At 40.7% G+C, this 72,089-nt stretch overlaps 1 protein-coding gene across 1 annotated transcript; it reads right to left on the bottom strand.

The window, feature by feature from the left end:
- Window positions 1-19,328: 19,328 nt before the first annotated feature.
- On the bottom strand, window positions 19,329-64,457 carry LOC124506349 (fatty acid desaturase 2-like protein FADS2B). The gene is made up of 12 exons (XM_047072398.1): window positions 64,131-64,457; window positions 54,821-54,931; window positions 51,697-51,894; window positions 50,106-50,207; window positions 45,494-45,619; window positions 42,831-42,891; window positions 31,948-32,024; window positions 31,656-31,753; window positions 30,565-30,661; window positions 22,593-22,672; window positions 21,048-21,168; window positions 19,329-19,373 (listed from the first exon to the last, which is right to left on the bottom strand). Exons 1-12 carry the CDS (start codon window positions 64,455-64,457, stop codon window positions 19,329-19,331), a joined length of 1,443 nt encoding a protein of 480 aa, XP_046928354.1.
- Between the last annotated feature and the right edge of the window lie 7,632 nt (window positions 64,458-72,089).

The following is a 72,089-nucleotide window of genomic DNA, read 5'->3' as shown; positions in this document are numbered from 1 at the left end:
GTCCGACTTCAGCCAGGTCACGATCTCGCGGTCCGCGAGTTCGAGCCCCGCGTCGGGCTCTGGGCTGATGGCTCGGAGCCTGGAGCCTGTTTCCGATTCTGTGTCTCCCTCTCTCTCTGCCCCTCCCCCGCTCATGCTCTGTCTCTGTCTGTCCCAAAAATAAATAAAAACGTTGGAAAAAAATTAAAAAAAATAAAGGAAAATGCAGTTGAAGCAGATAAGACATTGCCAAAACCCCACAAAAACAACGCTCAGTATAACTGACACATGAAATGGATTTCAAAAGGCTTTGTGAGGGATTTGTCCCATCTGAAAATGGTGAAAGGCTAACACGGATCCAGAGGCAGATTCCTTCAGCCCCTTCTTAGAACCTGTCCGTAGCTGAGTCACAGAGTAAATGATCCCCTTGAACAATCCTCAGCAGGTGCACGGTATGGTTCAGCAGGTTGGTGCAAAAGAAAACAGAGACCAAATAAGCAGAGCTCTCCTATAGGCTGACCCCTGAGCTGCTTTAACTACCCGAGGGGAGGCCAGCTGGAGCACATGCAGGTGAGGCCAGCTGAGTCCTTCCTGGCCTCCTGCAGACAGGAGCAGGTACTCCACCCTGAGCCCAAGAGCTTTGAGAGAGGAGTAGCTGGCTTCCAAATCTCTTCCTTTCTGACAGTCTAGTCTGTTATTAAGGCAGCATAAGTAAGACACACTGATCCTTTCCACTTGAAACACCTGCTTGTCTATTACCACTCCATCCTGCTATATGAAGGGTGCGAGACTTACCTGGAGGGACACCTGGCTTTGACTCATTTTAGTCACCTTTGTGTCAGCTGATACTATGCTTTGATTCTCAATTCCTAAAACACCTTTTGTTTTTTTTAATTCTTTTAATGTTTATGTATTTGTGGGAGAGACAGAGCACAAGTGGGGGAGTGGCAGAGAGAGAGGGAGACATGGAATCTGAAGCAGGCTCCAGGTTCTGAGCTATCAGCACAGAGCCTGACACAGGGCTCGAACCCATGCACTGCGAGATCGTGACCTGAGTGGATGCCAGAGGCTTAACCAACTGAGCCACCCAGGCATCCCCTAAAACACCTTTTGATAAGGACACTTCCTAGGTGAATAATACCATCATGGCCATCTAAGTAGTTCTACAAACAGGGAAAGGTGAGTTTATAGTGATACCAACTTTATTGAATTGAAACATTTCCAAAATGATTGATGCCTCACGATTTCTATATGACTAAGGGGTTTTATTACAAAAGGTGGAAGAGCTCAATTTTCAATCATTGAACAGATATTTATTGAGTCTCTGACTTGATTCTCACATAGTTCTCGGCACTGAGGATGTCACAATGAATAAAAGAGAAGTTTGAAACCCTTGGTAACTTCTTACCTGTCAGGAAGTTTACATTCTGGTAGGGGAGAGAGAGGTAGGAAATACTGTTGAAAATTATTAATAAAAATGTTGAGGGCATGTGGGGACCTAGCGGTACATGATGATCCCTCTGGTTATGAAAACTACTGGAATATCAGAGCCAGATGAAATCTAGCTACCTTTCCATCTCCCTCCCTAGTTTAATTCAGCACAGGAGAAATCCAAGGCACAGAGGCCAAAGCTCAGTAGGCATTGTTGCCAGTAATTTTTTATTCCAGAAGACCACACTGACTTCTCAGAGGATTAATTCTTCTTAGAGTATTAATTATTGTTACTATTAAATTTTTTTTTTTACAAATTGAATGCTGATGGATTTGTCGATTTCAGATATGAAATTGACAGTTATGTTTTTAGAAAGAAACTTTATGTTTTACATATATATTGAAATATTTATGGATGAAATGATATAGTACCTCGGAAGTGATTGAAAATAATCAGGTGAGGGAGGGAAATGGAAGAGGTCACAGAAAAGAAGATTGGTTATGAGTTAAGAAGTATGGAGGCAGGGGGTGCTTGGGTGGCTCAGTCTGTTGGGCATCCCACTTTGGCTCAGGTCATGATCTCATGGGTCGAGCTCTGTGCTGACAGCTCAGCCCTCACACCTGCTTCAGATTCTCTGTCTCTCCCTGCCCCACCCATGCTGCTCGCTTTCTCTCTCTTTCTCAAATATAAATAAACATTAAAAACTTTTAAAAATAGAAATAAGGGGCGCCTGGGTGGCGCAGTCGGTTAAGCGTCCGACTTCAGCTCAGGTCACAATCTCGCGGTCCGTGGGTTTGAGCCCCGCGTCGGGCTCTGGGCTGATGGCTCAGAGCCTGGAGCCTGTTTCCGATTCTGTGTCTCCCTCTCTCTGACCCTTCCCCGTTCATGCTCTGTCTCTCTCTGTCCCAAAAATAAATAAACGTTGAAAAAAAAATTAAAAAAAAAATAGAAATAAAAAAAATGAATTACGGAGGCTGAATGTAATCACGGTAGTCCCTTCTGCATTTGAAAAATTTTCAAATAAAAAGTAAATGAATAAAAAGTAGAGCATGAGAATCCCTTGGGTGCAGGTTCCCTGGTTTCTATACCAGCTCCCGGGATTCTTCTCAGGAGCCATCCGCCTGTAGGCCGAGCCTGCAGAAAGGTTGGTGCAGAACACCCTAAAACAGGGGCCACGCCTCCTTTGGTGGGTTCTTAGCCAAGGACCATGAAAACGAACAAACACCACCTCCCAGAGGTAAAGCAGAAAAAGAACATGAGGATGAAGGAGGAATCCCAAAGACATTTGTCCTGGCAGAGCAGTGGGGATGCCTTCTTTGGGCCAGGGCCTAAGCCGCACTTGGCTACGAAGATAGACTCCTGGGTTCAAGTTCTGCCTCCACTACCCACCAACCATGTGACTTTGGGCAAGTTACTTAACTTCTCTGTGATTCTGTTTCCCCTCCTATCAAACGAAGATAATAGTATCAATTTATCGGTGAGGGTATGTGTAAATGACTGACACAGAGTAAGTGCTAAATAAATGTTAGCTGGTATTGTAATAATTATTATTGCCTGAGCCTCCCAATAATGTGGGGCAAAGTGCATGTGCGGAGGATGGTGGGGACTCCTTTCCTTCCAGCTCATCCACAGACACAGAAGGTTCTGGGCCTGGTAGCAGGGTTGGTGGGGATGCCATTGTCCAGCAAGAACTCAGCCACGTCCACATAAGCACTCCGAGGGGGAAAAATGTGAACTCAAATGGAAGGTCGTGCATCCTAGATGAGCATCAGGAGGGAAGCCGATTCTGCTGCCCCTGTATCATTTGCCTCCAGCTTTTCCAACTCCTTTTCTCTATTGAGGCACCTCCCACAGGGCTTTCTGGAGCCCCACTGCCCTCCCCCCATACCCATGTATGCCTCCTCATAGATACTCCATCTCCCCTCCCCCCACTGCCAGCCTCCCCACTCTTCTCCCACATCTCTCACCCCAGGCCCATTCTGCAACTTCCCCCACTCAAAGACCCCACCAGCCACTTTCCTCACTGCTCTTGTCCCCTGTCCCCCTTCCCCACATCTCCCCGCTTCCCCATTATCCCCCTTGACTCTTCCCCTTGCATCCTGATAGGGGCAGCTCCTGCATAGGTTCCCAGTGGCACCCCACTACCCACCTCGCCCCGACTATTTCTAACAGCTCTGGACTGTCTTAATTTTATCTTTCCTTTAAATTGATATTAGTCTTGTCTTCTTTATGAAATTGTCAACTCCTTGGGGGCAGAACAATGGCATGCCCATATTCCATGTGACCACAGCACCTGGTAACTACAGTACTGGCTCTCCACAGTTATGTGTTGGATTGGATTCAGTTATCTCTGAAGTGGGCATCAGACATCCTTCTCCAAATATTACTCCACTGGATACTGCTGAAGGCTTTGACCTCGGAAATTCCAGCCAGACCCCGACCACGCACCCTCTGCAGGACCACTGTGTGATGTGGTGGGTGGCTTCAAGAGGAAAAAAAACAGTCCTTCAAGAAAAGTATTTATCCAGCACCAGCTCTGGACGCGAGATAGAACAGTGGACAAGCCTGTCAAAAATCTGCTCTCAAGGACCCGGTGTCATTTTCCCGTTCTCCTTCCACTTTGTAAATGACAAAGGCATAAATTCACTCATTGCTTTGGGAAGCACTCTTCCAGCCTTCTGTATTAAAACTTATTTTCCAGTGAGATGAGATGACCAGTAAATAAGATAATTTCAGATGGTGTAAAGATTATGAAGGAAAGAAAACAGGTTACTGGTTAGGGAATCTAGGCAATGGTGGTGGTGGTGGGGGGGGGGGTGGAAAGGCACATGGATTCTGTGCCTAAATTGGAGTGGATAGAAGGTGACCAGAATGATGAATAGGTACCTTTAATGCAAACATCTGGGAGATTCCCTGTAGGTAGGACATCAAGTTCAAAGGTGCCAATGGGAGAAAAAGAAGAGGAAGCAAGGAGAACAGTCAGGAAGCTAATACAGTGACTCCTGAGAGCTGACCGGTGCCAGTCCTTGTTCTGATCATTTTAACATACATTGTACTTTTAAAATTACAAATACATTAGTCATTTATGAATAAATCATATAATCTCTAGGAAGGGGCAATCTCATAATCACATGGTTAGTTAGTAGCTGTGTAACTTAAAAAAAATTTTTTTTTTTAGCGTTTATTTATTTTTGAGACAGAGAGAGACAGAGCATGAACGGGGGAGGGGCAGAGAGAGAGGGAGACACAGAATCAGAAGCAGGCTCCAGGCTCTGAGCCATCAGCCCAGAGCCCGATGCGGGGCTCGAACTCGCGGAACACGAGATCGTGACCTGAGCTGAAGTCGGACACTTAACCTACTGAGCCACCCAGGCGCCCCAGTAGCTGTGTAACTTTTAAGAGAACCCTAGTTTGGGACTCTGGTGACTGTACCCCTCTGGCCAGAAGTCCCCCACTATGGCTTAGGGAAGCCTCACTCCTTCCTCAGATCTACCTGGTCATGCCCCCAATAAATCATGTGTCAGAACCCTAATTTTTAAATGTAAGTCAATGTTTGTATTTGTCCCCATGAGAAAGGGACCCAAATTGCTCTTGTGCAACTTTTTCCAGTTGCTTGAGCAGAGTTCCAAATTATAGGCTTTAATAATTCCAGGTACTTAGGTATTTTTTGTCCTCATACTGAACAGGAAACACCGGTATGACAGTTGGATTCTGGGCAGTAATTACTAAGAATGTTTGCAATGCTGGCCTTGAGCAGAAAGATCATTTACTGTTTTTGTCACTAGGCAGCAACATTTTGTGGCTTTGGTTGTTCTTGATTGGGAGATTTTGTTGATCACATTGAAATGGTCAAGCTCATCACCTGAAGCCTAGAGTTTACATTTTATTTTGGATAACATATTTCTCTTTTGCAAATAAATTTTTCAGGACATTGGAGAGGGCTTAAAAGGTCTGGAAAATTACTACCCATCCACCCACTCACCCACCTCCATTTTGGGTCAAATGGGGGTGTGTGTGTCCTGGGAGAAGGGGTGGGGCATCAAGGAGAGGGGGTTGGTAGGATTTAGGTAGAGAGTAGTGGCTGTTTACCAACTGACATGGCAGTGTCCTCAATGTTTTAATAAATGATAAAGGGGCTGCTTCCTATTTCTGTCTGTAGGACTAGCAATGAAATCCAGAAATGCCGCTTGAGGTAGTGAAGACCATAACTTTCCAGCTCATGTGATGGGCATCCTGATTTGTTGAAATGTTGATCCCCTCATCTCTCAGTTCAGATGCATGGAGCCCAGGGTACAGCATTCCCAGGTGGGTTCTCTTGGGCAATGTGCATCCTATCCACTTACCTTTGTGTTTTAGATGAACATTTTAATTTTGTGTCTGTGCCATTACAGAAAAATCTTTGGGTTTCATGCAAATATAAAATCCTTATGTCTAATTTTTATAAATGTTGACAAACTTGAAACAGCAAAATCTTCCCTTTAGAATACCGTTGAACGTGTTCAGGGCACATTATTCAGCTTGGATATTTGGTTTCTTGAGATGAGCCGAACTCAACTTTGCAAACAAAACAAAGTTCCATGAAATGAAATGGGCTTCCCCTCTGATGCCTTCTCTGGGTATTGGACTTGTTTTCTAGCTGCTCCCCTAACCTTTCTTCTTTCCCACCCTCTGCCTCTGACATTCCCTTGTATTTCCTGCAAGGACTCAGTGTACATCTTTTATTTATTTATTTATTTATTTATTTATTTATTTATTTATTTGAGGGCCCATTTTTCTTCCTCCAACTTAACTGAAAACATCAATAAGATTCTCTGTCAAATCAAGTCTACCCCTCTGCTCTTTTTCTTGATGATCTCTCTGAGACTATGTCCAAGCTGGTATCTTTTGCCCTTATGCCTCTTCCAAGGTCTAAAAGGTCATTTTCTACAATTACCTGCTAGCCATTCACACTTAGATTTTCCTCCAATATCATTACCTCAAGATATTTAAAATCAACACTTCACTTTTGCTCCATCTTCTACTTTTCGCCCCTTGGCTAATGTCACCTACAATGCAAACTTTGGGTCATCTTTACATGACCTTAATGCTTAATTATAGGCTATGTTTCATGGACCCAGACTTTACGTGTCTCATTTATTCCTTTCCATTTCATTTTTTACACCACCAGCTGAATTCAGGTTCTCAATATCTCTCACTGAGGCTGTTGAATTAGTCACCTTGCTGGTCTCCCCTCCTCTGTGCCACTCATCTTCCAATCTTCCCTTTGTGTGGTTCCAGAAGGGTCCTTCCAGAGCTCATTTCCAATTATACTATTCTCCAGCTCAAAGATTCCCTGTGGACCCACATAGTCTACTAAACCAAGCATATATTTTCCAGCCTGACATTTTAGACTTTTTTTCAGTGAGAACTCAATTTAACTTCCCAGGCTTATCTACCATAGCTCTAACTAACTAATTACTCATTAAAATATTTACTGAGCACCCACTCAATGCCAAACAATGTGTGGGTTGGTAATAAAATGATGAGTGACAGCTCCCATGGAGTTTTCAGTGTAGTGGGTGAACAGGAAGGAATAAGTTGTATCAGTGAGGTGCACAGGCATAGGAGCTTATCAAGGGAGACTTAACCTGGTGAGTGAAGTCTGGGAAAATGTCCCAGAGAATACCATACTTACACAAACAACAGGAAATTATTTTTGGATGTTGTAGAAAAGACAAGGCAAACTAGACTCATGAAGAAATGAAGTGTAAGTGAGGGAAAAAGCTGGGACACTAGTTTGCAGTTCACACACCTCTAACTCTATTCTTTGAATAGAATATTGACTTTGAGTTAATAATTTTGCAGAAAGCTAACTGTGTTATATTCCCTTATAGCAAATTCCTCTAAAATACCTTTAAAGATGAAACTTCTCCACAATTTACACCAATTCTTTATTGAAGAAGAGAAATATGCTTTTATGGTTGCATAATCTGAGGCTTATTTTTAAATGCAGGCTTCTGCAGGGGCACCTGGGTAGCTCGGTTGACTGAACATCTCTGACTCTTGATTTCAGCCCAGGTCATGATGTCAGCGTCCTGGGATCGAGCCTCATGTTAGGCTTTGTGCTGGGTGTGGAGCCTGCTTAAGATTCTATCTCTGTCCTTCTGCCTCTCTCCGTGTTCTCTCTCACTCATTCAAGAAATTAAATAAAAAAAGTAAAAGTAAGCCCTTGGAAATTTACTTTGAAGCAATACAAAAATCAGGCAGATTAATGGACAGATAGGTAGATGGATAAGCATGAAATGAGACATGTTTTCTAAAATACTAATGTTGAATTTAGGTGAAACTTACTCAGATGTTCACTGTAAGATTCTCTCAACATGCTATCTGCAATTTCCATAAATGCTGCTGGGAAAGAAAAAGTACCTAAATATAGTCTTGCCATCAAGAGGGTTTAAGTTCAGGATGGGGCCAAGATGGCGCAGCAGCAAGGAAGTTCTCAGCTTCTCTACTCCCTGAAATGCAGTTAGATCAGCACCAAACCATTTTGCACACCTAGGAAATTGATCTGAGGATTAACACGACAATCTGCATAACTTGAACCACAGAACTCATCAGGTATACAGTGCAGAGAGGTGAAGTGGGGAGAAAGAAGCTGCAGAGGGTAGGAAGCTGTTTTGGGGGAGAGAGGATGGGGCGGGGGATAGTATGTCACATAGGAAGAGTGCAGGAGAAGCACTCCCCTTGAAAGTAGCTGAAGAGAAAGAGTGGAAACACAAGGAACTGAACAAGAAATCTGCTCCCCAAAACCATTGACAGGGATCAAGGAGAAGCTTTCAATACCATTTGGACTCTATAAACAGGAGAGCACAGAGTAGGAAATTCTGGAGATCAATACCTTGCAGTGCTCTGGTGGGGAGGAAGGGGGAATCCCTAGGAGCAGGCAGAGAGGTCTGAGGGGTCCTGGGCCACACGGGAGAAGCAGTTCCCCCACCTGGAAAGCATTCGGTATAGGCCAGATAGCCTCCCCATAGGTACAAGTCCCAGTGGACCGCAGAGAACAGCCATGTTCGCTGGTATTGGAACAGAGCCGCCAAAGTGTGGTGAAACCTGGCCCCAGATCTGTGTTGTGATTTGCCATAATCTCTGAACCTTTGCTGCAGTGTGATTGCAAACTTTTTCTGGGGTAAGCCAGCACCTGGCCATGATCTCTGAACCTCTACCACAGTGCAATCACATGAATGTTTGTTGGGGCAAGTGGGCACCCGGTTATTGCTCAGTGATACCCTCCCCCAGAGAGTTGGAGTGGGTCCAAGCCACAGGGTTCTCAGAAGTGAGGGGTGTGGAAACATAGCCCCATCTGAGATAAAATTTGGGAGGAAGGTACTGCCTGGCAGGCTGATGGCTTGGACACAGACAATGTAGAAGCAGTGAATGGACAGAGCCTGAGACAAAGGAGGGGTGCTTGATTGGGAGTTGGTGAGAGTGCAGAGTTCCTATGCCAGAAACCAGGATGCTGTGTGAGCCATTTTCACCTCTCCTGTGCATGTGCAACACACTGATCCACCCCAGTAGGCTAGTCAGTACCACCTAGTGGAGAATGGAGCCATTACACCAAGCCCCACCCAACTGGGCCCTCCAAGCACATGCCTTAGAGAAGGACCACAAATCTCTCCACCTGCTTAGTGTACGGACTATAGAACGCTTCATAGTTTGACTTCTAGGGGAAACTGGATGTAACTTCATTCCATTTTCATTCTGTTTGCTGGTTCATCTATTCATTTTTCTCTATTTCTTTTTCTTTCTTTTTTTTTACTTATTGTTTAAGTTTTTTTTCTCTTTTTTTTTTCTTGGATACAGAAAGAAAAAGAATTATTTTTATTTTCCTTTTTTAAAAAATAGTTTATAAAAATTCTTTTTACTATGTTTTTTATTCTTTTGTAATTTTTTAAAAATTCTATTTCAGTTTCTTCATTTCATTTTATTCTATTTTATTGTATACATTTTTTTTAATTTTTAAAACTTTTTCTTACTTTTTTCTTTTTTGTTTTGTTTCCCTTTTTCCTCTATTCTATCAAGCTTCTTTCAACAACCAAACCAAAATGCACTTAGGATATAGCTTCCTTTATTTGATTTTTTTGTGTAGTTTTTAATTTTTAAGTTTAGTTTTTAATTTTCTTTTGTTAATTCTTTTTCTTCCTCCAAAATGACAAAATGAAGGAATTCACCCCAAAAGAACAGGAAGAAATGACTGCCAGAGGCTTAATCAACACAGATATAAGCAAGATGTTTGGACTAGACTTTAGAACCACAATTATAAGAATACTAGTTGGGGTTGAAAAAAGATATAGAGTCCCTTTCTGTGGAGATAAAATAAGTAAAATCTAGTCAGGACAAAATTAAAAATGCTATACCTGAGATGCAATCTTGAATGGATGCCATGGTGGCAAGGATGGACAAAGCAGAGTGGGGGATCAGTGCTATAGAAGACAAAATAGTGGAGAATAATGAAGCAGAAAAAAAGAGGAAAACTAAGGCAAAAGAGCATGATACAAGAATTAGAGAACGCAGTGACTTATTAAAAAGGTAACATCTGAATCATAAGAGTCCCAGGAGATGAAAAGAGAGAAAAAAGGGAAGAAGGTTTATACGAGCAAATCATAGTGGAAAACTTTCCTCATCTGGAGAAAGACACAGACATCAGAATCCAAGAAGTACAAAGAACCCCCATTAGATTCAACCAAAACTAACCATCACCAAGGCATATGATAGTCAAATTCACAAAAAACACAGACAAGGAAAGAATTATGAAAGCATCAAGGGAAAAAAAAATGTCCTTAACCTACAAGGGAAGACAGAACAGGTTTACAGCAGACTTATCCACAGAAACTTGACAGGCCAGAAAGGAGTGGCAGGATATATTCGACATGCTGAATCAGAAAAATATGCAGCCAAGAATTCTTTATCCAGCAAGGCTGTCATTCAAAATAGGAGAGATGAAGAATTTCCCAGACAAACAAAAACTAAAGGAGTTCATGACCACTAAACCAGCCCTCAAGAAATTTTAAGGGCAGGGGGGACTCTCTGAAGGAAGAAAAGATGAAACAAAACAAAAAAGACCAAAAACAAGAAAGACTAGAGAGGAAAAGAGAACACCACCAGAAACTGCAACTCTACAGGCAACACAATGGCAATAAATTCATAGTCTTCAGTACTCACTATAAATGTCAATGGACTAAATACTCCAATAAAAATACATAGGGTATGAAAATGGATAAGAAAATAAGATACACAAGAGACCCATTTTAGACCTAAAGACACCTTCAGGTTGAAAGTAAGGGGATGGAGAACCATTTATCATGCTAATGGTCGCCAAAAGAAAGTCAGAGTAGCCATACTTATAGTCAGACAAACTAGATTTTAAAATAAGGACTGTAACAAGAGATGAAGAAGGGCATTATATCATAATTAAGGGGTCTAGCCACCAACACCTAACAATTGTAAACATTTATGCCCCCAATTTGAGTGGAAACACCCAAATATATAAATAAGTTAATCACAAACATACAGAAACTCATTGATAATAATACCATAATAGTAGGGGACTTCAACACTCCACTTACAATAGTGGACAGATAATCTAAGCAGAAAATTAATAAGGAAAAAATGGTTTTGAATGACACCTGGACCAGACGGACTTAACAGATATATTCAGAACATTTCATCTTAAAGCAGAAGAATTCATATTCTTCTCAAGTGCCCATGGAACATTCTCCAGAATAGATCACATACTGGACATAAATCAGCCTTTGACAGTACAAAAGTTTGAGATGCATATTTTCAGACCACAATGCTATGAAATTCGAAATCAACCACAAGAAAAAATTTGGAAAGACCACAAATTTTTGGAGATTAAAGAACATCCTACTAAATAATTAACGGGTTAACCAAGAAATTAAAGGGGAAATTAAAAAGTACATGGAAGCCAATGAAAATGATAACAGTCTCAAATCTCTGTGATGCAGCAAAGGCAGTCACAAGAGGGAAATATGTAGCAATTCAGGCCTAAAGAAAGAAGAAAGGTCTCAGATACACAACATAAACTTACATCTAAAGAGCTGGAAAAAGAACAGCAAATAAAACCCCAAACCAGCAGAAGACAGGAAAAAATAAATATTGGAGTAGAAATCAATGATATTGAAAACAAACAAACAAATAAACGATAGAGCAGATCAGTGAAACCAGGAGCTGGTTCTTTGAAAGAATAAACAAAATTGATAAACCACTAGCCAGTTTGATCAAAAAGAAAAAGGAAAGGACCCAAATAAATAAAATCACAAATAGATCACAACCAACACTGCAGAAATACAAACAATAAAAGAATATTATGAGCAATTGTATGCCAATAAATTGGGCAGTCTGGAAGAAATGGACAAATTTCTAGAAACACACAAACTACCAAAACTGAAATAGGAAGAAATAGAAAATTTAAACAGACCCATAACCAGTAAAGAAATCGAATTAGTAATCAAAAATCTCCCAAAACACAAGAGTCCAGGGCCAGATGGCTTTCCAGGGCAATTCTACCAAACATTTATAGAAGATTTAACACCTATTCTCTTGAAGCTGTTCCAAAAAATCGAGATGGAAAGAAAACTTCCAAACTCATTCTATGAGGCCGGCATTACTTTGATTCCAAAACCAGACAAAGACCCCACTAAAAAGGAGAACTACAGACCAATTTCCATGATGAAAATGTATGCAAAAATCCTCAACAAGATACTTGCCAACCAGACCCAACAATATATTAAAAAAACTACTCACCATGATCAAGTGGAATTTAAATCTGGATGCAAGGCTGGTTCAATATCTGCAAATCAATGTGATACAGCACATTAATACATGAAAGAATAAGAACATGATCCTCTCAATGGATGCAGAGAAAGCATTTGACAAAATACAGCATCCTTTTTTTAATAAAAACCTTAAAGAAAGAAAGACCATACCTCAAGATCATAAAAGCCATATATGAAGACCCTCTGGTAATATCATCCTCAATGGGGAAAATCTGAGATCTTTCCCCCTGAGGTCAGGAACACAACAAGGATGTCTACTCTCACCACTGTTATTCAAAATAGTGTTTGGAAGTCCAAGCCTCAGCAATCAGACAACACAAAGAAATAACAGGCATCCAAATCAGCAAGGAGGAAGGCAATCTTTAACTCCTTGCAGACAACATGATACTCTATGTGGAAAACCCAAAGATTCCACCAAAAAAACCAGCTAGAACTGATCCATGGATTCAGTAAAGTCACAGGATACAAAATCAATGCACAGAAATTGGTTGCTGTTCTATACACCAATAACGAAGCAACAGAAAGAGAAATCAAGGAATCAATCCCACTTGCAGTTGCACCAAAACCCATAAAATACCTAGGAATAAATCTAACTAAAGAGGTGAAAAATCTATACACTGAAAACTATAGAAAGCTTATGAAAAAAATGAAATAAGATACAAAAAATGGAAAAATATTCCATGCTCACGGGTTGGAAGAAGAAATATTGTTAAAATATCGATACTAACCAAACCAATCTACTATCACCAGCGTTCCTCACAGAGCTTGAAGAAACAGTCCTAAAATTTTTATGGAACCAGAAAAGACCCTGCATAGCCAAAGCAATCCTAAAAAAGAAAACCAGAGCTGGAGGCATCACAATTCCAGACTTCAGGATGTATTACAAAGCTGTAATAATCAAGACAGTATGGTACTGGCACAAAAACAGACAAGTAGGTCAATGGAAGAGAATAGAGAACCCCAAAATAGACCACAAATGTATGGCCCACTCATCTTTGACAAAGCAAGAAAGAATATCCAATGGAATAAAGACAGTCTCTTCAGCAAATGGTGTTTGAAAAACTGGACAGCAACATGCAGAAAAATTAACCTAGATGACTTTTTTATACCATACACACACAAAAAACCCCTCAAAATGGATGAAAGACCTAAATGTAAGACAGGAATCCATCAAAATCATTGAGGAGAAAGCAGAAAAAAAACTCTTTGACCTTGGCTGCAGCAACTTCTTAACACATCTCCAGAGGCAAGGGAATAAAAGCAAAAATGAACTACTGGGACCTCATTAAAATAAAGAGCTTTTGCACAGTGAAGGAAATAATCAACAAAACCAAAAGGCGACTGACGGAATGGGAGAAGATATTTTCAAATGACATATCAGATAAAGGGTTAGTATCCAAAAACTATAAAGAACTTATCAAACTCAACACCCCCCCAGAACAAATAATCTAGTGAAGACATGGGCAAAAGACATGAATATACACTTGTCCAAAGAAGACATCTAGAAAACTAACAGACACATGAAAAAAATGTTCAACATCACTCATCATCAGAACCAGATCAAAACCACAATGAGATACCACCTCACACCTGTCGGAATGGCTAACGTTAACAACTCAGGGAACAACAGATGTTGGCAAGGATGCTGAGAAAGTGGAACACTTTTGCGCTGCTCGTGGGAATGCAAACTGGTGCAGCCACTCTGGAAAACAGTATGGAGCTTCCTCAAAAAATTAAAAATAGAGGGGCACCTGCGTGGCTCAGTCGGTTAAGTGTCCGACTTCAGCTCAGGTCATCTCACGGTTCTTGAGTTTGAGCCCTGCGTCAGCTGTGTGCTGACAGATCAGAGAGCCTGGAGCCTACTTTGTGTTTCCCTCTCTTGCTGCCTCTCCCCTGCTTGCACTCTCTCTCTCTCTCAAAAATAAATAAACATTAAACAAAAGAAGACTTTTCCTACTTCAAGGTTATAAATTAATTCTCCTGTAACTACCTTACAACCCAGCAATTGCACTACGAAGTATTTATCCCAAGGATATAGGTGTGCTGTTTCTAAGGGGCACATGTACCCCAATGCTTATAGCAGCACTATCAACAATAGCCAAAGTATGGAAAGAGCCCAAATGTCTACTGACTGTTGAATGGATAAAGAAGAGGTGATATACATATACAATGGAATATTACTTGGCAATCAAAAAGAATGAAATCTTGCCATTTGCAACAACATGAATGGAACTAGAGTGTATTATGCTAAGTGAAATTAGAAAAAGACAAATATCATATGAATTCACTCGTGTGGAATTTAAGATTCAAAGCAGGTCAACATAAGGGAAGGGAAGCAAGAATAACATAAAAACAGGGTGACAAAACATAAGAGACTCTTAAATACAGAGAACAAACTGAGGCTTACTGGAGGGGTTTAAGGTGGGGGGATGGGCTATATGGCAAGGGGGACTAAGGAGGACACTTGTTGGGATGAGCCCTAGGTGTTGTAAGTAGGGGAAGCATCACTGGATTCTTCTCTTGAAATCATTATTGCACTATATGCTAACTAAATTGGATGTAAATTAAAAAAAAAAGTTTAAGTTCAATCTTTTATGCTTTCTGTATCTTTGAAGTTGATGATTAGCATGGAAATAGTCAAGAGATTCCTAAATAACATATTGATTAAGCAACAAACAGTATACTTATATTTGGTATGATTTTCAACAGTGAGGATTGTGCTCTCACACGATTAACCATAAATTGGTATAAGTAGAACCTCTGGCTCTCTACTTGCCCTTCAGCCTGAGATCTGGAGATTTCTGCTGGTTCCAGGGGATTTAATACAGCCAGATGTGGAAGGTGCCTCAAGGGTGTTACTTGCTGCAACGGGAGAAATCATTTTCTCGCTTGTGACTCATAAGCTTCTCACTTGGTGAAAGGTGCCACTGTCATTATAAAAATGATTAAGTGTCTGTCCATCTTGTGTTTCTGTGTGACTGACTCTATGGCCCTCTTGCTTCTGGTGGGTCTGGGATTGGAGGAACCTCATTATAACATAATAGCAATAATAAGCATCAGAATGGGTGTTCTCAGCTTATGAAACTCTTCCGTTTGCCTTACTCCTTTGTCCCCGTCACGCTATGATATGGACGGGCCAGCTAATACTAGGCACACCTGTTACAGAGATTGAGGTAGGAGGGTATAAATGACCTGGCCAATTTCACTGTAGGGTGTTAAGGAGCTGAAATTAGGGTCTGGGTTCTGACTTCTATTCCAGTCACCCTTACCTAATGCCCAACTGACAGTGCGTGCAAGTTCTCACTGCCTCATTTTACCAAGAAGAATGGTGCTTTTGAGGAAATAGGGTTTCAGGGAAGACCATATGAAGACAGCCACAGGGAAGACGAATTTTCCTTTGGCTGAATTCATGTTAAATCACCACAAAATCTCAAATCCGTTTCTTCATCCTGTTCCTCTACAGTTAATGCAGTATCTATCATTTCTGAAGGCTTACATCTCAGCTTGACCACTCCTGAGTGAAATTTTTTATGAGCAGATACTCTTTTAGGACTGGTGAGTAGAAGTGAGTCAACAGGAATCCTTTCTGAGTTAGTGCTGTTCCTGTCATATGCTTCTCCAGCCTTCCCTTCCCCTAGGCACCTGTCCCAGCTGGCGAAAAGATAACTACATTGGGGAGCCTGGGTGGCTCCATTGGTTGAGTGTCTGACTTCGGCTCAGGTCATGATCTTGCATTTCCTGAGTTTGAGCCCCGCATCAGGCTGTGCTGACAGCTCAGAGCCTGGAGCCTGCTTTGGATTCTGTGTCTCCCTCCCTCCCTCTCTCTCTCTGCCCCTCCCCACTTGCACCCGCTCTCTCTCTTTCAAAAATAAATAAACTTAAAAAAATAAATACTGGGTGTATTTATAAAAAAGATAACTACCTTAATGCCTAGTCCATCAGCTCCTGGCAAGTGATTGAAGTTATTACAGAAATGCCAACTGCCCGTGTCTATTAATATCACTTAATTCCCTCTTACTTTGAATTCCTTGGCATGGAAATTAATGAGCGTTGACTATGGAGTCAGACATTGCTGGGTCTGAAACTACTCCAGAATTTCCTATCTGTGACATCAGGCAAGTTGTTTGGCCTGCCTAAGCCCCAAGTTTTTCATCTGTAAAGTGATATTAATTATAGGTCTTGCCCCAAGGGGTTATTATGAGGATTAAATAGACTAATGCCTATGAAGGGGGTAGCTCAGTACTTACTGCTTGGTAGATGTTCTTATGTTTTGAAAATAATTTTGATAATTCAGAGTTAGAATATAGAAATTATTTTCATATATATGACAAATTTTTCCTTTCTATCAAATTAGAAAGAATTACATTCATATACTTGTTTCCCTCCCCTCCCTCCCTCTCTTCTTCCCTCCCTCCCTTCCACACATCTTTGTTGTCTGCCTCCAACAGATCAGGCAGTTCCTACTCTCATGGATATTGCAGGCTGAGGTAGAAGACAAACAAATTAATGAATCACACAAACGAATGTACAATTTTACTTGTAGTAATTGTTACAGAGTGTATAACAATAGGCCTTGACTTACAATAGGCCTTTAGTGTGGAGGCTGCCCTGAGATCAGCAGGTGAGTGGCAGGTAACCAGGAGAGAAGAAGTGAGGGCAGGGAGGGTGATAGAGGGGTTCAGACACTGGGCTTAGGGGCAAAGACCCTGTAGCAGAGCAAGTGTCATGACTGGAAGAAGCCACTGGGGCCGAAGCAGAGGGAACAAGGGCCAGTCTGGTACAAGGTAGGGGAGGGCAATGGGGAGGGGCCAATGCAGGCAAAGTCTGTTGGCCATCTGAGGGTTGGCTCTTTATTCCAAGAGCCATGAAAACCCATTGAACAGTTTCAGGTAAGGCTGTAACTCAATTCTCAGGAGTCATTTAGTTTAAAGACACAGAAGTCTGGCCCGGCTTCATTCAAGCAGCCATAGAGCAGAGAGGACAGAAATGAAATACCCTGAGGACTGACCATCTAGATTCTCCCTCAGTGCTCAGTGTTGTGGGAAGCTGTGAACGTGACAGGCCTTGGTTCTCCTCCAAGAGGCTTGTTGAACAGGTAATAAAATGTAGTCACATTCCTCACCAAGTGCAAATACCTGTCAGCACAGGGTGAGGGAGAGAAATCAGTTGAGATAGTTCATGAAAATGACTACTATACTGACTTGGGACCCCCTAAGCAGGTTAAAGTTTACCCACCATAAATTTTTCTTACCTAGCAACTTGCTTGAACTAATTTCACATGTTTTCCCTACAAAATGTGTCAAAATCTCCCAGATGTGTTCAGTCCCACAGTAACCAACTCCATTCAGGCAACTGCCAAGTGGTCTGGTCTCAACACAGAGAGGGATGCCTTTGAGTTACTGAGTCTGTCCAGGGAGAAGTCGACTTGCTATTTCTAGTGACCAGGAGGAGAAACAGGACTTGAGCACCTCTGGGGGTTGAACCAGACGAGGCAGAGAAAACAACCACTGTCCCCCACACCCACTTGCAGCCCTGATTTCTGTCAGGAGAAATCACTTATAGATCCACCAGTAGGTGGAATATGGGTTATGGCCATATCCATTAGGGCTTATATTACAAAGAATCATAAAACCAATAAAGCCTTTCTTCCTTTCTATCCTCTGCTTAACTTCCCTGTTCAATATTATTACCATTTCAATGCTCCTCCCCCCCCCCCCCCAACCAGTTCTTGCTTTCCTGGCTTTGACATACATGGTTAACTCCCCTGGACCTGTGAGTCACTTCACATACTGTCCTTCATTGCCCCATCTTGTACCTCTCTGGCCCCTGCTCCCTCTGCTTCAGCACCAGTGGCTTCTTTCAAGTCATAACACTCACTTCTACCACAGGATCTGTGCTCCTGAACCTGGGGATTTAATTAAGAACAAAGAAAAAGAGTATTTTGCAGGGTTTGGAGTAAGGGAATGAAATGCTTCCTGGTAGCATTTCAGACAACAGATAAATCCCTAATGCTGACTTGCCTGGAGCTGCAGATGGGAGTTTATACTGTTTGCTTTCCCTCCTCACAGCGAGGGTGAGCTCCAACATGACCCCATGAACAGATGAGCAAAAGCACCAAAGCCAGACATCAGTATGGTCTTGAGAGTGTCCACTCATCCTTCTAGCATTGAAACTCTCTTATCTTAAGAAATGCATAACTCGGTGCTAAGCTTGGAAAATGCCTTGACACAGCCTGGGGCCTACATTACAGAAAACAAATCTCTTTCCTTCATCAGAGTTACTCAATAGCAAGGCACAGTATTTCCGCTCTTGTGGGTAGGAATTAGGCAAATCAGTCTTATGCTCAGGACCAGTTTATGCTTTAGCAGAAGGCCAGTAATGCTAAAATACGGAAGCTTAACCTCCTGTGTCAGTGGATATTGGGCCTGGATGTAGGGAGCTCCTTAAGAGATTTTATAAGTTGGAAGAAAAATACATACACACCATAATTACACATATGCCATTACAATAAGAAAACTCCAAAGTGAAGATTGAAACATTTAAGGAGACTTTAATGTTAATTATGTTTAATTTTTAGAGAAAAAAGAGGCTCACACTTTAAGTAAGGAATAAGCAAAAATTAGTATGGTCAGCAGAAATTTCTTAAATACACCATTCTCTTCTAAGGGCAACCGTACTGTTTTCCCAAGTGTCCATCAGAGGTCTCTCTTTTGTCCCACTTCTTCTTATACCCAGTTTCTCAGTAAGACTTTTGCCTGGTTCCCTTGCATACGCCCCAGTGATGGAGATGATCTGATTAGGTCTATTAGTAGGACTAAGTTCAAGATTCTATAGAAGAAATAAAGAAAATTGGCTCCCATTTCCCTTTTGGCACCCTAACCATCTTGTGTTTCCATTGCTTTGCAATTGCAGAGACAACCTTCAGGGAAGGGGTTATCATGTGCCCTTGGGGTTCACACTCCTGGCACCGCAGGTATGCCTATGGCACCAGCAGGTAAGCAGGAAAGAGCTCTTGCACATTCATTAACCCCCTTCAGAGACACAGCTACATGTGTGTCAAGGTTGATGCTCTGCTTCATGTTTCATAGTAAGCATCCATCCAGAGGGCTGCAGATTTCTTCAAGGCCCTGTGGGAGAGGTAAACAAAATCATCAGTAGGTGAGACTTTAATGTAAGAGGAGCTGCTCCATGGAACATGTGCACTTTTGCTTGGTTCAAGGCAATGTTTTCATTTTCAGCTATATCTGAAAGACGTCTTTTCTGTTGTCCAGTGGAGGTAGTCAAATATACTGCATTGATTTTTAGCAGATGAATTCACCTTTTCTTTAGGGGGGAGGTTGAGTTTTTCTTTCATTTTATTACCTTTTGTGTCCCAAACCATTAACTATCCTCTTCTCTAGCATTAAAAAAAAACTTCTCTGAGTCTCTCTATAAGATAATGCATATACCTCTCTGCCAACTCATCCTGTTTTCTACCCACCATCATGCTTTATAATGTGAAAGATGTTTTTCTAGGCTCTGGGGATACAGCAGTGAGTAGGAGAGACATGAGACCGACCTACATGGAGTTTCTGGTTTGGTTTGGGAGACATATATATCTAGATATACATATACACATGTACACATGTGTATATGTATATCTAGATATATATGTCTATGTCTATGTATATATATATATTTATTTATTTTAATTTATTGTCAAATTTGTTATCATAAATCTGTAAAATGTGCTCTTGGTTTTTGGGGTAGTTTCCTGTGGTTCATCGCTTACATTTAACACCCAGGGTTCATCCCAACAAGTGCCCTCCTCAATGCCCATCACCCATTTTCCCTTTGGGGAGACATTTATTAAATAATTTATTACCCACAATGTTATTTAATCATGATTGTGATAAAGGTAAAGTGAAGAGAAGCAGGTGCTGCAAGAGCAGGTGACAGATTGCGTCCTGGGGTCAAGGGAAGACCAAGATGAGGAAAAGGCATTTATGAATCTTGGGGAGGGGATGGAAATTGACAAGGTGATGTGACGGGAGGGGACAGACTGGAAGAACATTCTAGGCAAAAGCCAAGGGGCAAAGGACAGAAAATGGCAAGGGGCAGGAAGTTCTGTAGCAACTGAAGACCGGTTAGGTCTCTGGAGGACAGAAAAGGAAGATGGGAGTGGTGGAGAGTCTGAAGCTGGAGAACCATCCACGGGCAGATCAGGCCAGATCTGATCTTGTTGGCATCATTCAAGACACTGGTATTTTTTTTCCTAATTCTAAAAGAAAGAGAAACTTATTAAACCCAGATCATGGGCTGTTAATGTTCTCTAGGGGGCTGTGAATGTACCACGATGAGCACAGATTTTCAGTTCCTGCAGGCTTCTCTCCTCTTGATTGGTTCCCCTACCCCCCAACCCACACACTTATGTCCCTGGACCCTGTAGGCATCTAAGTTTGCAACTCTGGGCCAGATCATTTGAAAGTCCCTCCCCGCACATAAATTCTAAACCATGTCAAGGTTCTTTGGGGGATTCAGAGACAACACACAGTCCTGGTTTTAAGAAGCTTGAGATTTAGTAGGGTAGTGAGACATTTTCACTAAGAAGTATCTTGAAGGCAGTAGGTAAATGGTAAGAATTATTTATTATCATTGCATTGTTGATGTTTCCTGAAGGGTCTCATGTCCATGCTGGACATACAGATGCCCCTTAACAAAGAGTTGTTGGGTAAATGATTCACAAGCCAGTGAATAGTCTGGGGACTAGCAGTGAGAGGGAAATGAGAGCTGTGAGCTGAGAGACTCTGTAATTACCTGACAATATCTCCAAATGCTTCCAACATGGGCTTATTCACATACTGTAATCCATGCTTCGCACACAGTGACCTCACCAGGGGTGCCACCTTGTGATAATTATGGCGTGGCATTGTGGGAAACAGACTAGGGAAAGAGAAACAGGAGATATAAAACTTAGATCAAAAGAAGAAGTTTTTGTTCCCCTATTACTAGATAAAACTCTATTAGCAATGTAGACATTGTACAGTACTTCTCTAGGAAGCTCAAAGACTCTTGCCAAAGCATTCTAATCTTATCTCTTAACCCTCTGCATGCCCTGTGGGTGGCTAATGTTTGGGAAGACCAAAGAGACTTACCTCTATAAAATATATTTATTCTGAGACAGGTGAAATGAAAGTATGGGGTTTTCTACCATTTTGAATTACCTGGAGAGCTGGAGATAACTTCCCCAACCCCAATTCTGTCTCTGTCTCTTTCTGTATATACATATATCTCCTGCACAATGAATAGGTGAATATTAGTAAGTTTTAATCAAGGCATATGGGGAAAAGTTCTAGGAGAAAAGTAAGAAGAGAGATGGGTTTTATCCAAGGCTTTCGCTAATTAGCCAGATGAACTTCTTGGGTTTTAACCTTCTCTTTGATGAAATATGAATAATAATCTTTCTTGTTTTGCTGAGATTTTAAAGGACTAATGAGAGAAAGGATAAGAAAATCCCATGAGTAGGTATAAGATCTTTTTCCTTCTCTGCCTATCATAGATTTGGCTTAGATGAAATGAATGTGGAAAGTCTCTTCCTTGAATATTCTGGAGAGATTGACTTTCTTTTTTTTTTTTTTTTAATTTTTTTTTCAACGTTTATTTATTTTTGGGACAGACAGAGACAGAGCATGAACGGGGGAGGGGCAGAGAGAGAGGGAGACACAGAATCGGAAACAGGCTCCAGGCTCTGAGCCATCAGCCCAGAGCCTGACGCGGGGCTCGAACTCCCGGACCGCGAGATCGTGACCTGGCTGAAGTCGGACGCTTAACCGACTGCGCCACCCAGGCGCCCCAACTTTCAAAGTATTATCATTTCCTCTTTCTTTGGTGCCTATCTAACTGCCTATTGGTAAAGTATTTCCAGATATCATTTGGAAATTGCAGAAGGAACTGGATTTCATTGTTGATTATTTTAAACCTCAGCTCCAAAGATGTAGATACAGATTAATATTCAAATTAAATCTTAAGTTTCAACACAACTCGGATACACAAATGTCATGATTTTTCTTGGGCTTTGCCAACAAACCACATGTAATAAACAATCACGAATTCCTAAGTCCTTAGGAATCCAGAAACTGAGTCTTTGGTATTTTTTCAAGATCTTCCTCCATTTACTCACAATTGTTACACCTCCTTTCTTTCTTCCTTTCCTTACCATTGATGTTAATAGAATTGAGAGAATTCTGATTCATTTTTTCCATCAGAAATCCCGAGTCTAAGGCTTGCTCTGGACTGTATGGGGTGGGGTGGGGACTGTTATAAGTTACAGCCTTTGCCTTTTGTCATGAACTGTTTCCATCACTTACTGGTGCTCGATCTGAAAGTTCAGGTGCCCAGTGAACCAGTCATTGAAAATGGACTGTTCAACATTACAGGTGGTCAAGACCTGCAAAGAAAAAGGTTACATTAGATGTAAGTAAGCCCAAGTGTCAAAGGAGATGTTTATTTATTCCCCAGGTGCCCGGGTGGTTCAGTCGTTAAGCATCTGGCTTTGGCTCAGGTCATGCTCTCACAGTTCATGAGTTGGAATCCCACATTGTGTGAGCTTGAGCCCCACTTCTGGTGAGCATGAGTTCCGCTTGAGTGGCCCCCGTTTCTCTCTCTCTTTCTCTCCCCCTCTCTCTCCTTCTCTTTCTCTCCCTCTGTCTCTCTCCCTCTGCCCCTCCTGGGATTCTGTCTCTTTCTGCCCCTCCCTCACTTGTGACCTTTCTCTCTTTCAAAAAAAAAAAGATATATATTCCCTTAATAAGATAATTGTTCAACAAGTTCCTATTCTGTGTAAGAAACTAAGAGGGATATAAAAGATACATAGTGCCAGGTCTCAAGGAAATTACAATTTAAAAAGTTGCTAAGATATTTTGCTAAGAAGTTTATACAAAGCAACAGATATAAAGAAGTATGTAGGATTTGAAGGGGCTAAGTCACCATCAGCCCTTGGATACAGAAGGCTAAAGTGTCATAAATGAGGACTCTGGCAGATGGGAAGTGGGATTATAGGATTTTGGTAGAGATTGTTGGGGTTAGAATACCATTTCCATAGAGTACATATGAAGGACTTCTAAATGGGAAGTGAGGCATTCAATTGTTCCAGCCACAGATTCTGAGCATAGAAGTGCATTTCAGTTTAAGCACTTTCCTTTACAATCTAATGTATTTTATTTTATGAACTTAAAACCATTATCCTGATAAGGAGTTCATGGGCTTCTCAAGACTTTCAAAATTAAGAACCCTTATGAATATCATTTTGTTCAGTGCCTTTTTTTTATTATGAAATTTATTGTCAAATTGGTTTCCATACAACATCCAGTGCTCATCCCAACAGGTGCCCTCCTCAATACCCATCACCCCCCCACCCCCCATCAACCCTTAGTTTGTTCTCAGTTTTTAGGGGTCTCTTATGTTTTGGCTGCCTCCCTCTCTAACCATTTTTTTTTCTTCCTCTCCCCCATGGTCTTCTGTTAAGTTTCTCAGGATCCACATAGGAGTGAAAATATATGGAATCTGTCCTTCTCTGTGTGACTTTTTTCACTTAGCATAACACTCTCCAGTTCCATCCAAGTTGCTGCAAAAGGCCGTATTTCATTCTTTCTCATTGCCACGTAGTATTCCATTGTGTATATAAACCACAATTTCTTTATCCATTTGTCAGTTGATGGACATTTAGGCTCTTTCCACAATTTGGCTCTTGTTGAGAGTGCTGCTATAAACATTGGGGTACAAGTGCCCCTATGCATCAGTACTCCTGTATCCCTTGGATAAATTCCTAGCAGTGCTACTGCTGGGTCACAGGGTAGGTCTATTTTTAATTTTTTGAGGAACCTCCACACTGTTTTCCAGAGCGGCTGCACCAGTTTGCCTTCCCACCAACAGTGCTGGAGGGTTCCCGTTTCTCCACATCCTCTCCAGCATCTATAGTCTCCTGTTTTGTTCATTTTAGCCACTCTGACTGGCGTGAGGTGATATCTGAGTGTGGTTTTGATTTGTATTTTCCTGATGAGGCATGACATTGAGCGTCTTTTCATATGCCTGTTGGCCATCCAGATGTCTCTTTTTCCACTGGGTCTCTGTCTGGTTTAGGAATCAAAGTAATGCTGACTTCATAGAATGAGTCTGGAAGTTTTCCTTACCTTTCTATTTTTTGGAATAGCTTGAGAAGGATAGGTATTATCTCTGCTTTAAACGTCTGGTAGAATTCCCCAGGGAAGCCATCTGGTCCTGGACTCTTATTTGTTGGGAGATTTTTGATAACTGATTCAATTTCTTCGCTGGTTATGGGTCTGCTCAAGCTTTCTATTTCTTCCTGTTTGAGTTTGGAAGTGTGTGGGTGTTCAGGAATTTGTCCATTTCTTCCAGGTTGTCCAATTTGTTGGCATATAATTTTTCATAGTATTCCCTGATAATTGTTTGTATCTCTGAGGGATTGGTTGTAATAATTCCATTTTAATTCATGATTTTATATATTTGGGTCATCTCCCTTTTCTTTTTGAGAAGCCTGGCTAGAGGTTTGTCAATTTTGTTTATTTTTTCAAAAAACCAACTCTTGGTTTCATTGATCTGCTCTACAGTTTTTTTTAGATTCTATATTGTTTATTTCTGCTCTGATCTTTATTATTTCTCTTCTTCTTCTGGATTTGGGGTGTCTTTGCTGTTCTGCTTCTATTTCCTTTAGGTGTGCTGTTAGATTTTGTATTTGGGATTTTTCTCATTCCTTGAGATAGGCTTGGATTACAATGTATTTTCCTCTCAGGACTGCCTTCGCTGCATCCCAAAGCGTTTGGATTGTTGTATTTTCATTTTCGTTTGTTTCCATATATTTTTAAATTTCTTCTCTAATTGCCTGGTTGACCCATTCATTCTTTAGTAAGGTGTTCTTTAACCTCCATGCTTTTGGAGGTTTTCCAGACTTCTTCTTGTGGTTGATTTCAAGCTTCATCGGATTGTGGTCTGAAAGTATGCATGGTATGATCTCAATTCTTGTATACTTATGAAGGGCTGTTTTGTGACCCAGTATGTGATCTATCTTGGAGAGGGTTCCATGTGCACTCGAGAAGAAAGTATATTCTGTTGCTTTGGGATGCAGAGTTCTAAATATATCTATCAAGTCCGTCTGATCCAGTGTATCATTCAAGGTCCTTGTTTCTTTATTGATCCTGTGTCTAGATGATCTATCCAATGTTGTAAGTGGAGTATTAAAGTCCCCTGCAATTACCACATTCTTATCAATAAGCTTGCATATGTTTGTGAATAATTGTTTTATGTATTTGGGGGCTCCCATATTTGGCGCATAGACATTTATAATTGTTAACTCTTCCTGATGGATAGACCCTGTAATTATTATATAATGCCCTTCTTCATCTCTTGTTACAGCCTTTAACTTAAAGTCTAGTTTGTCTGATATAAGTATGGCTACTCCAGCTTTCTTTTGACTTCCAGTAGCATGATAAATAGTTTTCCATCCCTTCACTTTCAATCTGAAGGTGTCCTCAGGTCTAAATTGAGTCTCTTGTAGACAGCAAATAGATGGGTCTTGTTTTTTTATCCACTCTGATACCCTATGTCTTTTGGTTGGAGCATTTAGTCCATTTACATTCAGTGTTATTATTGAAAGATATGGGTTTAGAGTCATTGTGATGTCTGTATGTTTTATGCTTGTAGCAATGTCTCTGGTACTTTGTCTCACAGGATCCCCCTTAGGATCTCTTGTAGGGCTGGTTCAGTGGTGATGAATTCCTTCAGTTTTTGTTTGTTTGGGAAGACCTTTATCTCTCCTTCTGTTCTAAATGACAGACTTGCTGGATAAAGGATTCTCGGCTGCATATTTTTTCTGTTCATCACATTGAAGATTTCCTGCCATTCCTTTCTGGCCTGCCAAGTCTCAGTGGACAGATCCATCATGAGTCTTATTGGTCTCCCTTTATATGTTAGAGCCTGTTTATCCCTAGCTGCTTTCAGAATTCTCTCTTTATCCTTGTATTTTGCCAGTTTCACTATGATATGTTGTGCAGAAGATTGATTCAAGTTACATCTGCAGGAAGTTCTCTGTGCCTCTTGGATTTCAGTGCCTTTTTCCTTCTTCAGATCAGGGAAGTTTTCAGCTATGATTTCTTCCAGTACACCTTCAGCACCTTTCCCTCTCTCTTCCTCCTCTGGAATCCCAATTATGTGTACATTATTTCGTTTAATTACGTCACTTAGTTCTCTAAGTCTCCCCTCATACTCCTGGATTTTTTTATTTCTCTTTTTCTCAGCTTCTTCTTTTTCCATAATTTTATCTTCTAATTCACCTAGTCTCTCCTCTGCCTCTTCAATCTGATCTGTGGTAGCCTCCATTTTACTTTGCAGCTCATTTATTGCATTTTTTAGCTCCTCCTGACTGTTTCTTAGTCCCTTGATCTCTGTAGTAATAGATTCTCTGCTGTCCTCTATACTTTTTTCAGGCCCAGCGATTAATTTTATGACTTTTATTTTATTTTTTAAAATTTTTTTTAAAGGCAATTATTTTTATTTTATTTTATTTTATTTATATATATGAAATTTATTGACAAATTGGTTTGCATACAACACCCAGTGCTCATCCCAAAAGGTGCCCTCCTCAATACCCATCACCCACCCTCCCCTCCCTCCCACCCCCCATCAACCCTCAGTTTGTTCTCAGTTTTTAATAGTCTCTTATGCTTTGGCTCTCTCCCACTCTAACCTCTTTTTTTTTTTTTCCTTCCCCTCCCCCATGGGTTCCTGTTAAGTTTCTCAGGATCCACATAAGAGTGAAACCATATGGTATCTGTCTTTCTCTGTATGGCTTATTTCACTTAGCATCACACTCTCCAGTTCCATCCACGTTGCTACAAAAGGCCATATTTCATTTTTTCTCATTGCCACGTAGTATTCCATTGTGTATATAAACCACAATTTCTTTATCCATTCATCAGTTGATGGACATTTAGGCTCTTTCCATAATTTGGCTATTGTTGAGAGTGCTGCTATGAACATTGGGGTACAAGTGCCCCTATGCATCAGTACTCCTGTATCCCTTGGATAAATTCCTAGCAGTGCTATTGCTGGGTCATAGGGTAGGTCTATTTTTAATTTTCTGAGGAACCTCCACACTGCTTTCCAGAGCGGCTGCACCAATTTGCATTCCCACCAACAGTGCTGGAGGGTTCCCGTTTCTCCACATCCTCGCCAGCATCTATAGTCTCCTGATTTGTTCATTTTGGCCACTCTGACTGGCATGAGGTGATACCTGAGTGTGGTTTTGATTTGTATTTCCCTGATGAGGAGCAACACTGAACATCTTTTCATGTGCCTGTTGGCCATCTGGATGTCTTCTTTAGAGAAGTGTCTATTCATGTTTTCTGCCCATTTCTTCACTGGGTTATTTGTTTTTTGGGTGTGGAGTTTGGTGAGCTCTTTATAGATTTTAGATACTAGCCCTTTGTCCAATATGTCATTTGCAAATATCTTTTCCCATTCCGTTGGTTGCCTTTTAGTTTTGTTGGTTGTTTCCTTTGCTGTGCAGCTTTTTATCTTCATAAGGTCCCAGTGATTCACTTTTGCTTTTAATTCCCTTGCCTTTGGGGATGTGTCGAGTAAGAGATTGCTACGGCTGAGGTCAGAGAGGTCTTTTCCTGCTTTCTCCTCTAAGGTTTTGATGGTTTCCTGTCTCACATTTAGGTCCTTTATCCATTTTGAGTTTATTTTTGTAAATGGTGTGAGAAAGTGGTCTAGTTTCAACCTTCTGCATGTTGCTGTCCAGTTCTCCCAGCACCATTTGTTAAAGAGGCTGTCTTTTTTCCATTGGATGTTCTTTCCTGCTTTGTATGACTATTATTTTAAATTCATTTTCTGCTATATTGCTGAAATTGTTTTTGATCAGTTTGTTAGCTGTCGCTACTTCCTGGAGTTTCTTTTGAGGAGAATTCTTCCGTTTCATAATTTTGGATAGTCCCTGGAGTGGCAGGGAACTGCAGAGCTCTTCCTCTGTTCTGTCTGGAGTAACTTGCGTTGGTGGGCAGGGCTACAATCAGACCTGATGTTTGCCCCCAGACCACCGTTGGGGCCACAGTCAGACTGGTGTGTACCTTATCTTCCCCTCTCCCAGGGGCAGGACTCGCTATGGAGTGGTGTGGCCTCTGTCTGGGCTACTTGCACACTGTCAGGCTTGTGGTACTGCTTCGATGGGATCTGGTGTATTAGCTGGGGTGAATCTGCAAGGTGCACAGGGGTGGGAGGGTCAGACTCAGCTCGCTTTGCCTTTGGTGGTCCACTGTGGGAGGGGCCCTGTGGCACCAGGAGGGAGGCAGACCTGTTGGAGGCATGGATCTGTAGAAGCACAGCATTGGGTGTTTGCACGGTGTGAGCAAGTTCCGTGAGGGGAACTGGTTCCCTTTGGGACTTTGGCTGGGGGATGGGTTAGGGAGACGGCACGTCCCAGGACCTTTGTTCCCCACCAAGCTGAGCTGTGTCCTCCAGGGCTCAACAACTCTCCCTCCCGCTTTCCACTCTCCGAGCAGAGCTGTTAGCTTATAACATTCCAGATGTTAAGTCCCACTGGCTGTCCAAACACACTCTGTCCAGCCCCTCTGCTTTTGCAAGCCATACTCAGGGGCTCTGCTTAGCTGGTGGGCTGCCCCTCCACCCTGGCTCCCTCCCGCCAGTCCGCATAGCGCTCACCATCTCTCCGCCCTTCTTACCCTCTTCCGTGGGCCTCTCGTTTATGCTTGGCTCTGGAGAGTCTGTTCTGCTAGTCTTCTGGTGGTTATCGGGGTAAATTAAGCAGATGTGGGTGGAATCTAAGTGATTAGCAGGACGCGGTGAGCCCAGCGTCCTCCTATACCGCCATCTTCCTCAGCAATCTATTCAATGCCTTTTTAATGTTTAATTCCAGTTGGGGTTGTTGCCATTTTGAATGTTATTTTCGTGGTTGTTTTATGTCAATGTTTCTCAAAGTGTATTTTGGAGCACCTTAGGGTTCTCTAAGATCCTTTCAGGGGATCTCCAAGCCAAAACTATTTCTAAGACAGCATTTGCCTTTTTAATTTCCAATCTCTCATGCTTGTACACTGGATTTTTTTCCAGAGGCTTCTAAACATGGGATGGCATCATCAGTCTGATGTTTAACATGTATTGGTTTTATTCTTGTTATTTTAGAGTTAATTAATAAATAGGTGTTTTAAAATTCTCAGTTTTAATTTCAAATATAGTAAATATAAATGGATATAACTTACATAGACAAAAGTTCTTTGAGGTTCTCAATAACTCTTAAGAGCATAAGGTGGTCTGTGACCAAAAAGTGAGAACCAATACTCTATGCCCTAAGGGAAGGTCCACTGAATTTGGGAATGAGTTTGGAAAAAGAAGTGGTATAATGACTGGATTTTCCAGTTAATCATGGCATGGCCACTGGAAGGCTTAGGAAGCAGGGGTATTCTGTACTGATCATAACTCTGCTAATCCTTAATAGCATATTCAGAGAGCATACCATATCTTCTCTCTGGGGCTTTCTAGCTATAGAATGAAATGGGGTGAATTTCAGGGTCCTTCTAGGTGTAAACTTAAATGTAATTCTAGGAGCTCAGATTCACTTGAAAGGTTGTGTTCTGTAGGGGACAGGTCAGCAAACATTTCTTATAATGTGATTCTCTCTGATAGTTACTCAGTTTTACTTTTATAGCATGAAATCAATCATAGATAATATGTAAATGTAAAAGCATGACTGTTTCCAATAAAATTTAATTTACAAGAACAAGCAGTGAGCTGGATTTGGCTCTTGGGCTATAGTTTACTGATTCTTAAATATAAAAAATATTTATTTATTAATTTTGGGAGGGGGGAAGAGAGAGAGTGAGCAGGGGAGGGGCATAGAGAGAGGGAGAGAGAGAGCCTTAAGTCCAATGGGGGCTTGATTCATGAACCATGAGATCATGAACTGAGTCGAAACCAAGAATCATGTGTTCAACTGACTGAGCCACCCAGGAGCCCCTTTACTGTCACTTTAGAGCAAAGGCTCTAAAATCAGACTGCCTAGGTTTAAAACCTGATTTATACCACTTATTAACTGTGATGTCATACAAGTTACTCAACTTCTTCATGCCTTAATTTTATTATCTGTAAAGTGGTAATAATCATAGCACCTGTGTTATGTAGTTATATGCAAAGCAGGGGACAGTGCCTGTCTGCTAGCAAGCATTATGTAAGTATAAATTATTATTATCTGAGGTAGCCAGACTCTAAATCAGTATAGTCTGCAGGATCTTCCCCCAGAAACTCCACCATTACCTGAGCGCTGAGCCAGTCCCGGTTCTCCTCTTTGCTCATTCTCATTGGTATGTGGCTCATCTGGGTAACATATGTTATCCAGGGACTTTCAAGAAACCTTTCAGAGAATAAAAGGAGAAAGTGATGACTTCTTGGGTGTTTCAGTTCCCAACACTGGGCTGGCACAACTGCTGGAAGATCTGGCTGAGCAACTGAGGAAACGGAAGGGAATCAAAGATTCGGATAAAATGGTGGTCATTTGTTTTCCTCTTTGGAGGCCATTTATATGTAGAGATGACACAGTAGACTTTTGGTCACATAACCAATCTTGCAGCCTTTTGGAAGCAGTGACCCCCAAGTTTGTTGCAGCATTTGTGCAAGGATCAAAATATACCTAGAGCATATGCAAAGTGATAGACAGCCTCAGCTTTGCCATCAGATAGAACTTGGCTCAAGTTCTGGTGTGGCACTGCCATTGGCCCTTACTTGCTCTATAACTTTGATAAATGATTTAATCTCTCTGAGATTAATGAAGATGATGCTACCTACATTACAGGGAGGTGCAAGGATTAAGTAATAAATAATATAAGGTAAATAAAGTAAGATAATGCAGGTAAATCCTTTATAAAAGTGCATGATGCATAGTAGCTGTCAATATCCTTGCTATTATGTAGGGTTTAGAATCATAACGTGAAAGAATGGGAGAGGAATAAATTGGAAGTTGAAGACAGCTATTTAGTTGAGGGCATTTTGGTTTGGGGAATATCTGTAGCCGTAAAATAACATTAAAACTTTTTGTCTTTCCATTATATTTGGCAAGGATTATGGTATCCAGTCAGATTATAATCTAAAGAACTTGGGGATCAGATGGAATTCTGCAACTTGGAATTAAGCATATGGGAATAAAAGGACAAGACTGGGCAAGTTCTTTTTTCCAAAGAACTCTTCTTATTGAACTATTTCAACTTTAAAAAAAAAGTATTTTTGTGAAATGTCTCAGTTACAGAAAGGGCATGGTATCCCAATCTTCTGCTAATCAAAAATATCTCAGATAAGGGAGGTAAGAGGATCATCTAGGTTACAGGAATAAAAAAAATATTCTGGTTTCTTACTTGACCAAATATATGAGTAATATGGTTCCAAAGATTCCATAGAAAGGGCCAAATGTGATGAAATGGCGGATGTAAAAGCTGCTGACCCAGGCAATGTCCTGCAGAGAAAAGTGATTGACAGTTAAATGCCCTGGACACAATTTCATTTCCCCTTCACTGGTCTAGGGCCCTTTCATGAATTGGCTAAATCTTATGCCTTATTATCCAAGGAAGCTACATCTGGAAGGGGCCAAGCATTTTCATGCCCCTTTTCTACCAGATCTAGCTTCAGATGATAAATCAAATTACTCACCTCCCAATATCTTTGGAGGCACATCACTTTCATGGATTCCAGATTGAAATATACAGGCATGAGGAGGGGGAGCCCAACTGAAAAAGAACACAAAAAGACAGACAGCAAATGAGTAGAATGTGATCCCAATGCAAATAAGCAGGAGTCTATCTCCTTAACATGCTACTCCTGGAATGTTGCCCCTGAGAAGGGATGCAAAGTGGAGATCCACAACCACATCCTGGATTCCACGGGGCTCTTTGGGTCTCTGAGGTTGAACCAGGTTTTGGTTCAAGCTCTCAGGACACTAAGGAAGTGGAAACTGAAGATTTGTGTCATTCTTATGGAGACAACCCAGAAGAGCTTCTGCTGTGAATTTTCAAGCTTTCTCAAGGTCCATGGAATCTGTCAGTCCATCACAATCCTTAGGATTGGGCTCTGTCACAATATGTCAGGGTGGCAGAAACACAGGAGCTGTACTCACTTACTGACCAGATGGTTATTTACCTGCTTCTTCTCCAGGACCAGGGAGGTTGCCTAGAGCACAAAGGAGTGTGTTGGAGTCCTTCTGAGTTTTGACAACTCTGTCCTTGACCAGACTTTAGTTGCATCCTCTTTCTCTGCTATGTCCAACGTTGGCCTCCAGACTCTCAAACTCTACATATTCTTAACACAAATGATTTTGTTTATCCCTCACACTAAGATGCTTGAACAAACGGGAGCATAGTTTCTAACAGCTTAAGGCCATGCGTCTGGAATAACCCCGGCCTCCTTGCAGTTTTGCCTGAGAAAGTTCAACATTGCCAAATGAATTTACTGTTTGTTCAAGCCAAAACTGACTAGAGACCTCAGATCTCCCTTTTCTTAGACTATTTCTGTTAGAAAACTTACAATTGTAAAATTCTTTCTCTGTCTTTGAGACGGATCTTCGACAACCCAGAAATGTCTTTCTCAAGGAACTGGGAGTCATTCCTTTCATTTTTTTTCATGCTTATTTATTTTTGAGAGAAAGAGGGACAGAGTGGGAGCGAGGGAGGGGCAGAGAGAGAGGGAGACACAGAATCCAAAGCAGGCTCCAGGCTTCAAGCTGTCAGCACAGAGCCCGATGTGATCACAGACTCACAAACTGCGAGATCATGACCTGATCAAAGTTGGCCGTTTAACCGACTGAGCCACCTGGGCACCCCTGGGAGTCATTCCTTTGAATGAAATCATCCAGGATGGGGCCTGTCTCAGTCTCTCCTTATGGGGGGTGGGAACCTAACTTTCATAAGCACCAGGCAGCAGACACAGATGGCTTAATCACACTGACCAACTCTCCCTCCCACCAAGGTCTCTTGGAAATTTCTTTAACACACCCAGTGTTTAAAAGGTCTCCCACCTTTTGGTTCAGCAGAATTGAGCTGAGTTTATACTGAAACCTTTTCCCTTACTATGGAAACCTGAATATAATCTGTCTTGTCACTTTTAAAAAATTTCCAGTTCTGTTTCTCTTTGACAGTTTGAGCATGATTTACTTGTACCTGAGATGCTAAGTTGGCATTTGAAGGAAAAAGACATAATGAAACAGCTCCAAAAGGCAGAGAGTTTTGTGAAGTGGGCTTCGTGTAGTGAATCCACAGCATTCATTCATTCCTCATTAGCTAAGGGCATATTGCAGCACTACAGACAGGGTAGAAAGTTCAGAAAAGCAATTCCAACAGCTTTTATTATGTGAATACACTGCTGGTTAGCCTGGAGAGCAGCTACCTTTCAAAATGGGGCACTGATGTCTTCATTCCTCTTTTTGGTCATGCAGAAAAAGAGAGGGTGACTTTCATAGAATGAGGTTGCAGAATTCCAGCAGTGGAAAGGACAGCAGTGGGAATTCACCCCCTTACCTCAAAAATAAGCCCACAGGCCATCCTGGTCAAGCATGTTACAAATGACTACTGGTGCCCAACATTGAGCAAATCAGATAAACTGCAACCCCATAACCATTGGCATTTGGGGCTAATTTCTTTTTTTTAAAATATATTTATTTATTTAATTAAGTTAATTATTTAATTAAGTTAATTAATTAATTAATTAATTAATTAGCTAACTTTGTGTAATGGAATGTAATTTTTACTTTGTGAATGGAGTGTAATTTTTAAAATATAATTTATTGTCAAGATGGTTTCCATACAACACCCAGTGCTCTTCCCAACAAGTGCCCTCCTCAGTGCCCATCACCTATTTCCCCTCTCCCCCACCCCCCATCAACCCTCAGTTTGTTCCCTGTCTCTTATGGTTTGCCTCCTTCACTCTCTGTTTGTAACTAATTTTTCCCCTTCCCCTCCCCCATGGTCTTCTGTTAAGTTTCTCAGGATCTACATAAGAGTGAAAACATACGGTATCTCTGTCTTTCTCTGTATGGCTTATTTCACTTAGCATAACACTCTCCAGTTCCATCCACGTTGCTACAAAAGGCCAGATTTCATTCTTTCTCATTGCCAAGTAGTACTCCATTGTGTATATAAACCACAATTTCTTTATCCATTCATCAGTTGATGGACATTTGGGCTCTTTCCGTAATTTGGCTATTGTTGAAAGTGCAGGGCCAGATAATTTCTTGTTGTTAGGGGCTGTCTTGTGCATTGTAGGGCATTTAACAGAACCACTGGCTCCCTGGGTGCCAGTATCATCTTTCCCTTCCACTGTGTTGTCCCAACAGGGCAGTATTGTTTCTGGTTGAGAGCTACTGATCTATAGGAAATGTTTGGGAACTTCTGATTTTGTCTTATGTCTCAAACTGTAAGCATATGTTTTAGGTGGGCATATTTTGGAGTTCCATGAAAACATTTTTTTTTGAGCTGTCATGAATTTGATTTTGGTTAAGAGGAAAGCATTTTTGCTTATGATATTTTTTAAATCTTTTTTTAAAATTATTTATTCACTTTTGAGAGAGAGAGAGTGAGAGAGAGAGAGAGACAGAGAGAGAGCACAATCAGGGGAGGGGCAGAGAGAGAGGGAGACACAGAAGCAGGCTCCAGGCTCAGAGCTGTCAGCATAGAGCCGGATGTGGGGCTCAAACTCACAAACTGTGAGATCATGACCTGAGCTGAAGTCGGATGCTTAACTGACTAAGCCACCCATTGATAGATTGCTATTTATCAATATCAGAATTATGTAGCTACCCTATTTTCTTTCAGCTTGAACCCACACTCAGATCTATTTATATATATTCATACATACATATGATTTTCACTACATTGGGTGCAACTATCATAAAAGATTTCCAGTGACTTGTGTTTATAAAGTGGGAGTTTAAACATTTGCAGGTTTGAGATTCTGGGAAGATGGCGGCGTAGGAGGAAGCTGGGCTCACCGCGCGTCCTGCTGATCACTTAGATTCCACCTACACCTGCCTAAATAACCCAGAAAACCGCCAGAGGATTAGCAGAACAGAGTCACCGGACCCAAGTGCAGACGAGAGGCCCACGGAAGAGGGTAGGAAGGGCGGCGAGGCGGTGCGCGCTCCACGGACTGGCGGGAGGGAGCCGGGGCGGAGGGGCGGCTCGCCGGCCAAGCAGAGCCCCCGAGTCCGGCTTGCAAAAGCGGAGGGGCCTGACGGACTGTGTTCCGACAGCAAGCGCGACTTAGCGTCTGGGAGGTAATAAGTTAACAGCTCTGCTCGGAAAGCGGGAAGGCTGGAGGACAAAGGGAGGGTGAGCTGCGGAGCCCCCGGACGGACGACAGAGCTCAGTTTGGCGGGGAACAAAGGCGCTCGCCAGTGCCATCTCCCCCGCCCATCCCCCAGCCAAAATCCCAAAGGGAACCGGTTCCTGCCAGGGAACTTGCTCGCTCCGCGCGAACACCCAACTCTGTGCTTCTGCGGAGCCAAACCTCCGGCAGCGATCTGACTCCCTCCGGCTGCCACAGGGCCCCTCCTGAAGTGGATCACCTAAGGAGAAGCGAGCTAAGCCTGCCCCCCCTGCCGCCGTGCACCGTGCCTTCCCACCCCAGCTAATACGCCAGATCCCCAGCATCACAAGCCTGGCAGTGTGCAAGTAGCCCAGACGGGCCACGCCACCCCACAGTGAATCCCGCCCCTAGGAGAGGGGAAGAGAAGGCACACACCAGTCTGACTGTGGCCCCAGCGGTGGGCTGGGGGCAGACATCAGGTCGGACTGCGGCCCCGCCCACCAACTCCAGTTATACACCACAGCACAGGGGAAGTGCCCTGCAGGCCCTCACCACACCAGGGACTATCCAAAATGACCAAGCGGAAGAATTCCCCTCAGAAGAATCTCCAGGAAATAACAACAGCTAATGAGCTGATCAAAAAGGATTTAAATAATATAACAGAAAGTGAATTTAGAATAATAGTCATAAAATTAATCGCTGGGCTGGAAAACAGCATACAGGACAGCAGAGAATCTCTTGCTACAGACATCAGGGAACTAAGGAACAGTCACGAGGAACTGAAAAACGCTTTAAAGGAAATGGAAAACAAAATGCAAACCACCACGGCTCGGATGGAAGAGGCAGAGGAGAGAATAGGTGAACTAGAAGATAAAGTTATGGAAAAAGAGGAAGCTGAGAAAAAGAGAGATAAAAAAATCCAGGAGTATGAGGGGAAAATTAGAGAACTAAGTGATACACTAAAAAGAAATAATATACGCATAATTGGTATCCCAGAGGAGGAAGAGAGAGGGAAAGGTGCTGAAGGGGTACTTGAAGAAATCATAGCTGAGAACTTCCCTGAACTGGGGAAGGAAAAAGGCATTGAAATCCAAGAGGCACAGAGAACTCCCTTCAGACGTAACTTGAATCGATCTTCTGCACGACATATCATAGTGAAACTGGCAAAATACAAGGATAAAGAGAAAATTCTGAAAGCAGCAAGGGGTAAACGTGCCCTCACATATAAAGGGAGACCTATAAGACTCGTGACTGATCTCTCTTTTGAAACTTGGCAGGCCAGAAAGAATTGGCACGAGATTTTCAGGGTGCTAGACAGCAAAAATATGCAGCCTAGAATCCTTTATCCAGCAAGTCTGTCATTTAGAATAGAAGGAGAGATAAAGGTCTTCCCAAACAAACAAAAACTGAAGGAATTTGTCACCACTAAACCAGCCCTACAAGAGATCCTAAGGGGGACCCTGTGAGACAAAGTACCAGAGACATCACTACAAGCATAAAACATACAGACATCACAATGACTCTAAACCCGTATCTTTCTATAATAACACTGAATGTAAATGGATTAAATGCGCCAACCAAAAGACATAGGGTATCAGAATGGATAAAAAAACAAGACCCATCTATTTGCTGTCTACAAGAGACTCATTTTAGACCTGAGGACACCTTTAGATTCAGAGTGAGGGGATGGAGAACTATTTATCATGCTACTGGAAACCAGAAGAAAGCTGGAGTAGCCATACTTATATCAGACAAACTAGACTTTAAATTAAAGGCTGTAACAAGAGATGAAGAAGGACATTATATAATAGTTACAGGGTCTATCCATCAGGAAGAGCTAACAATTATAAATGTCTATGCGCCGAATACCGGAGCCCCCAAATATATAAAACAATTACTCATAAACAGAAGCAACCTTATTGATAAGAATGTGGTAATTGCTGGGGACTTTAACACCCCACTTACAGAAATGGATAGATCATCTAGACACACGGTCAGTAAAGAAACAAGGGCCCTGAATGAGACACTGGATCAGATGGACTTGACAGATATATTTAGAACTCTGCATCCCAAAGCAACAGAATATACTTTCTTCTCGAGTGCACATGGAACATTCTCCAAGATAGATCATATACTGGGTCACAAAACAGCCCTTCATAAGTTTACAAGAATTGAAATTATACCATGCATACTTTCAGACCACAATGCTATGAAGCTTGAAATCAACCACAGGAAAAAGTCTGGAAAACCTCCAAAAGCATGGAGGTTAAAGAACACCCTACTAACGAATGAGTGGGTCAACCAGGCAATTAGAGAAGAAATCAAAAAATATATGGAAACAAACGAAAATGAAAATACAACAATCCAAACGCTTTGGGACGCAGCGAAGGCAGTCCTGAGAGGAAAATACATTGCAATCCAGGCCTATCTCAAGAAACAAGAAAAATCCCAAATACAAAATCTAACAGCACACCTAAAGGAAATAGAAGCAGAACAGCAAAGGCAGCCTAAACCCAGCAGAAGAAGAGAAATAATAAAGATCAGAGCAGAAATAAACAATATAGAATCTAAAAAAACTGTAGAGCAGATCAACGAAACCAAGAGTTGGTTTTTTGAAAAAATAAACAAAATTGACAAACCTCTAGCCAGGCTTCTCAAAAAGAAAAGGGAGATGACCCAAATAGATAAAATCATGAATGAAAATGGAATGATTACAACCAATCCCTCAGAGATACAAACAATTATCAGGGAATACTATGAAAAATTATATGCCAACAAATTGGACAACCTGGAAGAAATGGACAAATTCCTGAACACCCACACTCTTCCAAAACTCAATCAGGAGGAAATAGAAAGCTTGAACAGACCCATAACCAGCGAAGAAATTGAATCAGTTATCAAAAATCTCCCAACAAATAAGAGTCCAGGACCAGATGGCTTCCCAGGGGAGTTCTACCAGACGTTTAAAGCAGAGATCATACCTATCCTTCTCAAGCTATTCCAAGAAATAGAAAGGGAAGGAAAACTTCCAGACTCATTCTATGAAGCCAGTATTACTTTGATTCCTAAACCAGACAGAGACCCAGTAAAAAAAGAGAACTACAGGCCAATATCCCTGATGAATATGGATGCCAAAATTCTCAATAAGATACTAGCAAATCGAATTCAACAGCATATAAAAAGCATTATTCACCATGATCAAGTGGGATTCATTCCTGGGATGCAGGGCTGGTTCAACATTCGCAAATCAATCAACGTGATACATCACATTAACAAAAAAAAAGAGAAGAACCATATGATCCTGTCAATCGATGCAGAAAAGGCCTTTGACAAAATCCAGCACCCTTTCTTAATAAAAACCCTTGAGAAAGTCGGGATAGAAGGAACATACTTAAAGATCATAAAAGCCATTTATGAAAAGCCCACAGCTAACATCATCCTCAACGGGGAAAAACTGAGAGCTTTTTCCCTGAGATCAGGAACACGACAGGGATGCCCACTCTCACCATTGTTGTTTAACATAGTGCTGGAAGTTCTAGCATCAGCAATCAGACAACAAAAGGAAATCAAAGGCATCAAAATTGGCAAAGATGAAGTCAAGCTTTCGCTTTTTGCAGATGACATGATATTATACATGGAAAATCCGATAGACTCCACCAAAAGTCTGCTAGAACTGATACATGAATTCAGCAAAGTTGCAGGATACAAAATCAATGTACAGAAATCAGTTGCATTCTTATACACTAACAATGAAGCAACAGAAAGACAAATAAAGAAACTGATCCCATTCACAATTGCACCAAGAAGCATAAAATACCTAGGAATAAATCTAACCAAAGATGTAAAGGATCTGTATGCTGAAAACTATAGAAAGCTTATGAAGGCAATTGAAGAAGATTTAAAGAAATGGAAAGACATTCCCTGCTCATGGATTGGAAAAATAAATATTGTCAAAATGTCAATACTACCCAAAGCTATCTACACATTCAATGCAATCCCAATCAAAATTGCACCAGCATTCTTCTCGAAACTAGAACAAGCAATCCTAAAATTCATATGGAACCACAAAAGGCCCCGAATAGCCAAAGGAATTTTGAAGAAGAAGACTAAAGCAGGAGGCATCACAATCCCAGACTTCAGCCTCTACTACAAAGCTGTCATCATCAAGACAGCATGGTATTGGCACAAAAACAGACACACAGACCAATGGAATAGAATAGAAACCCCAGAACTAGACCCACAAACATATGGCCAACTCATCTTTGACAAAGCAGGAAAGAACATCCAATGGAAAAAAGACAGCCTCTTTAACAAATGGTGCTGGGAGAACTGGACAGCAACATGCAGAAGGTTGAAACTAGACCACTTTCTCACACCATTTACAAAAATAAACTCAAAATGGATAAAGGACCTAAATGTGAGACAGGAAACCATCAGAACCTTAGAGGAGAAAGCAGGAAAAGACCTCTCTGACCTCAGCCGTAGCAATCTCTTACTCGACACATCCCCAAAGGCAAGGGAATTAAAAGCAAAAGTGAATTACTGGGACCTTATGAAGATAAAAAGCTTCTGCACAGCAAAGGAAACAACCAACAAAACTAAAAGGCAACCAACGGAATGGGAAAAGATATTTGCAAATGACATATCGGACAAAGGTCTAGTATCTAAAATCTATAAAGAGCTCACCAAACTCCACACCCGAAAAACAAATAACCCAGTGAAGAAATGGGCAGAAAACATGAATAGACACTTCTCTAAAGAAGACATCCAGATGGCCAACAGGCACATGAAAAGATGTTCAGCGTCGCTCCTTATCAGGGAAATACAAATCAAAACCACACTCAGGTATCACCTCACGCCAGTCAGAGTGGCCAAAATGAACAAATCAGGAGACTCTAGATGCTGGAGAGGATGTGGAGAAACGGGAACCCTCTTGCACTGTTGGTGGGAATGCAAATTGGTGCAGCCGCTCTGGAAAGCAGTGTGGAGGTTCCTCAGAAAATTAAAAATAGACCTACCCTATGACCCAGCAATAGCACTGCTAGGAATCTACCCAAGGGATACAGGAGTACTGATGCATAGGGGCACTTGTACCCCAATGTTCATAGCAGCACTCTCAACAATAGCCAAATTATGGAAAGAGCCTAAATGTCCATCAACTGATGAATGGATAAAGAAATTGTGGTTTATATACACAATGGAATACTACGTGGCAATGAGAAAAAATGAAATATGGCCTTTTGTAGCAACGTGGATGGAACTGGAGAGTGTGATGCTAAGTGAAATAAGCCATACAGAGAAAGACAGATACCATATGGTTTCACTCTTATGTGGATCCTGAGAAACTTAACAGGAACCCATGGGGGAGGGGAAGGTAAAAAAAAAAAAAAAAAAAGGACGTTAGAGTGGGAGAGAGCCAAAGCATAAGAGACTGTTAAAAACTGAGAACAAACTGAGGGTTGATGGGGGGTGGGAGGGAGGGGCGGGTGGGTGATGGGTATTGAGGAGGGCACCTTTTGGGATGAGCACTGGGTGTTGTATGGAAACCAATTTGTCAATAAATTTCATATAAAAAAAAATAAATAAACATTTGCAGGTTTACTGAAATTCAGAAGTTGACTAGAAATACCACTGTACTCTCCAGGTAGAAACTGAACAGTGTTCTAGGTCTTAACAGTTATGCTCTTCTTGAAAGCTTTTTGGTATAAATGACAGCAGTTTAGAAATTAAAAACCCTTTACCTTACAAAATACACTTTGATTGATGGAAGATTTCCTTTGTGTTTTAAAACATCTTTACACATGAAAAGATGCTCAACGTCACTCCTCATCAGGGAAATACAAATCAAAACCACACTCAGATATCACCTCACCCCAGTCAGAGTAGCTAAAATGAACAAATCAGGAGACTATAGATGCTGGAGAGGATGTGGAGAAACGGGAACCCTCTTGCACTGTTGGTGGGATTGCAAACTGGTGCAACTGCTCTGGAAAACAGTGTGGAGATTCCTCAAAAAATTTAAAATAGATCTACCCTATGACAGAGCAATAGCACCGCTAGGAAGTTACCCAAGGGATACAGGAGTGCTGATGCATAGGGGCACTTGTACCCCAATGTTTATAGCACTTTCAACAATAGCCAAATTAGGGAAAGAGCCTAAGTGTCCATCAACTGACAAATAGATAAAGAAATTGTGGTTTATGTATACAATGGAATACTACATGGGAATGAGAAAGAATGAAATCTGGCCTTTTGTAGCAACGTGGATGGAACTGGAGAGTGTTATGCTAAGTGAAATAAGTCATACAGAGAAAGACAGATACCATATGTTTTCACTCTTACGTGGATCCTGAGAAACTTAACAGAAGAAGACCATGGGGAGGGGAAGCAGAAAAAAAAAAGGGAGGGAGGGAGGCAAACCATAAGAGACTCTTAAAAACTGAGAATAAACTGAGGGTTGATGGGGGGTGGGAGGGAGGGGAAAGTGGGTGATGAGCACTGAGGAGGGCACTGGTTGGGATGAGCACTGGGTGTTGTATGGAAACGAATTGGACAATAAATTTCATATTAAAAAAACTAAACAAAAACCATCTTTACCGTTGATTGTTCAAATATTGGCTTTCTGTAAAAAAATTATGTTAAATTTAGACTGTACTACGGTATCAATAAATTTTTCTGCTTGGTCAGTTTTAATTACCTTAAAAACCAAAATATGTACATACATACATACATACATACATACATATATGTCTCTGTCCACTAAAATATCTTCTGCAACTTTATGTGGGCCATTGGAGCAACCATCTTTCTCTCACACAGTAGCTCTCAGGTGCCTTTTATTCCTAAGTATCTACATCTTATGGCTTCATAATGTCAATGCTTTGGCATTCTTTTCCTATTTCTCTTTCCTCCCTATCCAAATACCACTATTCTTTTATTCTGGACAGGTGTTTAGTTTTTCTATGATAGTCTCAGATGCAAGGTTCCTTGATTGACTTCCATCCCTCCTGAAGCATCTCATGAGGTGCACATTAAAATTAAACTGCCTATTTGCTTTCCAATTTTTCCTTTTCAGATGTTTGTCCCCAGGAAGTCTGAAATATGACATGACGCTTTTCCAAGTCACAATAAGACACGGGCTGGTCTCTCTGTGAGAGCATTGCTGTTGTGCCGTCTGGCTTGAACAGCTTGCTTCAGGGACATGGGATGATAAGGAAAGTGGCTCCAACGAGACTCACCCATGTAGAAATACAGGTGTTGCTTTTCATAGTCGATGTACTTGATTTTCATCTTGCCAAACTGAAAGGAGAGAGCATAAAACTAAAATAAGAGACAATACTTGTGGTCATTAATGCTCAAGAACATTGCTGTGTGTGTGTGTGTGTGTGTGTGTGTGTGTGTGTGTGTGTGTGTTTAAAATCTCTATGGAAAGAGCCACATGGTCAGAATTTGTTGGCTGTCACACTTGAGGCACTAGAAGAACCAGAACTGGAATAAGAAGAAATATTGCAGCATCATTTTGCTTTAATTAAATGTGGGTAATTCTTACATTTGACTATGGGGATTGTGATTTTTTAAAAAAATTCCCATGGAAGCCATTTTGAAAATTTTTTGTCCTTCTATGGAGTGGAGTGGTGACCAAAAGGGAATATTTCTGATGAGTTTTTCTAGCTTCTCTTAACTATGGTGTTTAGAATTCTGCTTGAAGCTCACTCTCCATGTCCATTCATTCTTTCAACAGATCTTTATCAAATGGTAATATGATAAAAGATATAGACATTGTCCTTCTTATCTGTCCCATCTTTCCTCCTTTGTGTTCTCATTATGGATGTCACTCTGTGATGAACTATTTCTAAGGTGTAATGATATTACATAAAATCTTAATGCTGGGAATTTGATTAATTTTCTAGGAATCTCCTTAGTTAATTTAGTCTGTGCTCAGTGCATAAGGACAGCAAATAGTCTGAGGGGAGGCATAGAGGTAATGGTTATATATCCTAGTAAACATACAATAAATGTTTAGTTGAATGAATGAAAATGAAGATTTATGTCTGCTCTATATTTTTACTGTATGTTCACTTGGACACAACACTATGGGCATTGTTTGATTTCTGCCTCTCCTCCATTTTGTTGATACCTCCCTTCCTGCATATAGACTTCTTTTCATATTTGTATAGTAGGGTTGATCTTTCCTTCTTTTAGTGTCATAGATAAAAAGAAATAGCATGTTGATGATGTAATAAGAGCTATTTGCAATTCCTCTCAAACCTCCAGATTTTTAAGTAGTGGGAAACATGGGGAAAAGAGCAGGTGGAAATTCCTGGGAGCTGGCACACCTAGATGGAGGACTGCTTTTGAGTCTCACTCCAAAGGAGGGCTGTAAGTCTTCCAGAACATGATCACAGGACCTGGAAAGTAGAATGTTTGAACAAAATGGTAGAAAAATTGGCAGTAAAGTGAGATGGAAGGAAAAGTTCAGGGCTCACCAGAACTATTTTTTAAAAATGTAAACAACTGAATTTTAGAGTTTAAATAATTTCAAGCAATGTCTCAGACAGTAGCTCTGAAACTCTATTACACGGAACCCTAAGGTCTAGGGACATGTCCCAAGAGCAGCTATAAAACTTAGGAGGTGACCTCCATCATTTGTGAAGAGACAGCATGTATACTGAACATAGCCTTAAGGAGGTACTTTGGGGAGGGGCAGCCTGCTTCATAAAATTCAGTTAAGACAAATCCTTCTTGCTCTGTGGGGATGATTAGAGAAATCAAAGTATCACACTTTTGTTGATGAGCGTAGGAGTCCACAAACATCAGAGAAGTCCAACTTATTTGTGGAGCCATTGTCAAAAGCAACTGATTTGTGATCACAGCCAGAGATTTTTTTTAAGTCTAGTCAAGAGATTTGTTTCCTAATTCAGCTGGAGAAGAAGGTGCAGTCTTCTGAATCTGGGAAAACTTATTTTTAAAAAGTTGCACAATTTTTGGTTTATGTAGCCCAAAGTGCAGGCAGCAACTGACAGAACTACATTCTCAATAAAACTCCTTAGTTGTTTTAGGAAATAGCAGCCTCTTTCTAAGCACCTGACTCTCAGGATCTACCATTTCTCCAGAGGGGGGAGACCTTTCTGTAGTTACCCTTGTACCTCCTTCTTTGAAGTAAGACTTTCTCCTAAAACATTTGGTAATAGTCCTTTACATGATGATTTTAAGTTGTGTTTAAAAAAATCAACTGACAAATTCCGGAGTTGATTTTTTCTCTCCTTTCTCTATTGTTTAACAAGTCCAAATGAGAGGTGAGATGTCTAAGTATCATACAAAGCACTTGAGCTGTGGCTCATGTATAAATGAGCCAAATGAACACAAACTAAAAAACACTAGTACAGCCTCTTCTCACTGAGCTAGAATTAGTTGAGATAACTAGTTATTCAGATACTTGTGATTTAGTGCTTATTGAATATACTGACATGTTTTTCTTCGAGAGAATGAATGTCTCCATATCGTTAAATTTTGGAGAGTCATTGCCAGCTTCAGTCATCTGGTTTCACTACTTAACAGCAACTTATGTTGCCTCTGTTGTAGTGGTGACCACTGGGCAGGGATCTGTTTGTCTCCAGGATTGCTCAAGCAGGGTAATACAAGTTACCAGATTTCCTTCCATAGGAGGTTGGCGGCGTGTCATTTAAGACCATAGAATCACATGCTCCACATTTCCTTCTGTTTGTACAGCCTCAAATTCAGTTATTTCATGTGTATATCCTGGACTCAAAGAAGGAGACATGCTCTGAGAAGGTGCTTGAAGTGGGAACCCCCAGCTCCATCTTTCTGGGACAAGACCATAGACATTTCCAGGAATCACTTTTGGGAACATTTCTTAAGTGCTCAGGAGTCCTAAACATACCTTGACAGGTTGCAATTCTCCAAGCAGGAAAAGTGCACCCATATCAATATCTGGGTCTTTGGGGTGGATGTTTGTTTTTACATGATGTTGGAAGTGTCGGTGATTCCACCAGGATGTTGACAGGCCCTGAGGAGAAGAGAGGGTTCATTAGCTGCAAGATTTCTCTCCTGGGATGTCCTTCACTCTCAGAGTTTTCTGCATGCATCTCCAAAGTCAAAGTAAGATATCTGAGCTTCTGGAACTTGTTCCCTGACTGCTGGGTCACAGAATGGCCCATTGGACAGAGCCTTTCAAAGCCTACTATCAAATAATCATGGGATTCAGGAACACAAATTCAGGAAAATTCATAAAATTCACAAAAACCTGTTCAGATGAAATGTTTTTCCATCCTTTTTTTGGGGGGGGGAATCCTCATTTTAAAAATTCTGAAGATAAGTAGGACAGATAAAATTCTTATTTTACAAATAAAGAAAACTCATCTCTAAAACTTCAATTAGCTCTTGGGGTAAAATGGTCCTAGGAATCCTGCTTTCATGAATATTTAAATGAATCATGGATCTGAAATTATCTTGTAGGGGGCTTGGCTCACATTACTGCATGTTCAGGCTTCCATGATCTCATATAAAGATAAATGAGAATAAAAATAATTCAATTGGCTCTGAGCTCAAATCATCTCTGATTAGGTTGTTTGTGATCTTCTCTCTCTCAATGACAGTGTGAAAGTTTTAATAGAGGAAGGATTTGGAAGCACATCAATATGGTTTCATATCCTGGATGTATAAATACTGCTTTGTGGTTTGGGTAAATTTCACCCTCTTTGAGCCTGTATTCCATCTGCAGTAAATATGATATCATGACATTTACTTCCATGGGTTGTTTGGGGGAGACAAGAGATGATGTATGTAAAATGTTGGCATATTGAGAAATTCAATTTCCTCTCCTTTCCCCTATTGCATAAATTATTACATAAGAATAAAGAGTATTTGTTTTTTATTGCATATTTGACATCTGTCAATAACTGGCCTAAACATGTTTTACATTTTCACAGTCCAATATGATAGCTACGAGCTACACGCTGGTTATTGAGCACTTGAAGTGTAACTAGTCAAATTAAGATTAGCAGTATGTGTGTAATATTGGATTTTGAGACTCGGAATGAAAAAAGGAGAGTAAAATATCGTATTAAAATTTTTTATATTGATTACATGTAGAAATGATAATAATTTTGAACGCATATATATATATATATATATATGGTGATAAAGTTATCTTTTGAAATGTTGTTAGATAATTTAAAATGATTTATGTCATTTTAATGTGGCTTGCATTATATTTCTGTTGGACTATGCGGATCTGGACACTACGTCCATGGTTGAGGGGGATGGGCATGTTTGAAAATCTGCAAGTGTTAGCACTGCCTTCCATAGTCCTTGTTGTAGAGTCCTCTCTTAGCAAACCCCTGGTGACCCCACCTCTCAGGAGCAATAGTATCTTTTCACCTCTAACACTCCCTACCATCCTTGTAGTGGAATCTCTCTTCCTCCATCCCACATCTGTCTGCTAAATCTCATGCGTGAAAGGAAAATCACGTTTCAAACATTTCTTTTGCATGTCTCATGATATGTCAAACTGAACTTGTACTCATCAATTTTTACTCCCCCTATGGGGTCCTCATTGCACTCTGCTCTTCTTGCATCTGACTGCATACCACCCACTCACTTTTACAGTTATGCACTTGCTCTTTTCATTATTTATTTTAAAGTACATCCCATGCATCAGACACTGAAACAAGCATTTGGAATATAGAGTTAGACATGATAAAATGGGGTTCCCATACTTATGAAACATACAACCTATGGGAGCAATAGACAAACAAGGACACTGCAATAATTGTTAATTAAATCCTTTGAGAACCAACATTTTAACTGTACTCTTGCAGTCAATGACTATCTGTGGAAGTTGGTAATAGGAGAGACAAATTTTGATTCATGATAGGTCAGGGAGAAGATCTTGACAACTCAAGGTCCTGGAATTTAGAACAGTGATGGGAGTAATTGTGATCTAAAGCAGCTGGCTCTACCCTTACCCCTTGGTCTGGAAGCCACAATTACTGGCGGCAAGGGATAGGGTGATCCAGCTGGAAGTGAAGATTATCAGCTACCTGCAAATAGGCTGCCCCTGCACCCAATTCCATACAGAAACCACTCTAGGTCATTCCTCATTTCCAAGTTAGGTGCTTTCTTGGTGCATTATAAGAAATCCAAACTTTGGCCTGAAGCCATTTTTTTTTTTTTTGGCTTGAATTCAAAGCCCTGCTACTGGGTATGTGTGGCCTTGGGCAATTTCCTCATCTGTGGAATGGATGAGAAAAATATTAAAGGAAATAACATGCTTCACACCCCTCCCCCAAAATTATTTTAGGATGTAGTCCTGGAAAGAGGATAGGCCAGATTTTTAAGGCAGGTCTTAATATCAAATACTCTGTCTCTTTGTCCCTAGTAAATCCTTGATTCTTGATTCTTATAGTTTTCAAACTGTGCATGCTGCATCTTGGGAGGGGGCATTGAAAAATATGCTACAGGGAGCCCATTTTGATTTGAACATTGCACAAAAGTCCAAAATATGCGCAGAAATTTCATGGTATACTTTCAGAAGCACTCTTTTATTGCACAAACACTGCAAAGATCAGGCATACACAATTACTAGCACAGCTATTGAGTGAAAATTCCAAAAAAAAAAAAAAAAAACTCCGCCCAAAAACCCCTCAGGGCAAGGGTAAAATGATAGTAAGTCAAGTTTTGAAATTTAAAATTGTGATGTATGTAGAAGGTGACGTTGTTGCTGTTTATATTACAATTTTCTTTGCTGCCTCCCTCCTGTCCACCTTTCCTTCCTACAGGTAGTTTGAAGCCTACACTCATTTTGCTCACAAATCACTGGTTTTATCTGCAAAAAGGTAGAGTATACTCAATTTGCTTTTAGAGCATTTCCTATTTATTTACTCCGTTCATGAGTCATCAAGGTTATATTCATTTCAACTAGTGCAAAATTGTTTCTGGCAACATAATTTATATAGAGAGAGCTGTGTACAAAGTTGGACAAGTGGGAAAGCAGTGATTTTTTTTTTAAAGGACCAGCAAGGGTGGAGCTTGAAATATTACTTATACTGGCATCAAGTCAACTGTCAATTACCTCCAAGACACATGAGTCTTTCTTTTCCTCTGACTTCCTCAAAAGGAATTACCTTAATTCTCACCAGGACGTAAGAAACTGTTTTTGCTTTTATTCTGTGGTAAACATTTCTGACTGGATACAGAAACACTTTGTCAATCAAGCATGAGTAGAAAGAGGGCAGAACTGTGTACCTATAGAAATTTTCGAGTTAAATGAAACTTATCACATAAAATGACAATTTTAATCATTCTAACCATTTTGAGGAACAGACTTAATTCTAATATGAATCCAGATCCAACTCTGTGTTACTTAATCTACTTAAGCTTAGTTTGCCCAACTGGAAAGAGGGTTGATAAGACTTATTTTAAGTATCTTTCAGTTCAATATAAAACCACTGTGTTAAGGCAAAACAAGTAGGCTCTGAGTCAGTGCTTAGGAGTTTTTCCTAAAATGAGCTGCCTTGAATGCAAGATTTGGCTTAATGGACGGCTCAGAGGCATTTTCCCCCATCCGGGCCAGAGTACATAGTCACTAAATCCTAGAATGTCATAGAAAAACAGACATCCTGTTTAACTTCCTAATATTAAAGATGAGAACACTGAGAGTCAGAGATAGAATATGACTCAGTCAAGATCAAACAGGAAGCCTTGTCAAGTCAGAGCTAAAACCCAGTCTTGGCAGTCCTGTACTGTTACCTTGGTTCATCCATCCATCCATCTATCCATCCATCCACTCAACAAATGCTATTGAAGACCTACTCTATGTGCCAGGTACTCTGCTAGGTGTTGCACTGCAGTGGCTCATAGAACAAAGCACCTGCCCTCCTGGAGTTTGGGCAGGGGGAGACAAGACCAACTGCCATCATCACCACTGCATTTTCCACCAGTCTGGGATTTACAGTCCTTGACTCTTGAACAGTGCCATCTGACCTTTCTTGTCCACTCTTTCTCTTTTTCTTCACTTTTATCTCTTCTGCATCCTTCCCTTTATTTCATCATAGCCTTATCCTTCCAAGACTAATCAGGCTTGCTGAATTCCTGTTGCTTCCCAGCAGTAAATGTTTAGACTTCTTCTAAGAACATTCCCATTCATGATTTTACAGAGCACCTCTTCATTTATAAAGGTACAATCCTCCTGTGTGGTGGTTTTTTAATGGGATGACAAGGATTGGCTAAAGAGTTTTTTAAGGTAAGAAAAACTGTTGGAACTTCCTAAATAAAAATAAAGCTTTCCTTATAAAAAATTAAAATCTTAATTTTAGCATATATATTACAATGTCATATTACATATTAGTATGTATGTAATATCTACACTGTTAGCATATTTATGAATCTATTTGTGCACAAACATTTTTTACTAATATGACTGCACAAACAAACGTGGTAACCATTGTCTTAGGAGCATGAGAATCCCATCATGCTCCATGAACATCCTGTACCTTGCAATGACTCATCATAAGTTTTTGCATCAGGTGGTTCCATTTGGACTTCGTAAATATGGAAAGGTGTCCCAAGTCATGTTGCAGATATGAACTCTGACCCTAGAAGAGATGAAATTGTTGTTAAAGAAGTTGAGGAGTCAAGAGGAAATTAATAAATGAGCTCACTCATAGATTCAAAGCCCATAGGAGAAGAATGGTGGGGGATCTTATCTGGCTCCAAGCCAAGTTCACTTCCTATTTCTTACACATTGTGTTCTTTCCCACTAGTGTGCCTTTGTGCATGGGGTTCTGTCAGTATAGAACATTTTCCTTGTCACTGTCAAAATCTTCCAGCGAAGAGTAGAAAGGGTATGGCCTTTGGAGTCAGGAAGATTTGGATTCTAAATCATTCTTCACCATGTATGTGTTGCACAGATCTTGGCAAATTACTCAGTAGCTCCAAACCTCAGCTCTTCACCTGCTAAGTAGGGATAATAACATTTTACTCATGGACTGTTGGGCAACTTAAATACCTACAAAGTGCTTGGCTTATGCTAAGTACCAAACAAATGTTTCCTTTCCAGTTTCCAAAAGAATTGCTTTTCAAGGAATAAAGCAAGTTGACTTTACAAAAAAAAAAAAAAATTAACATACATCCTGGAATTAACATTGACATTAATTTTCCATAAAACCTTCTACACTTATTCCAATGAGAATTAAATGCCTCTTTCTGCTACAACAGCACGTTTGTTCCTGTCCTTGGCATTAATGTCATTCTGTCATGTTGTATGTTTACAAGTTTGAACGTGAATCTCTCCCACTGAAAGACTCTTTACCCAAGAGCAGGAACGAGGTGCATTTTCCTTCATGTCCGCAATGCAGTGTTGCACTCACAGAAAGCCATGTTTAGAGATTCACACATCATTCAACAAAGATTGATCAGATGTTCTGCTATGTCCCAGCAGTTGATTGGCATTTATGGTGGAATCCACACATTCTTTTTTTTTAGTGTTATTTAATTTCTAGTTAGCTAACATGCAATGTAATATTAGCTCCAGGTGTACAATATAGTGATTCAACATTTCCATACAACCCCTGGTGCTCATCATGACAAGTGCACTCCTTGTGCACTCACGTATTTCACCCATCCCCCCGCCCCCTCCCCTCTGGTAGCCATCAGTTCATTTTTTATAGTTAAGAGTTTGTTTCTTGGTTTGACTCTCTCTCTCTCTCTTTGTTGATTGAAAGATGAATACAAGATAAAGGTGAGTGTTACATGGCTGGGAAATGACTTCAGTTACTGAACTGGTATGGGTACAATTGGGCAAAGACTAGCATCTGTCATAAATTAAATACTTCCTATGTGTCAGTCACTGTGCTAGGTGTTTTCACGTTAACTTGGTTAGTAGAGAATATTTCCATAAAAATTATCCTTATTTTACAGACAAGAGACTGGGGTCTGGCAAGGTGTGGAACTTGCTGGTGTCAGACACTGATGAGCAGCTTGCTAGGAGGTGTCAGACAGCAGCTGGTGCAGGTCTAAAGGGAGAAGGAAACAATTCTGAATCGTCCCCTAAAGCCACTGCTTGGTTTTAGGGTATGTGCTTACCTGGGAAATTGTGAGAAGGCAGGAGATAAATATTGTCACAGGCCAGCCACTGCCAAAATGCCACACTATTAGCCAAGCCAGAGTTTCTAAAATCAAGACCTGGATGAAGTGAAGGAAGAAGAACGTTGGGTTGGCCTTGAACATGTTCATGGCCTCTAATGTTCTCCGCAATTCTCGGAAATCTTCCACCAACTGGGACTGAGAAATAAATGTTCAAGGAAGGAATTAGTTCCCTCAGGGAACACAAATGAACACAATAATCCATTATATTACCTTATTAGTACCTTAATTTTATGAATACAAATTTAATTATATTAATAAATTTAATTGGGCAAAATTAAAAACATAAAACTATGAACAAACAAAACTTTTTTGAAAAGTTATGATAACATTTTTTTTTCCCTGGAGAATAGAAAGAGGAGTAGTAGTTTGTAAACTGTCCTCAAACTATTTTGGAGCTCAGAATTTGTGGGGTTTTTTTTTGGCAGGGGGGCTGTGAAGATGGTTATTGTGTCTAACTGTTGCCTTTCAAACCATCAGTATTGCTTCAGGTATTGATTGATTGATCTCCAATAATGCTTTGGAGAACTGTGTTGTCTATATGGATCTGTGTTACTGTAGTTAGTGGTACAGTTTACACAGAATTTTCTACATCATCAGCAGTTCAGTATGTGCAAAGGACCCTTTCATTAAAATGATGAACACAGAAAAATGCAGGGGCATTGAGGAGGGCACTTGTTGGGATGAGCACTGGGTGTTGTATGGAAGCCAACTTGACAATAAATTATATTTAAAAAAAAATAAAAATGGACAAAAAAATGCTGTTCACTTGGATTAGCTCAAAGGATGACTTTCTTGTGAGCCGATTGATGGATCCTTAGAAACAGGGCAGGATCTCTGGTGGCATTAGTGTGTGTCTGCTGATATGTGTTGTGGGGGGTGGGGGTTTCCTGGTTCTGTGTTTATGTAACATGCATATGTGCATGTGGGTGCATGAGCAAGGCTAGTATTGGTTTATAAGCTTGCCAGTCAGACTGTAGAGTCAGTGCAAGGGCTGGAAAGAAATAACTCTTTGCTTAATGACTAATGAATGGGTTTGAAACCAGGACAGGTGACATAATGACCAGAGCATAAGAAAGAGAGCAGGATTGTTCAGATACATGAAAGGAGAGAATTTATATATATATATATATATATATATATATATATATATATATGAACATAATTCTAGAAGCAAATTCTATGAACGTAATTCTAGAAGCAAAAAAAAATTCACTGATTCAACTTTTAAAAGATCTGTTTCCTGGGTTCATCTCTCAAGCCTCCAACAACTTTGGAATTTTGGTGACCATGGATAACTTTAAGAGGCATCTCTAGAGTGCTTGCCAACCTGGTCATATTTTCCAACTCATCTAGTGTACAGAGTAAGGGGTCAGCAAGCCCGGATGAGCACTGGTCTGAAATCATCAGCAAGTAGGTGATAGAGGCAGGAATTTAACTTATGCTTTCTGACACAAGTGTTGTGCTCATATTAATTGTCTATAGACATATATCTGAGTATATATGTGTTATTTTGCACACATACATAGTATCTACATAGATGCACTAAAGAAAACTTTCGGCAGACCTTTACCCCCCAGAAACCAATACTCTTTTAGATAATGAATGGTTGTCTTATAGTTATCAACCATTAGTGGATTTTCTTTTCCTTCAAGAAAATTTTAGCAGAAACAATTAAGCTTTGCATCAATTTCTCTTTTTTACCCTAGAGTCTCCTGCCCTAAATGATGGTGACATATCTGGAGGTTTGTCAATTGCTGGTGCCACGAGTGAGTTCATGATGATAGTATCTAAAATTTGTTGAGCATTTACTACATTCCAGACACTGTTCTAAGCACTTGAAGTGCTTTTAACTCTTTCCATAATTCCCCAATATCTTCTAGGAAGTTGGTGCAACTGTCGTCGCTCTTTTACAGAGAGAGAAATTGAGCCATGGAGAGGTTTGGGAAGTGGCCTGAACCCATACAACCTGTGGCAGAGTTGGGCTGTGAATCTAAGCTGTGCAGCCTCAGAGCCCTCGCTGCCAAATACAGGACTGGGTTTCCTGACACACAGCTGTGTGGGATGCATGTGGGCCTGAGGGGTGAGCCTAAGTGTTTGTCTGAGGTCTACACAAAATGAGTTATGCGTCTTCAGAATCTGCCTGTTCCTCAGTGAGTTTGTTTCCTCATTTCCTGAAGCAGAAGTATAATGCTAATTCTATTCTCCTCACAGTGATATATGGGTCAATATTGGGTACAAATTATTTCAGAAGAATTACACAGAATGTAAGCAGCTTTAACAAAACAGATTGCAAAAAAAAAATGAAATGCTCGATATTAGTCAAAATCCTTTTAAACCTTATGTAAAATCATCCTAGTGAATGTCTAATCTTATAAAGACCCTGTCCTTTGGAAGATGGTATTTCAGGTGGCCAAAGTAGTAGGGAAAGAAAGAGTGGCACCCTTCCTTGGGGTCAGAAAGAAGTGACTTGGAATCCTGGTTCCTTGATACACCAACTATGGGGCTTTCAGAAAGTAACTTATTTTCCCTGGACTACAATTTCACCAAATGTAAAAAGGGCTGCTGTTAGGATATATTCACAACTTTCATTTGGTAGCTATTTATGGAGCCCCTACTACATGTCTGATCCTGTGCACGTGGGTTCTTGAGGACACAGAGATAAGCAAAATATACATACATATCTACTGCTTTCATCAAACTTACTTTAGCAGTGAATATAGGCACAGACATCAAGCAATTGTAAGCAGTCACTGGACAAAAGTTGTATCTGGTAGTTGCCTGACATAAAGGAGGTACTTAGAGACACAGAACTTCTGGGGTACTGTAGGACCAAACAATTCATTCCTTTCTTACACAGAGGTTTAAGAGTTCTGAATGTCTAAGGAGGATGACATTGTTTTGTAATATGTAGAAACTACTCATTTATGCTATTACAGGCTCATCTAGGCATAATGGTCAGTTTCTCACAAAAAAGGATCAATTCTTGGATATGTCAGGAATCGCTCAACTGGCCTTTGTCCCCATCCCTCCATATGTTCAAGGGTCCTGAGACCCCACTCACACTTTTGTTTCTCTCCTGGCTGGGCTCTTCTGGGGCAAGCTCTCCAATGAGCAGTGGCTTAAGGTACAATTTTACAATGTCAAGGTCCAGGTGCATGGCTCTGAAGACATCCTGTAAATCACAGAGAATTGATAGAGGCTTAGGAGACACATGATTATCTACAGAATAGTCCCCTTCCTTACCTCATCCTGTGCCCATCTTGGGAATCAGCAGACTCTATTACAGAGGATTTCTTCTAACCCCAGGGTGATGCTTCAAGTTGAACAATCAAAATTACCCTTGGAGATACTCTATGAAAGCTTCATGCTGGAGATCCACCTACCTGAGGCACTGCTTCATTAGGCAAGCCCAACACAGCCAGGATATTCCTGAGCATTGGGAGAGATCACTGTTTACTTTACTGAGCACCAGAAGAATTAGTTTGCTTGAGTTAGCGAGCCATGATGAATCTTCAAAGCCCAACATCAGGGTGGTAAAAGTTGCTCACATAGAAGCACGCAGCAACCATGACTAGCTGTGAAAAGCACATCTCCCATCAAATATCCCTCTTGGTTCCTGGCCAAAGCCAAGAGGAATGAAACATTTGAATTAAGTTCTTTAAAAAAAAAACATGGGGGAGGGGAAGGAAAAAAAAAAAAAAAAGGACGTTAGAGTGGGAGAGAGCCAAAGCATAAGAGACTGTTAAAAACTGAGAACAAACTGAGGGTTGATGGGGGGTGGGAGGGAGGGGCGGGTGGGTGATGGGTATTGAGGAGGGCGCCTTTTGGGATGAGCACTGGGTGTTGTATGGAAACCAATTTGTCAATAAACTTCATATAAAAAAAAACTGGTTAAAGTTGACATTGATAGTGTAGGATTAATTCACAGGAGAGAAAGGGAGCACAGCCCTTGAGGTCTGAGCTGTCTAAAGTATACGCTCTTCACAAGTTTTTCACTGGAGGGGTCTCATCATTCTTTCTAAAAAGTACTAGGGCAATCTCTGCAAGGGTTGTGACAGCCAGGCACATAGAGGTGACCAACTGTTTTTCCCCATCTCAGGTCCATGTTAAGCAGGACCTCAAACAGGCTGTGACAAACAGTGGTGGTTCCTATATCCTGCTTGTATTTGAAAGTTAGAGATATTCTCTTCCTTCCCAAAGAATGAAACAGATTTTGGGGAAGGAGAATTCTCCAAGAGGTAGATATTAGACTTTGTGCTATTGCAGCTTTGAGAACAGGAGTGATAAAAAATGAGGAAATATAACTAAGATCATAACTTGAATATGTGGAAGCCATACACATGACTCTAAAGTGCTGTTGTTCCATAGTACTGACTAAGACAGTGGACCCTGGAGTGGTCTTTCTGTACCTAAATTCTGGTTTCTACTTACTAGCTGTGTAATTGTGGACAAGTTTCTTGAACTTGTCTGTGCTTCTGTTTTCTCTAACATAAGGGTGATGGTAATAGCCAACCAATTCATAAAGTGATTGTTGGGATTAAGCAAATCAACATATTAGCCATCTTTCTTGTATATATACTTCAAGTGCTAATAACTTACTACCTACATTCTCTTCAATATAACAACTCAGAGATTTTCTTCCTATACTCCAAAGCCTAATGTGGTATGAACTCTAAATTGTTTTAGTGAATATAATGAAACTTCCATCTTCAAAGTGTAAAGCAACTTTGGATACATCTAAGAACTACATAGAAGCCTACTTTATAAGAGGGTGTTTATATAATGAATAACATTAATTAAAAGGGTGCAGTATCAACTCTTTAGACGTCTCCTAAGGGTCTCTAGATTCAATGATGGAAAAAGGATTTTGTATTTGATAGAACCAGTCCAGTCTCTACTGCTCATTCTGTTTCTGCATACTTCCTCTGACCCACCCTGGGAAATTCTGCACTATATAATTTCAAAAGTTTTTCTTAACTATCACATTCTGTGGGTCTAAAACTTAGTTTCCCAAACCAGGAAGAGAGCCTTTCTGTGATTAAGAAAGGAATTAAAGTATTTCAGAATGATCCATAGTGGCAAATCATATTCTACTTGTTTAAAAGCAGATTAGGATGGAAAACATTCTCATGGATCAAGTTAAGAGTGTAGAAGAAAGGTAAGCCATTGAAATTTTGTTTTACTCTGAGCAGTCATACAGAGTCCTGGAACAGTATGCTGACGATAATGTTCTTCTGGGTTCATCGTTTTTTCTGATTCCCAGCAAGATTTGCAGGCAATGCTGTAATCACATAGCCTAAAGACCAACAGAATTTTCCAGCATAGTAGGCATTGCCCTGCTATGTGGACCTCTTTTCATTGTACTGATGAGCAGCATAACAAAGGAGTTTGGGTAGTCTTAGATATTTGATGTAAAAGCATTTCCTAATAGAGTCTGGATATTGTGGAAGTCGTGAAATCCTTTTTTTTTTTTTTTTTTTGAAAGACTTGTAAAAACAGGCTATGTTATCAACACTCTTGGGCAAGTATATTCCTGCTGAAGGAAGGAGAGTGGGTAAACTGAAAGGAAGAGGGGATAGTTCTAACATCTGTTGTGTATATCCTGTGTACAAGAGACTCTATGGGCCAATTCATAACCATCACCTTGGATCTATGAGATTCCATTGCTTCTTCTGTAAAGATAAAGATACCAAGTCTCAGAGGACAGAACGTCTTGTCCAAAATGCCACAATAATTAGGTAGATAGTAAGCTAGGATTTGAACTAAAGGCTATGTGATTTTACAGCCATGAAGCTGTAAAGGTGTATTCTAGTCATAACACGTATAATTACTTTTCTGAAAGGCCTCTTAAGAGAGAAGTGATGCCAGATTGGGATGATGCTAAAATCAGCATGTATCTGCTGGGCGGATAGTAATATCTTCCCACATTAGGTTTTAATCCCCTCACATTGCCTCTGGCCCTAACCTACCTCTCCAGGCTCACCTTTCACCATTACCTTTCATGAACCATCTTGTTTACCAGACCTGACCTCTCTCCATTCAATAAATATTCCATGCCTGTCTATTGTTCTGAAACTTTGAACATACTGTTTCCTTTGTCTTGACTGACTTCCTCCATTTTCTTTCTATAAAAATTCCTTTTCATCCTTCAAGATTCAGATTACAAATTGTCTCCCCTAACTCAGTAAAGTTATTTATGATTTCTCTGGGCTCCTCTAGCTTCTATAACTTTTCAAATTATATTTTAATGAAGCTGTGTACTTGCCCCTTCTCAGGTGGTCTTTTTGTGTTTCTTTTTAAAATTTAGTATAATTGACATATAACATTACCTTGGCTTCAGGTGTACAACAGAATGATTTGATATTCGTATGCATTGCAAAATAATCACCACAATGAGTCTGGTTAACATCTGTCACCTTACATAATCCCCATTTTTTTTTTCACTTGTGATAACTTTTAAAATTTAATCTCTCAGCAATTTTCAAATATGCAATACAGTATTACTAACTATAGTCATCATGCTGTACATTATATCCCCGTGATTTTTTTAGTATAACTGGAAGCTTGTACTTTTGGGCTTCTTCACAGGAGAAACCTCCTGCCTCTGGTAGCCACCAATCTATTTTCTGTATCTATGAGCTTGGTTTTTTGTTTTCTTTTTTAGGTTCCACATATAAATAACATCATATGGCATTTGTCTTTCTCTGTCTAACATAGTTCACTTAGCATAATGCTTTATGGGTCCATCCATGTTGGGGCCAATGGCAAGACTTCATTCTTTTTTATGGATGAATTGTATTCCACTGTGTTTGTGTGTATGTATTTATGTGTGTGTGTGTGTGTGTGTGTGTGTGTGTGTGTGTGTGCGCGCGCGCATAGGTATCACATTTTCTTTATCCATTCATCTGTAGCTTTGTAGCATGTACTGAAATCCAGGTTTGTTCTTTCTCAAGATTGCTAATTGTTGCTTTGGCTGTTTGGGGTCTCTTATGGTTCTGTACACATTTTAGGATTGTTTATTCTATTTCTATGAAAAATACCATTGGAATTCTGACAAGGATTGCATTGAACCTGTAGATTGTTTAGGGTAGTATGGAAATTTTAGCAATATTAATTCTTCCAATCCATAAGCATAGAATATCTTTCCATTTATTTATATCTTCCTCAGTTTCTCTCATTTATGTCTTATATTTTCTAGTATGTGGGTCTTTAACCTTCTTGGATAAATTTGTTCCTAGGTATTTAAGAGTTTTTGAAGACTAAGGCCATGTGTTATTGATTAAATTATGCCTACTGTCTCACTCTGCCTGGAATATGGCATATTATCAGTGAATGCCTGATGAATACAGGAAAGGAAGAATGAAGAGATGAGTATAGGATTTCTCTAACAAGGAAAAAGCTGGAAGCATTCAAATGTGTTGAGTTCAGAGGACATAGGTCTTAACAACCAGCCTCTCTTCCCTACCCAGCATCTCCCGTTTCATCTGGCAGTCTTTTGATTGATTACCTTCTCAACCATAATCCTGCTCCTCAATCTATTCATAAATTTGTACCAACACTCATCCAAAACTGATTATTTCCAAAACAATATCAACACAGGAAAGATGTGACTATTTTGCTTTTACAAATAGCTTAGAAATCCTGCTAACTTTCTGCTGTTATTGAATGGGAGATGGGGAGATGTGCTTTATTGTAGAAGCATGATCCCTACAGGAAGAGAAAAATATGGAAAGTCCTTCTGACTTTCCCTGCCTTTACAAAAGCCTGCCTTTACAACTTAAGTACTGTTGAGAGGTTATGCCCTTCACAAAGGCACCCAACCAGGAGGGTGTGTATGGTCTAAAATCCAGCAATCATTCCATTTGGAAAATCTTGTGCTACAACCACCCAAGGAGTGTGCCTTTCCTGTTCACATTAAGGCACAGTGCAGTAGGAGTAAGCTGGTTTATATTGGGCAAATTACTTTATTTCTCAAACCTCAGTTTTTTTCTAAATATGGATAATAATGGCACCCACTCTGCCCAGTGGGTTTATTAATTCTTCCATTAATTTATTCAGTCACTGTTAAAACTTATTGAGGATCTAGCCTAGTGGCTAAGAGCTTAGACTTTGGAAATCAGACCAAATAAATAAATCAATAAATGATTGCATTTTTATATTATATTTAGTTCGTCTGGGGTGGGTTGAAATTTCCCAAATTCAGGAAATAAAACACCAATGGAGAATGTTTATACACACCCACACCCACCCACACACCCACACCCACACCCACCCCGCCCCCACACACAGAGTTACAAAACATGATAACTAGATCATGGATTTTGATTTACTCACCTCACAAAAGCTCACCAGAGTAGTCAACACCCAACCACATATGCATTACCACATCTTTGAGTAATTTCTCTTATGCTTACCCGTCTCTGGTCTCATGTGCTCCAAGGCAAAGGCTAGAACAAGTCCCCTCATATTTTGGGTAGTACATGAATTATGAATAGGTCAGTTTGTAAGGAAAATGCCGTCTTTGCCCTTTATCTGGGAGAAAGCCTTTTTGGAATGGAGAATGTTCACTTAAAGTCACCCAGATTCCCCTTCACCCACAGGAATAAGCAGAGGGTTATTTTTCCACTGCAACTCATTTCATTGTTTGAGAATTTTCATTATTTGAAAGCTCTTCCCTATACTGAGATTTTTTTCTGTGATACTTTCTGCTGAGCTCCAGCCCCAGTTCTCTCTCTGTCTCTGCTCTCCCTCCCAAACCCGCTCATCCTCCTGGCTTCCTTATTCTGTCATGGATATAGTCACCTAGTTCACTATGTCACATATGCACAAGGCAGACAGACTGTTTCTCAACAATTAACCAGTCACTCATCACATTTTATAAATTATGTCTCTTAGACATCCTTTGCAGCCACCACCTCTTTTCCATTCCTGTGGTCAATGCCTTGTTCAGATCTTCAACATATTCCCTGGGCTTCCTCCAATTTTGGCTACTCTTCTTCAGTGCAGCTTTCACTTGGCTGCCAGATTGGCCTTTCTGAAAGAAAGCATGTCCTCATGGCCCATCTTCACCTTTAGTGCCTCAGCACCCCCTCTCTCTACTTCTCCACCTATTTTCTACTTGAATCATTGTTCCAGTGAGAACCAGATAATTTAAGAAATGTTGACAACCTAGAGAAGATACAACTATTATTACTTATTATTACTTTCCTTCATTAATACTTAGAAATCCTGGTTGGTTTTGTTGTGCTGATTGGGGGTGAGGAGGGATGCTGACCAGAGAAGTGTCATTATGTGTAGTGGAAAAAGAGGAAGAAGGGGAAGACATGGCTCAGACTTCAACTCCCTTCCTCTCCTTCCCCTTTCTCTTTCTCTACCCCTCCTCTCCCTTTGTCCTCTCCTCCTCATGCTATGAGAGTCACTGACACTAACTGAGCACTTACTACATGCCAATATTGTCCTAAAAAGAAAGCGGCTAAGCTGAGATGCCCATTTTGCCTGGGTGTTTACTCCTGACGTGAATCCTATTTTCACTCCACCTCTGTGCACATCCTCTCTTCTTCTGCCCTAGCCTCACCTCCATTGGCTCCATGCCATCCTTTTGGAATTGCACACAACTCTCCTGTCTTCCACATGGTAGTCCTCCAAATAGCTAGATGGACTTTTCTATATTTCCTCTAAGTTTTTTTCATCATTTTCCTCTCATATTGTCCTTTGATCCTCACGAGAAAGAACTCAAGTTTCTCAGTGTCCTACTTAGAGTGTGGTGTCCAGAGATAAGAAGTGGGTTGACCAGCACACAAGATACTTAACTTGCTTTCTTTGTCCTGGACATGCTGCTCATGTACATGCATCACAAGATTGCATTTATTCCTTTCATGGTCCTGGAACATACTGTTGCCTTACATGAAACTTGTGGCCAAATATTGTTTCATTTGCATGTCTTGTCCTCAAATGCTTTGTCATCCTCATTTAATAATTGCAAAACAGCCCATCATATGTTATCATATTGATAACTATATCATCAATTCTTCTTGGATTTACAGTTTGTTTCTGGCTTTTCCCCAGCAAACTCTCATCAGATTAGAAGACTGGGCCTAGTCTGTGATAATTAGCACTGTGCCATTAGTTTTAAATCGTATAGTTTGAAAAAAATCAGACAACTCAGATGGGAAATAACAGGAGTAGATATACTGATTTTGTTTTATGGAATCTTTTCTTTGGAGAAAACTAGAACCCATCTCAGAAGAACTAAGCAATAATAAAACAAAAGCATTGCCATTTTTTCAGTATCTAATCTGTGCCAAACACCATAAGTACTACTGACTTTCACAAGGCTAAGATGAAAGTGTTGTTATTCCCACTTTCTAGATTAAAGAGCCGGGGCTCCAAGAGCTTCAGCAACCTCCTCAAGACATTCTTAGTAAGTAGTTGAGCTCAGATACAAGCCAGGCCTTTTTCATTCCCAACCCTGTATTCTTTTTTTTTTTTCAACGTTTATTTATTTTTGGGACAGAGAGAGACAGAGCATGAACGGGGGAGGGGCAGAGAGAGAGGGAGACACAGAATCGGAACCAGGCTCCAGGCTCCGAGCCATCAGCCCAGAGCCTGATGCGGGGCTTGAACTCACGGACCGCGAGATCGTGACCTGGCTGAAGTCGGACGCCTAACCGACTGCGCCACCCAGGCGCCCCTCCAACCCTGTATTCTTAATCATTATGCTTGGCCTTTAACAAGGGTTTTAGAATGGATGACTAAATGAATGAGTAAATTAATGATCTTGTGGGAAAGACTATCATTATTACCCTTTTATCAGGAGGGTGGAAACTTGGAGGAGAGTTTCCATGTAAATAAAAGAATGTTTCTCTCGTCTGGGCCAGTGCAGCCATGCGTTGAGGGTCAGCTCACAGAGATTATACTTTCTTTAGTCTACAGTTGCCTTTCAGGGCACAACCTGCAAACACCTCTTAGGTTGTAGAGTAAGTCTCTGATTGTAGGTCCTTTATGTCCTGGCCTCCTTCACTAGAGAGAATGATGCTTTTCCACCATGGGCTCCTCTGTTCCCAATCAGATGACACCAAATATAATCAAGATTTCTAAGCTGGTGGTAAACAGGAAATAATAATCACACCTCTGAGGCTATGGATGCCAGTGAGATAAATCATAATAGTTAAAATTTAATGAAACTTTATTAAGTGTTTGGCATTGTGCTAAACACTTTACAAGCATTAGTCCCATTTACCATAAACCAGTTAGATTGGTAAGGTCATTTCCATTTTACAAATGATGAAGCAGAGGCTGCGAGCATTTTAACAACTTTCCCACGTTCATATATCCAGGTGCCAAGCTCAGGCTCCCTGAATTCTGAGTAGCTATGGGGTATTACATTTGTCAGAACGCCTCTGGAGCCTCCCACTCTTCTTGAACCATCTTCTTTTGCAAGAATCTTTTCTCCAAACATTTTTGGATTTACTTACATAAAGTCTAGGGTACATGGCTGACCACACTCAGGATTTTCATTCTTAAGATATGAATCCCAAGGTGGCATGGGTATTTTATCCTAAAGTCCTGATGGTTTTATTTTATTAATTAATTCCACCTTGTTGGCTAGAATTGGATGTGGAATCATGTTTTTTCCCTAACTTCTTACAGATAAACATCATCAGAAAATTAAAGATTCATCAGCTCAGCTGTCTCAAGCTGAGTGAGTTTATCAGTTATTTCCAAGGTGGTTGAAGGCCTGCATCTTTGCCAACACATCATCTGAGCTGATCCTGTGACTTGGGTTAGAAAAGCACTATCCATAATTGTAGGTTTGTGTTATTGTTATTCACATTTTGATGCCTATCATGTGAATTGCTGTCTTCCTTTTACACACCCCATTTATAAGAGTCTGAGAAATTTCTAGATGGGCACAGACGTGATTTTTCCCAAATTTTACTCATGCATTTGTAACTTTCTTCTTAAAAAACAGTGACAGATGGTAGCCACACTTGTGGTGAGCATAGCCTGGTGTATAGAGTTGTTGAATCACTATATTGTACACTTGAACTAATGAAATGTTGTGTGTCAACTATACTAAACCAGGAAGCAAACAGTGACTCCAATTCAAAACACAACACCAAGAGAAAACAAAATCCAAAATACACAAACAGTATCCACTGTCAGCATCTGAGCCCATCCCAAAATAGGAGCTAGTCCTTGAGGCTTATTTGGTTTCAGGTTCTTGCTGGATAGGAATCCTGAAAAATTGGTTTGGGAGGAGATGAGCAATTGTGGAGTTTGAGCACGTACTCAAAATGCTTTGGGAAAGAGAGCCAAGTCCCAGCCACCCACCAGTCGGAAGAGAGAAGGCAGAGCTTTGAGTTCCTTACCGTGGCATCTTCCCCGGCATAGTGGTTGAGGACTCGGCTCCCCCCTGGATGCTTGTTGGCCCAGCCAGTAACATCGTAGACCTTGCGATTGATCACCAGCCACTGATCAGCCTTCTGATTGTGTTTCTGGATCTCCTGCCAGCTGTACATGTTGAGACTTTTTCTGGGCACGCCACACTTTCCATTTGCCTCCTGCTTTACAGAGATCTCACCTCTCCCATTTGCTACTGGTTTCCCATTCGCTTGATACTTCTCACCCAGGTATGGCTGACCCTCTCCTACAAGGTTCCCATTACCTGCATGCTTGTCTTCAAGCTTCGTCGTCATTGTACCCCTCTGATTTCTGGGTTGGCTCCTGAAATTTCTAATATTTGCCTCTGATTAGACCATAAAATGACACTTTTCCTTCCTTCTTCTTCTACTGCAGTGTGATGCCTGCACAGAAAACTTTTTAACCTAGTTATCTCTTCACCATTCTGACAGTGAGCTCATCCCCAGCCTCACACTTCTCTGACTGTCCTGATTTTCTCTGCCCTGCTAGAGTCTTGGTCACCTTCCTTCTCTCTGCGGGCTGATGTCTTAGCAGCATCCTCTTTCATCATTAAATGTCCCCTGGTAAAGAGCTTGGACCAATCACAGTTGGTCTGAAAATTGTGGCCCGCCCCAGGCCCACGGGGCAAGACTCAAGTCACAGGGCTGTCCTACACTGCCACTCCATGGAGTTGGGTTCCCCAGCTCTCTGGTGTGCCTGTGGATAGAGATATTTAGGTTTGTTAATTCCACGTGTGAACAAAAGCTATCAAAATCTCCAGGATGACACGAATGCTTGGGGGACTTGGGGGATATTCTGTATGACAGCTGTTATTTCTCCCTAGGGTTTTCATTTTTTTAAGCAATATTTTTTGAAAGCAAGGTTTAAATGTATCAAAAACAGCAATGAGTGGGAAACTAGTTTTTTTCTTTATTCTTTGAAAGCCATCTAAATCTGTCACACGTCTAAAGGTAATAGCAACAGATGTTTGCCAGATTGCATGATGATTTACGAAGCCGTTGTCACATCTGATTTAATCTGATAAAGCCGTTGCTTTATCTGATTTAACCCTCACATCAGTCTTTTGAGGGAGGTACTATTAGTAGTACCTGGTGGAAAACTAGTCTCGTTTTCCAGGTGAGGAAACATGGGCTGAAGGCCTCAGGTAATATGTCAGAATCACTTTGGTAACAAGTGAATTGGTGCATGAATCCAGACTTCCTGGTTCCAGATATCTGACTTTTCCCCCTTGCATTCTCCAAACCTAGGGTCTAGACATATATAACAATAACTTGACTCAGTGGTTTAGAAATGAGTCAGAGGAGAGATTTTGGGGTAGTGTAGTGGATGTTGTGGGGAGGGTGTTAATTTAAAAAAAAAGCAGCAGCATGAAATAATAGAAAATGTCCATTTTCATACTTGGAAATCAGTCCTAAGTAAATCATCAGTAATTCAGCCCCAGATTTATATACTAAGGGTTTTGTTCTTGTACTTTTTATAATGGTTAAAATCAGAGATGGCCTAAATGACCAGCAATAAGGAAGAAGGCTGATAAACTATGTACATATTGATATTATATATATATTAAAAGTTAGTTTTTATAGAATTTTTAATTGCATGGACTCATGTTTACAATATAAAAAGTGAAAAAAATAGCAAAATTCTGTTTACTGAATAGTATGTGATTGGAAATAAAAATGTAAAAGTGTTGGCATTAGCTTAGATTATAGTGATATTGAAACACTTTTTCATTTTTATTTTTAATACTTTTTCCCAGATTTTCTACAAATAAATACATGTTACTTTATAGTTCAGAGAAAGCAGGTTTTTGTTTAAAAAAATAAGGACCCGATAAAAAAATAAAGAACATGAAGTTTGGAACTAGATGAACCTGTGGTCATATTTCTGTCTATCATGTATTAGCTATAGAGCGTCATGCAAATCACCTTACTTCTCTGGGCTTTAGTTTTCCCATCTGTAAAATGAAAGAAGCAGTATTCTCAGGATTTCATTAAGTTAACATAAACACTGTGATATTTACAGAAACCCTCAGTAGTTTCCATGATTTCTGTGTGGAAGTTTCATATACCTGACATATAGACATTTCATATTTGTAGGTTATACACATACATTCAGGTTACCTGCAGAATTTCAATAAAATTGAAGTTTGAAGACAATATTCTGATTGTAAATTTGTCTAGGGCAGGTATGGGGCTTGTCCGGGGGGTTGGCTGGCCCTTTATGTAAGCTTGAGATAATGTCCTTTTGCTATATTACACAATGCAAATACACTGGTGGGAAGTGTGTGTGTGTGTGTGTGTGTGTGTGTGTCTGTGTGTGTGTTGGGGGAGATAACCAAAGAATTTCACATCCTCCCATTGGTGTTGGCATTGAAAACACTCAGTGCACAGCAGGGCCTCTGTAATCATTCATTTCCTGTCTGTACTTGCTTGGATATCAAGTCAACTATAAAGATAGCTACTCATTCCTTTAAAGCTTTTGTGCTTGTTTGTTTTGGAGTGTGGGAGACTTTATAATACTAGAAACAAGAAACTGGATCCAGAAATATCTAAGCTGAGTATTGTGACACAAGATTCTTACTGTCTCTGTGCATCAGGTTTTTTATTCTACAAAATGGGGTGAACAAATGTGTACTTATGAATTTGTAAAGAGGATTAAATTATATTATATATTGGAAGAAGCTAGTTTAGTGCCTAATACCTGGAAATGTTTAATAGATGAAGCTGCTGTTATTATTTTTATTGTACATGTTTTATTCTTGCTTTGGAATGTAGTTACCTGTGTCTGGCCCTCACTTCATTTTATTTGTTTTTTAAAAAATGTTTTCATTAAAAAGAACATCATTACTAAGGCCCAGGAGAAGAGACTGGGGGTGTTTGAGACTGGGGAAAGTGAGTCTTTCTTGATTCTTCCCTTTTCACCTCCAAAACAAAGGGTCTGACATCTGGGACTTTCTAGGCTAGGAGTTCTGTTCTACCTTCTTTCAGGAGGGACTGGTTCCCAGTGGACTCCATTTTTGTTTTACTCAATTCTGTGGAAGAAAGTGGGGGGGAGAAGGAGAGCAGCAAAGAGAGAGCAGGAAATGAGACAAAAAATAAAGGGAGTAGATAAGAAAGAAGGAAGTGGTATGGAGTTGAGAAAGAAAGTACATCTGACATCAGTGACCAAGTCCCAGCTTGGTCCCCAACTACTGCAAGTCTTGCTCATTCACTGGGACTGTTTCCTCATCTATAACATGAGATGTTGAAACTGATGGACTCTGGCAACCCTTCAAGTTTTTCAGTCTATGGAAAGGGAGAGAAACTGTTCTTACTTCATTTCACAGGGAAGTGTAACAATTGCTTTCTGAGCAGTTTGTGCGTAAACAGCTCTAGGACTATTGCTGGCCAACTGGCATGCACATGTCCTCGCCAGAGGGATCTCTTGTGGGTCAGGGGACAGTTTAGAATGATTTCTTATGCTGGCCTTGTCACAGATGGAGAGCACATGCGCCTTTGCTAGTTGGGACCAGAATCTCTTTGAATAAAGTAATTGGCATGGCTTTGCTCCTGCTTTATGTGCAAGGTGTTTGTAAGGCTCAGAAAGTATTGGTAATGGAGGTTTTTCCCAACAAAAGCCCTCAGCACACTCAGTTCTCAGCACACACTCCTTTTCAGAATGGATGCAAGTCTGTCAGAATATGGGTGTATGTGACTATGTCCAAATCTTCCCCAAAGTTGGAGGGGCTTGTCCCAGACTCATAGAGAGCAGATGGATTGCTCATCAGTAACTATCTTCCTCATCATATTCTAAGTCTTCCTTGTGGAAAAAGAGGTAAACACCTCATATTGGTGGGAATGTTTAAGATTGTTTTGATTACAAGAAGATAATCCTTTAAGGATATGATTCAACATTTGAGATGTTAATCCCACAATGAATTTTTTTGAAATACTAGCATCTTTTACCAGGGGAGGGTCAGTCATTCGTGTATTTACAGATCTATCCATTCAGCCTGTGGAGCTTCTGTGGGCTGGCATTGTGTCTCCCGACCTTTCTGGAATCTTTAAAAACAATGTGAGTCTTTCTTTAATTTTATTTTTTAATGTTTATTTATATTTTTGAGAGAGAGAGAAGAGAAAGCACAAGCAGAGAAAGGGCAGAGAGGGGCTGACACTGAATCAGAAGCAGGCTTCAGGCTCCCAGCTGTCAGCACAGAGCTGGATGCAGGTCTTGAACCTATGAACTGTGAGATCATGACCTGAGTGAAGTCAGATGCTTAACCAACTGAGCCACCCGGGCACCCCAAGATAATATGAGTCTTTTTTGATATCATTACTCCATAGGAGGTCAGAATAGGGGTTACTGTGACTTGAATGTCAGCATTCAGTTACTTGGGAGACTCAAGGTGGCATCCTGGGTCAGGCAGGTTAGACCAATGCAGGCCCTTCAGAATCCAGGACCCCCACCTCTCAGCCTGGAACTTGTCAGAAGCTGGTACAAGTTCTTTTGAGGTCTTTCTTGCCTTTACACAATTCATTGAAGATTTGCAGAGAATTTAATTACTTTCTGGTTGCCATGGTAGACAACCTGGAGATAAGGAGATGATGCTTCCTTTTCTCTGCCCGGAGAGGTGCTAAAATCAAAACAAGGGAAGGGAATGCACCTCCCCTACCCTCAACCCTTGAGCATTTAGTTTCTTTGTAGTGTTAGACTTCCCCCCAGGATTCAAAATCCAGGACTATTGTTTCTAGTGCTGTGAACATGGACCAATGCCTTAATTTTCCCAAGACTCTGTTTCCCCATTTGTAAAATAGGTCTTATGGTAATAACACTGAAAACTTCATAGATTTTCTTTTGTGAAGATTACTTGTGCTAATTCATATAAAGTGCTTAAGACAATGCTTGGCATGTATTAAATTCTCTATAAATGTTAGCCACTGGTGTTATTCTCTTTGTCTGAGTCAGCACGTTATTCAGCCATAGCACGTATTTGATGAACACTTGTGAGTGACAGATAGGGCTCCTTTACAGAAATGTTCTTTTCTTAGAGGAAGTGGGAAGATAGGTAAATAGGCAAGAACAAGAGACAAGGATGTATCAGTTCAGCAACTGAAGTAGTGAAAGGAAATACCAAAGTATAAATTACAGACTGAAGAAGCAGGTTGAATGTTCTTCCTCAAACTCTCACCAGCTTGGTTGTCTGAACCACCTTTTAGCACGTGGAATCTCTTCTCCAGGCTACTGGCCTCTGTTTAAGTCAATCAGAGAACATTCTCCAGCTCTGCAATGTCATAAATTAACACAAAAGGGCTATCTTATGCACAATCCTATAGTAATGTCCTCAAAACAAAAGCATTGTCTTTTTAGGAAAAAGATGAAAATCATCTATTTTTAAAGTTTATTTTACTTATTTTGAAAGAGAGAGAGAGAGAGAGCACATGGTGGGGGGGGGACAGAGAGGGAGGGAGAGAGAGAGAAAATCCCAAGCAGGCTCTGCACTGTCAGCAGCACAGCCTGAAGCAGGGCTCGAAGTTAGGAACTGTGAGATCATGACCTGAGCCAAAATCTAGAGTTGGATGCTTAACTGACTGAGCCAACTGGGGGCCCCTAGTGTGAAACCATTCTTATTAACCGCAGAATCACACAGCATGTAGGACTGAGTACAGGGGAGTCGATTCTTCTGCGGACTTGCTATGATTAGTTGCTATCTACCTACCTATCTGTTTATAAAGTGCTTTGAGCTCCTGGAGGACTGACATTATATAAGTGCATGTGAGTGTAGCTGCTCTTATCACCTGCGATCTGCTTTCCAGAAGGGTTCATTTGGCTTGGGGCACACCCTGGCTGTGTGTGAATGGAGCGACTGCATGAAACACACACCCATTTTCCCAGGACAGCTGTTCTCAAGTTCTTTATCATTTCAACAGTTTGTTTGAAAGTCATCTCAATTAGCTACTGGTGCTTTGGCTTTGACGAGTCTCATTGTCTGAAAGCCAACATTCAGGAAGGACTGCCTCAGTCACAGACACTCCCAGCACCCAGCCGGTCCCTGTCAGCTGGCGTTTGGCTGGCCCTGCTCCTGCCAGGGACCCAATTCTACAGGGGCAGCATGGCCTCCTCTTCTCACAGACTCTCGCGTGGTCTCAACTGCTGCTTGCTCTCACAGGGAGAAAGGAGAAAGGAGACGGGTTCTTGAGAAAGAAAACATGAACACCCAAGAATCCATATTCTACCGGCCAAGGAAGAGAACGGGGAAGCCAGGGGAGAGAGCTGGGGATTAAATTCTAAGGTCTGGGGGATGGGGAAGGGCTTTTGCCTGTTTGGTTCATCACCCTATGTATAGAGTCCAGCCTAGTATTAGGTCCTCATGAAACATTTGTTCAGCACATAGATAAACGCATGAATGAATGATCAGGAGAATGAACTGAGTTTCAGGATTGCCAGGGGCCTTTAGCTGGCCTCCCAGGTACATTGTGGAGAGAACATGACAAAAAAGAGACATTTGTGAAGCATTTGCACGTATCCATCAGATTTACTTACCTCACTTTACCTACTTCTTAGCAGAGTAGAATGTGACAATGCTACTGGCTCTATTCCTCAGGCAGGAGAAATCAGATTCCGAGAGGTTGGATATATTAAACACTGTGCCAGGGATTATGAGACTCAAAAGTGGTGATGAGGATGGAGACGGTTTACATCTACTCTCTAATATTAAAGAGTAAATGCGTGCCCTGGCGGTCGTGCTTCAAGTGGCTTCACCTCACTGGTCACCACAGTTTTATTAACACTTCCCGGCAGCTTTGCTTCCCACTCAGTAATATCCACTGCAGTCTCATCTCAGTGTTGGAAGATTCTGTGAGTTACCATGTGGTTTCATGAGACCCTGGGCCATGGTCCCCAGGTTTGGTGAACCTCCTGTAATGTCATTTGGCCTCCAGGAGGCAGTTGGCACCATTGTAGGTACTTACACAGTCTTCCTAAGTACTCCCCACCCCGTGCATGCGTAGGATCAAGTTTGTGGGCATATGTTATTGTAACGCGCTGATTTATTAAAACAAATGCCGTCCCACATCTGTTGTCTTGATGTTTCTTCTCTCCTTTTCCTTTTCTCCTTCATCTCGGCCTATACCCTTCTTTTTCTCCTTCTCTGCTTTCTCCATTCTTTCCCCCCGGTCCTTTCTGCAGACCTTTCAGAGATTAATAAAGTATGTCTCTTCAGGTGAAGAAAAAACTAGCATTGTGCTTCTCAAGATCTTGATGCTGCTTCCCCCAAGTCCATGTGTATGACGTGTGTGTGTGTGTGTGTGTATGTGTGTGTGTGTTTGCACCCGTTTGAGTGTGACTCACAGTGAAGAAGGAAGATTTGACCTGCCAGAGCAAGTTCCTCTGCAGGCAAAATCTAGACTGGTCTTCCTGCATGGACACAGGAATTCACTATGGTGGTTTCTATGATATGTGATTATGGAAGCTCTGGAGGTGTTCTGAAAATATATATTGAAAGAAATTTATTGGTCATTTTTGAGTTCAAGCATTTTTCCCCCTTATTTTCAGCACCACTATTATATAAGCCTTGAACATAGCATTAGGAACTTAGTAGTAGAGATACATACGATGCATCATATCAAAATAATTTACTTTTTATAGGAATTAAGGTGGAAAAATTTAACATTGTCACAAAATGGAACAGGACAGCTGTCTGTGAAAGAGTTAATTAAATTTCAAAAATGACGTGAATGATCAGGGTGGGATTTAATCCATCAGTGACCATTGCATCCCTTGGTTTTAAAGAGAGATAAAATCTTATTTTCAGAGACTATTTGAAGTCCATAGTTGACAGTCATTCAAGAACAAACTCACTTGGTTCAGTTCCTCCCTTAAATGAAAAAAAATTCAGATTTTTAAACAATCTGAAGTCTACATAGAATTTG

This window comes from Lynx rufus, unplaced genomic scaffold, assembly GCF_022079265.1.
Source record: "Lynx rufus isolate CCGP_SWC_20201006 ecotype Redwood Valley unplaced genomic scaffold, mLynRuf1.p SCAF_9, whole genome shotgun sequence".
NCBI classification, from domain to species: Eukaryota; Metazoa; Chordata; class Mammalia; order Carnivora; family Felidae; genus Lynx; species Lynx rufus.
Note: the sequence above shows the minus strand (reverse complement) of the source record. Positions and strands in the feature narration are given on the sequence as shown.

Bases quoted from the DNA above. Each gene is read 5' to 3' on its own strand.
- LOC124506349 (XM_047072398.1), bottom strand. From the start codon at position 64,457: ATGACGACGAAGCTTGAAGACAAGCATGCAGGTAATGGGAACCTTGTA. The intron at 31,754-31,947 runs GTGAGTAATTTG...TTTTCTCTGCAG, and splicing joins GCCTCCAAAGATATTGGGAG to GACATTGCCTGGGTCAGCAG. The intron at 22,673-30,564 runs GTAATGGTGGAG...TTTTCTTTGCAG, and splicing joins GGGACTGGCTCAGCGCTCAG to GTCTTGACCACCTGTAATGT.